The sequence below is a fragment of the Hypanus sabinus genome, chromosome 4 (genome assembly GCF_030144855.1).
Source record: "Hypanus sabinus isolate sHypSab1 chromosome 4, sHypSab1.hap1, whole genome shotgun sequence".
Taxonomy (NCBI): Eukaryota; Metazoa; Chordata; class Chondrichthyes; order Myliobatiformes; family Dasyatidae; genus Hypanus; species Hypanus sabinus.
Genome location: NC_082709.1, coordinates 102,815,203 through 102,887,291, shown reverse-complemented (window position 1 = coordinate 102,887,291; position 72,089 = coordinate 102,815,203). Strand labels below are relative to the sequence as shown.

Genomic DNA, 72,089 nt, shown 5'->3' with positions numbered 1-72,089 from the left:
GCTTATCCTTCCTCCTTTTCTTAAACAAGGGGAGCATCATGCAATATTCTCTGGCCCTCTGGCAGAGAATATCCAGAGCATTGGAAGGTTACCTCCTTTCATCCCGAGCCAGTGAGATTGCTGTCACTGTTGGAATAATCTTACAATCTGTGCAACAATGACTGGAAAATCTATTTTGATTGGTATTATTATACAACACAGGAACAAGCCCTTCGACTCCACTGGTCTGTACTTATCCGGATGTTCATCTAAACCAGTCCCATTTGCCTGCACTTGACCCAAGGCATTCTAAACCTTTGCTAACCATGTACCTGTCAAAATACCTTTTAAATGTGTTAATGTACCTACCTTAACTACTTCCTCTGGCACCTCATATCCAATACATCCTACACTCTATTTGAAGAAATTGCCCCTCATCTCTCACCTTAAATGTATGCCCTCTGGTCCTTCCCTGGGAAAAAGACCATGTGCATTTATTGATTACAGGATATTGTGTGGCCTGGACACTGGGGAGAGCTCCTCTGTTCTTCTGAAAAATAATGTCCTCTTGAGAGGATAGAGAGCCTTGCCTCACCTCCAGCAATGTACTTCAGTCAGTGCAGTACTGGCCTGCAGACTACTAAGCTGACACAGGGTCAAACACTGTTGATTCAGCAATGGATGATACTGTCTAGAAAAAGTAACTGGGTTAGGAGCAATTTTATGCAATCAATCGATAACTTGAATTTCATGGGATAAGAATCTTTAACTAAAATTTTTATTGGAATTTCAGATTATCAATTACTTGCCTGGAAATGGAACTGCCCCATATGTAACTTGTGCTGTTCTGGTGAGTGTCAATAGACATAACGCCTCCTCTGCTGAGGGTTGTGGAGTTGGTTAATAAATTACAGGAACAATAATCTCATTTATTGTATCAGGGGGTTCTCAAGGGGATCTTATTGAAACCTGTCAAATGGTCCAGACAGAGTGAATGTGGAAAGGATGTTTCCTGTAGTGGAGGAGTCTAGGATCAGAGGAGACCGCCACAGAATTTAAGGACATTCCATTAGAACAGAGATAAGGAGGAATTTCTTTAACCAGAGGGTGGTGAATCTGTGGAATTCATTGCCATAGGTACTGTGAAAGCCAAGTCATTGGGTATAGTGAAGGTGTCAAAGGTTACAGGGAAAAGGCAGGAGAATGGGGTTGAGAGGGATAATAAATCACCCATGATGGAATTGTGGAACAGACTTGATGTCAGACTGGACTAATTTTGGTCCTATGTCTTACGGTTTTATTATTTCCTTGGAAATGCTCCCATTTTCTACTCAGAAATCTTACTTGAGTGTCCTGCAACGTCCCTGCCATACTTCTGTTAAAGTAACACAAGAGGAGCTCTTAGGAAATACTCAGTAAGGACCACAAGTTACAAAAGCAGAATCAGGCCATTTTGCCCAACAAGTCTGTTCCACCATTCAATCATGTCTGATTTTTTTTCAATCCTATTCTCCCTCCTTTCCCCCCATAACTGTCAGCTTCCTTACGAGTCAGTCTCTGCCTTAAATGTACCCAGTGACGTCCACAGGCCTCTGTGGCAATGAATTCCACAGGTTCACTACTGCTTGACTAAAGGAAATTCTCCTCAGCTCCGTTCCAAAGGACATTTGGAGGCTGTACCCACAGTTCCTAGATCTCCTGCTAATGGGAATATCTTTTCCACATTCACGCTAGACAGAATTTTCAGTATTCAGCAGGTTTCAATGAGATACCCTTCATCCTTCTGAACCCCATAGAGTACAGGCCCAGAGACATGAAATATTCCCCATATGTTAAGCCTCTCATTTCTAGAATCATACTTATGATTCTCCTCTGGATCCTCTCCAGGACCAGCATATCTTTTCTCACATACAGGGCCCAAATTTACTCACAAATGTGGTTTGACCGATGCCTTACAAACCCTCAGCAGTACAACCTTATTTTTATATTTCGAGTTTAATATATCTGCCTCCTTTACTACAGGTATATGGAGGAATTTAAGGTGGAGGATTATATGGAAGGCAAGGTTTAAGGGTTGGCACGACATTGTGGGCTGAAGGGCCTGTACTGTGCAGTATTGTTCTATGTTCTATGGAGTATGGAGTCCTTTCAAAGATTTTATGACTGTTCCTTAGACTTTAATGCAGTACTTATACTAGCCCTTTCTATTAATTCCTCAAAGAATTAAAATGTGGATTGTCAAGCCTTCTTCCTGTTGGAAATCTTTCTTTTATTTTCAGTTTCTGGAGCATTTTAATTACATCTTTTCATAAAGGTTCTATCAGCTTTCCCCACTGCCTTATGTGTGTATGTGAAGGCTCTCGCTTTTAAATTAGGAGTTACAATATGTGTCCACCATTCCTCTGACACTTTCCATAGCTTTGACTGAAAGCCATGTATTGTCGTTGGCTTTACTGTAGCTGTTCCAACGCAGAGGCAGATGGGGTAAATATATATAGAGAGTTGTTGAACTATTTTAGATTTTGCAAGGTATATTGTCCATTATAAAGTTACTGCTGTTTGAATGGAAGAATCCTGGGGCAGTTAATGTGAATGTAAGTAGGGTAAATTGGGATCAGTTACATTAATGCAAATCAGTATTGACAGCACTATATGACTCTGTGCAAATTAAACCAAGTGAGTTTCTACAGTCTGTCCAGACATTCATATGATCGGAACCTTCCTTGTCCTTCGCTAGCACTAACCATTAACTTACTGTGTTTGGACCCCAGCCACTGATTTCACCCTTCTCTCTGGCAATTTTTCTGAGGCTAGAGCCAATTGTGGGTAATTCTGGAGATGAGTGTTATCCACAAGAAATCAGGAACGTTCTGTTGGTGATTGGACGCATGCAGTCAGAAGCCATACCCTGTCACTAATTCTACAACCACAACAATGGTAATTTTTAAAAAGCAAGTAAACTACTTGAAGAGTAAATCTGAAATAATAAACAAAAAATACAGACAATAGTCTTCAAATCAAGCAGCCCTGCAAGTCATTTTTCAAATACTCATATAGAGCATTAAATTTTAATCACCTTTGCTGCCAATTTTCCCCTACTCTCACTTTCACATAACCCACATTTCATTCAAATCAGAGTTCTAGAGAAACAGGCCCTGCAGTCCACTGAGTCCACGCTGACCATCAGTCACCCATTCACATTAATCCATCACTAATCCCATTTTATTCTCCCCACATTTCCATCCTTCCCCCCCCCCCCACCCCAGATTCTATCACTCACCTACATTTCGAGTGATCTTTTAATCTACCAACCCTCACCTCACGTCTGAGGGAACATACAAGGCCACAGATTCCACACAGACAGCAGCCAAGGTCAGGATTTAACCTGGGCCACTGGAGCTGCAAGGTGGCAGTTCTACCAGCTGCGCCACTCTGTCAGACATTTAACCTCACTCCTGTAGTTGGTCATTTCCTGCCACATTTGTGGTGCCAATGTAAATGCCACTTATCAGTCAATGTCTTGTGTCTTGGTGTTATGAGATTAAAGCCTCCATTTGGTGTTATGAGAGCAAAGCCTCCAAATGGTGTTATGAGTAAAGATTCCAGCTTTTTCTCATGTTTGAGCTACTTCACTGGTCTTGAACACTCCAAATGGTCAAACTGTCTCTCTACGTGAGCAATTTAAAACTGGAAACGCTTATATTTCAAAGGGTACCCAATTATTTAAGTAACAGTAAATCCAGAAGCTCTTGTTCCCTCCTTTTTCAAATTATAACCATCTTGTGTGACCACCTGCTGTCTGTAAGGAGTTTGGATGTTTGCCCTGTAACTGTGTGCATTTCCTCCGGGTGCTCCAGTTTCCTCCCACAATCCAAAGATGGTGGGTTAATTGATCATTGTAAATTGTCCTGTGATTAGGCAAGGATTAAATCCAGGGTTGCTGGGCGGCCTGGCTCAAAGGGCCAGAAGGGCCTAATTTGTGCCATATCTTGATAAATAAATAAAGATGGACTCCTTGTACCATAAGATTCACTCTTTGGCCCTCACAAGTTACCTCATCATGGCCTTGCACCTTATTGTCTAGCTGCACCACACCGTCTCTGAGACTGTTGCACTTTATTCTGCATTCTCTGTTCAGCCTTGTCCTACCTGTTTTAATCTGAATGAACAGTCTGCAGGACAAATGTGCATCTCAGTACATGTGACCACAATAAACCACCTCCACTATTCTGTGTTCTGTTATTGCTTTTTCCTTGTACTGAAGTGGTGAAATGATCTGTATAAATGGCGTGCAAAAACCAAGTTCTTCACTATATCTTGGTACATGTGACAATAATAAACATTTATTTATAATAGAAATCAATAAATGTTAGATTTCTGTTTTGAAATACAGCATGCCTATCCTGAGAATATTGGAAAAATGGCATTTTACCCTGAAAATGGCACTTTTGACTTGTCTTACTTCCCTTACTACGGCAGACTTCCACAGGTAAGAAACCTTGTTCTGTTTATGATACGCATTACTCTTGGTACTTTGACTGCCAGGTCCTGGAATAATTCTTGTCTTTCTCCAGCCAACCTACATCAATCCACTGGTGGCAGTAAAATTCCTGACGCTGAAAAGGAACAGGATGTTTGAAATTCAGTGTAAGATTAATGCACCAGGAATGATCAGTGATAACCCCTATGAAAGATTCGAAGGACGAGTGATCTTCACACTGGATATCAAAAAATGAACGTGATCTAAAGGGGGAAGTCTTGGGTGATGTGAATGTGTTTTGTATATATTTATACCATTCTGCATTCTGGACAAGTTTTTAGACAACGTTTTAGAGATTTCCTTTAGAGCATTACATCTTCACTTCTATCTATGATGTATTCTTCGGCACCTGATCTGTATAACCATGATGATTATTGAATGTGCTTAGTGGTCTGGATTATCATTGGCAAATCCCTATTATAAGAGGTCAGTATTTAACTGCAGGGCTGTTAATCCCGCCAGTGACACTGTGGTGGATATTATTTTTAAATAAACCTCACACAGGCCCTCTTCCTTTCCTACTACGTCTCCTCCTAACTGTATGCCTTTTAATTTTCCTTCTCCATTCACCTGTCCGTACCCCAGTGCCTGCCCTCCTTACCAACTTCTCCCTTTCCTCACTCTCCATCTTCGTCCCTCCCTTCTTCTTCCACCCTCTCTGTCGTTCTTCCATCACTCACATCGTCCAGCTCTCCATTCAGCATCCTCTTTTCCACCCCTTTCTCCCTTTCACCTTCCCACCTCCCTAGGACCAGCTTTTAGTTCCTCTTCTGACGTAAATATCATCGCTTTTTAGTTTGCTTGACTATTTCCCTTTACATCCCCTATTACTGAATCTCTCAAGTAGTAAAGAATTAGCTGTAACAAACAATATGCCAGAGGAATTCAGCAAGTCGAGCAGCATCTGTGAAGCAAAAGGAATCTTCAAAGTTTCAGGTGGAAACCCTACATCATTCCAACGTTCTTCAACCCACTGAATTCCTCCAAATAGCTTGTTGTTTCAGCATCTGCTGTCTCATATTTCCATAAAGAATTGTCCACCCCATTTAGTACTTCTGTGGCTGTTGTTTTAACTATTAGTCATTTCTTACTGATTTAGAGAACTAGCATTGAAGGGATTCACTCAGCTCATGTGCCTGTTTATGACTGGTGAAACTAAATTTAAACGGCACCATTAATGTGGGAAACCACTGCTCTTACATCTTTTCCCATTCCATTTAATAAGTATCCAGGTCATTTTCATGCAAAGCCTGTATTGTGCTGCCTTTCTGCCACTCTTGGTGAGGTAAGCGTTAAAGTTCATTCTGTGCCTTCTTGTCATACTCGTAAAGGCCTAACAGAGAACACAGTGCTACCTCCTTACTTTTACCCCCATTGAACTCTCCATTAATTCTGCCACTCCATCCTACCCAACACTCTGCATCCCTTTCTGGTCTTGTTGGTTGATTGGCTCGTTCCATATCTTCCTTCCTTCACTCATGAGCCAGGTCCTTGTTACCCATGAGTTTTTTGGGGAATATTTCAACAGTATCACCTGACCAACACATCTCCGTTAAACACGGTCATGTTTTCTCTATCTATAGCCTATCCCCTCCAAATTCCATTTCCTTTTCTCCTCTTAAAGCAACCAGTTCATTTACATTTACATCTGTTTCAAAATATGCTCAAGCCTTAGCTTTCCATTTGCCAGGATATTTCTGCAGCTACCCATCAGTATAATTTGATACATGTTTCATGTTCTTGCTTGCATTAAAATAATTGCTTTTATTCAACCTGGCATGTCAGGTACTGACTCCAATTGTTATGGAAGAGAAGAGGTATTGAATTTAGTCGTCCAATCTGGTGGACCATGTGAGGCAATATTGTTACCATCTTTCAAAGGTGCTCACTAATCCATGATCATCCTGAAACACAGAGATATACTCTGGCTTCTGTCCTCTGGTGCAAACCGTCTGTTTCCACAATGTTCATGTCAAGGGTGAGGAGCTGGTCAGTTTGTCACCATTGGCCATGTTGTTGACAACAGCAGTCCTCTCCTGTTCAGCTGAGACAAATTCTGTCCTAATGCCACCACATAATCGGTTTGCTTCTCATTTCTGTCTCCTCATTCTCTTTCAGCTAAGTTCATGCCTTCCACACTGGGCCATTTCAAGCAAGGTTCCCATCTAAACTAATCCCATTTGCCTGCATTTGGCCCGTATCCTTCTAAATCTTTCCAATGCATGCACCTGTCCAAGTGTCTTTTAAATGTTGTTAATGTACCTGCTTCAAACACCTCCTCTGGCAGCTTGTTTCATATATGGCCCACCCTTTGGGTGAAAACATTACCCCTTAGTTTCTTATTAAATCTCTCTCCCCTGTCCCTAAATGTATGCCCTCTAGTTTTTGATTTTCCAACTCTGGCAAAAAGACCCCCCTCTATGCCCTCGTTTCAATGCAGCTCTATAAGAGCATTCCTCACTCTCCTATACTCTGGTGAATGAAGCCCTAGCTTGCTCACCCTTCCTATAATCGTGGACTGGAGGGCCTCTTCCTGTGCTGTACTCTTTTATAACTCAGTCCTTGGGTCTGGGCAACATTGTCATAAATCCCCTCTGCACTCTTCCCAGCTTTGTGGCACCTTTCCTTTAGCAGGCAGACTGAAGCCAAACAATATACTGTATACCAAATGCAGCTTCTCCAGTGTCCTGTACACTTTGTTCCCACAGTCTGACCTCTGATCATCCTTTACTGACCTCATTAGCTGTATTGTCAGTAGCTCTCTCTCCTCTGGCACCCGTAACCACCTCTAAATCTGCTACCAAGCCTTGAACTGTCCTTGCACACTTCCCCCAAACTTCCAATTGACCCTTCCAAATTCACGTCCAGCTTTCCTAGGGCTTCGTACTCAAATCCCAGTTGCAGAACCTAACAACCAGAGTGTCGTACAGCTGGAAACCAGCCCCTTGGTCCAACAAATCCATGCCAACTGTGTTGCCCAGTGAGTTAGTGGTATCTGCCCCCATTTGGCCCATAGCGCTCTAAACCTGTCATATCTAGAAGACTTTAAAATGTTGTTAATGTACCTGCCTCAACTACTGTTCTGGCAGCTCCTTCCAAATATACACTGCTCGCTGCCTGAAGCAACTGCCACTGATATCTCTTTTAAATCTTGCGCCTCGGCCTTTAAACCTATGTCCTCTTGTTTTTAGCACACTCTCCTTGGGAAAAAGATTACGTGCTTTCATCCTGTCTATGTCCGTCATGATCTTAAATATCTCTGCCAGGTTATTCTTCAATCTCTACATTCCAGGGAATAAACTACAATTCTATGCAAACCCTCCTTGTAAATCAGGCCCCCAAGTCCAGGCAACTTCCTGGTAAATTATTCCTGCATTCTTTATAGTTTAGAAACATCTTCCCTATAACAGGATGATCAAACTGTACACAATACACCAAATGTGGCCTCACCAATGGCTTATACAACTGCAACGTAACTTCCCAACTCCTGTATGAAATGCCTTGACTGGTGAAGGTCAGCAAGTGATGCTACTGTATATATTTGCATTCCTAAGCCAACAATACTCCCCAGGGCCCAACTATACAATTTCAACCCTGATTTGTGCTCTCAAAATGCAAATCCTTACATTTATCTGGATTGAAAGCCAATGGGAATCTTCAATCCACTTACCAAGCTAATCAAGATGCCCCCGTAATTATCTGCACTATCTATAACACCAACTATTTGATACCATCCCTAACTTACAAACTATGAGGGGTGATTGATAAGTTTGTGGCCTAGGGTAGAAGGAGTCAATTTTAGAAAACCTAGCCCATTTATTTTTCAACATAGTCCCCTCCCACATTTACACACTTAGTCCAGCGGTCGTGGAGCATACGGATCTTGGACCTCCAGAAAGTGTCCACAGCAGGGATAATTGATAAGTTCGTGGCCTAAGGTAGAAGGAGATGAATTATACAGCTCTTGTTACATGCACATGCAGGTCAACTCTTTGAGTGATTATGCAGAAAGTTTGAAGTTAATAACTCATCTTCTACCTTAGGCCACAAACTTATCAATCACCCATCTGTGGACACTTTCTGGAGGTCCAAGATCTGTATGCTCTACGACCACTGGACTAAGTGTGTAAATGTAGAAGAGGACTATGTTGAAAAATAGATGTGCTAGGTTTTCTAAAACTGAATCCTTCTACTTTGGGCCATGAACTTATCAATCACCCCTCGTATGTGTTGTGCATTTACATCCAAATCATTTATATAATCTACAAACAAATGTCCCAGCACTGACCCCACTAGACAGTAAAATTGAACACCATCATTTGCTTCCAATTATGAATCAAATCTGCCTTCTCCCACTGCGTCCTGTGCAATCTAAACTTCCACACAAATAGCACCCAAGGTCAAGATTGAACCTACGTGTCTGGCACTGTGGGGCAGCAACTCTACCAGCTATGCCACTATGCTGTCAGTAAAGTCTGCAGGGCTTAGTTCTAGAAGTCCACCACCATCTCCAACTGCTTGGGGTTTTCCTGTATTACAGGAAAATGCTCATATCCCATGCCTGCTCTTTCAAACTTTTGCTCATTCCCATGATACCCTGCTTAGACACCGTGACTCTGGAATTCCACCAGCTCCCAGCTACAATGGGAAAGCCATGTCACCAAACTTGACAAGTGTCCAGCCAAGCATAATGTGAAAAATTGCCAGTTATCCTAACCACGAAACACTGGAAAATCCTTTCTTGCAAATAGTTCTGTCAGTCTCCTTTCAAAGCTCAGAGAAGTGATGGGAGGAGTTGTCAACATGCCATCAGGCTGCATCTATCTTCAATGAGAAGGGACCATAAAACATAGGAACAGAATTAGGCCATTCTGCCCATTGATGCTGGTCTGCCATTCATTCCCTCTCAACCCCATTCTCTTGCCTTCTCCTTGTTACCTCGATTACCTTACCAATCAAGAACCTATCAGCCACCGCTTTAAATATACCCATTGACTTGGCAATGAATTTCACAGACTCGCTAGCCTCTGTCTAAAGAAATTCCTCATCTTTGTTCTAAAGGAACATTTTTCTATTCTGAGGCTGTGCTCTCACTGTCCTAGACTCTCCCACTATTGGAAACATGCTCTCCAGTCCACTATATATAGGCCTTGCAGTTTTTGGTAAGTTTCAATGAGATTTCCCCTCTCTCCACCCCTTTTGTTCTTTTAAGCTCCAGTGAGTACAGGCTCAGAGCCATCAACTGCTCCAGGAATCATTTTTGTAAACCTCTTGTGGACCCTCTCCAATGCCAGCATATATTTTCTTAAATATGGAGCCCAAAACTACTCACCATATTCAAAATGTGGTTTGACTGATGCCTTATAAAGCCTCAGCTTTATAAAGTATCCTTGCTTTTATAAATTTGTCCTCTCAAAATAAATGTTAACTTTGCACTTGCCTTCCTTCCCACTGACTCAACCTGCAAGTTAACCTTTAGGAAATCCTGCATAAGTCCCTTTGCTCCTTTGATTTTTTTTGAATTTTCTCCCCATTTTGAAAATAATCTAAACATTTATTCCTTCTATCAAAGTGCCCTACACTTCCCTACACTGTGTTCTATTTGTCACTTTGTCCATTCTCCCAATCTATCTAAGTCCTTCTGCAGACTCCCTGCTTCCTGAACACTACCTCCCCCTCCACCTATCTTTGTATCACCTGCTATCTTGGCCACAGAGCCATTAATTCAGGTATCCAGATGATTAACATATAATACGAGAAGTAGAGGACCCAATACGGAGTCCTGTGGTACACCTCTTATCACCAGCCCTTTATTCCCACTCCCTGCTGCCTTCTGCCAATTGGCCGATCTATGTTAATATCTTTCTTACAATATGCAGTCGTTTGTCAAAGGTCATCTGAAAATCCAAGTACACAAAAGGATTCTCCTTTGCCTATCCTGCTTGTTATTTCCTCAAAGACTTCCAACAGATTTGTTAGGCAACCATTTACCCTTAAGGGCATCATGCTGACTTCAGCCTATTTTATTGTGTGTCTCCAAGTACCCCAAACTTCATCCTTAATAATAGACTCTAACATCTTGCCAACCACTGAAGTCGGGCTAACTGGCCTATAATTTTCTGTCTTTTGTCTCCATCCCATCTTAAAGAAAATCAGGTTTGTGGTTTTCCATTTCAGGAGCCATTCAAAAGGGTTACTGTCCAGTAGATATTGAGATTCTGCAGATAGTTCTAAGTCTACTGGAAGGATAAGTGAACCAACAAGTGTACTGACCTTGACATTCTTTTATTAGTATACGTTCATTGGGATATAAATATAATTGGCAACACCATCCTGAAATGCCCTTGAGCAAATGGGCACTCTTTTGAACTGCTGCGGTCATTCTGGTGAATGTGTTCCTACGGCACTGTTGGGGAGGGAGATCCAGGATATAGACTTGGAATTAATGAAGGAACAACAATAAACTTGCAAGTCAAAATTCCAGCCAACCCAGTGGCAGAGGTTCCTGGTTTAGGAATAACTGCAGTGCATTTTTGTAGACAACCCACGCTGTGTGATGATGGCAATCATTATAGGAACACCAATAGGATTAAAATTTATTAGGGAACAAGGGAAAAATGCCTTCTCTGGATGGAATTACAATAAGCTCTGAGGTCAGTTTGTTTCAACTTTAGGGCATTGTCCTAGGTTCAAACATCATCTGTTGCTTCATCAGAGATTTTCCCTCTGTTTTCATCTGCCCTCCCTACCTCCCTCACTTAATTCCATGCTCCACTCTCTTTTCATCATCTGCAGCCCTTTGTCACTTCAACCTGTCATCTTCCATCCTCTGCCACTGTCCACTCTCCTGTCCTCCATCGGCCTATTACCCCTCCTCACCTGGTCCCACAACTACTTGCCGGCTCTTGCCCCACCCTTTCTCCCCTGGCTGTCCCCCCTCTCCCTTTCAGTCCAGATGAAGGGTCTTAACCTGTTGTTGATTGTTCATTTTCCTCCACAGATGTTATCTGATCTGCCAAGCCCCTCCAGCATCTTGTATCTTGTTCCAGCATTTCAGCATCCGCAGTTTCCCTTGTCTCCTTTCTCCCCCTGTCATTAAAGTTGAGAATGTTGTTGAGATTTCAGTTCTGTTTGTAGGTCCTTCGGTAGTAAGGCAGACCATAGGAACATGCAGCATGTTCTGAACAACATTCGGGTGTGCAGTAATGTGACAACAACCCCTGCCGAGCAAAGGCCAGGCCAGAAGCATGTCCATCATCAGGGACTCAAACCACTAGCCGATATCACTGGAGGGACCCCACCGTCAAAGGATTCTTGGCCAGAACCTCAGATGAGCGAAACATATTAATACTGTGGCTAAATTGAGGTTGAAGGTTAAATAGTGACTTGCCTGCTGCCTTTCCCAGATCCATGTTCAGAGAGTGGAACACCATGCAGCTCCTATACCTACCTGGTCAGTTAGCACCCACCTGTCATCTTAAACATTCACTATAATCCCCGACTGGTACAGAGAGTCACAATCTGTACTATTGGCAGCACACATCACCAGGGCTGCTTTGACAGTACCTACTAAACATGGAATCTTCACCCTCTTACAGGACAAAGGCAGCAGGAGTTGTGGGAAAATGTCCTGTATGTCCTTCACCAAACTGCTGCCAACCTGATGTGGAACCATGTTGTGGTTATTATTTCGGAGGACCTGCATTTCCTACTTGACAGCAGTGTGGCAGTGATTCAAAATAGGGCAACATCACCACCCACCTTTATGGCAAATTGGGATGGGCAATAAATGCCAATCTTGCTAGTAATGTACACTTTATTGAAAACATAAATAGTGTAGCATGGGAAAAGGCCCTTCAATCTCCTCATGTTGTGCCAATCTCACTAATCCCATCTGCTGCACGTATAACCATATAACAATTACAGCATGGAAACAGGCCATCTCGGCCCTTCTAGTCTGTGCCGAACGCTTACTCTCACCTAGTCCCACTGACCTGCACTCAGCCCATGACCCTCCATTCCTTTCCTGTCCATATACCTATCCATTTTTTTTTAAATAACAAAATCGAACCTGCCTCTACCACTTCCACTGGAAGCTCGTTCCACACAGTTACCACTCTCTGAGTAAAGAAGTTCCCCCTCATGTTACCCCTAAACTTTTGCCCCTTAACTCTCAACTCATATTGTTTGAATCTCCCTTACTCTCAATGGAAAAAGCCTATCCACATCAAATCTATCTATCCCCCTCATAATTTTTAAATGCCTCTATCAAGTCCCCCCTCAACCTTCTGCGCTCCAAAGAATAAAGATCTGACTTGTTCAATCTTTCCCTGTAACTTAGATGCTGAAACCCAGGTAACATTCTAGTAAATCTCCTCTGTACTCTCTCTATCTTGTTGACATCTTTCCTATAATTCAGTGACCAGAACTGTACACAATACTCCAGATTTGGCCTCACCAATGCCTTGTACAATTTTAAACATTACATCCCAACCCCTATACTCAATGCTCTGATTTTTTTTACCACCCTATCCACATGAGATTCCACCTTCAGGGAACTATGCACCATTATTCTTAAATCACTCTGTTCTACTGCATTCCTCAATGCCCTACCATTTACCATGTATGTCCTATTTGGATTATTCCTATCAAAATGTAGCACCTCACACTTATCAGCATTAAACTCCATCTGCCATCTTTCAGCCCATTCTTCTAACTGGCCTAAATCTCTCTGCAAGCTTTGAAAACCTACTTCATTATCCACAACGCCACCTATCTTAGTATCATCTGCATACTTACTAATCCAATTTACCACCCCATCATCCAGATCCTTAATGTATATGACAAACAACATTGAACCCAGTACAGATCCCTGAGGCACACCACTAGTCACCGGCCTCCAACCTGACAAAACAGTTATCCACCACTACTCTCTGGCATCTCCTATCCAGCCCCTGTTGAATCCATTTTACTACTTCAATATTAATACCTAACGATTGAACTTTCCTAACTAACCTTCCGTGTGGAACCTTGTCAAAGGCCTTACTGAAGTCCATATAGACAACATCCACTGCTTTACCCTTGTCAACTTTCCAAGTAACGTCTTCAAAAAATTCAATAAGATTTGTCAAACATGACCTTTCACCATGCACAAATCCATGTTGACTGTTCCTAATCAGACCCTGTCTATCCAGATAATTATATACACCATCTCTAAGAATACTTTCCACTAATTTACCCACCACTGACGTCAAACTTACAGGCTGATAATTGCTAGGTTTACTCTTAGAACCCCTTTTAAACAATGGAATCACATGAGCAATATGCCAATCCTCTGGCACCATCCCCTTTTCTAATGACATTTGAATGACATGGTTCATATCAATCCATATCTTGCCTGTTTATGTTCCTGTCTGAACACCACTATTGTTCCAGGCATCCATTATTTTTGGTGTTTAAAAAAAATCTCCATTTAAATTTTCCCACTCTCACTCTCACCCTCTAGGATTTGATATTTCGCCCTTCGAAGAAGACTCTTTGTAACCAAATTATGCCTATCACAATTCTCTATACTGTACTTCTTTCAGGTCTCCCCTCAGCTTCTGATGCTCCAGAGCAAACAATCCAAAGTTGTTGAACCATGTTTTATAGTTAATATACTGCAATCCAGGTAGCATCCTGGTGAGTCTCACCTGCACTCTCTCCAAAGCCTCCATATGCTTCCTGTAATGAGGTGACCAGAAATTCACACAATACTCCAAATGTGACCTAACTAAAGTTTTATACAGCTGGAACTTGACTTCCCAACTTTAGTACTCAGTGCCCTGGCTGATGAAGGCAGGCATGTTTTAATTCATTTAAAGCACATTTTTTATTCATTCCCATGCTATATTTTTCTTACGCTTCAGTTCAGACTCACCTCACTCAATAGCTTTGTTAAATGTTATCTTTAAAGAACACTTAAGGTGTCGATCATTGCTCTCTGTCACTGGGGGAAAAATATTCACTGCAATTACCTTGCCTTAAAGTGCCTATATTTGTAGCAGATCAGGAATTTATTGTAGCATCTGAGGATGGAATCTCTGTATATATATCACAGTGAAACCTACCAGTCTTGAATGTTTATTCTCTCCAGTCTGCCATCAGATGTACTCTGATAATAGACTCGATACATTTCAGCTGTAGTTTTATTTCTTAGTGATAACTTTTCTAGATAAATAAACATATGCTCAGACTTTCTCTGAAAGTTCTCAACAATAAGAAATCAGTTGTCCCTTGGTTGTCATGCACTGTTTTGTTTAAGAGTCTGTTGCATGGAAAATTATTGTAAAATGTTGAAGATTAAATATGAGTGCTGTACAAAAATAATTACTGTTTTTTTTTAACTCAGCTATTTGTGATCAGACATAAAACTGACTTACTCTTCTAAGTGGCTGTCTTGGAAATACATTGCACAATGTCCATCGACCTGCATTGGGATCATAGCCCTCCATATGTACACTATCCATATACCTATCCAAAATTCTGTTAAAGGTTGAAATCAAGCTCGCATGCACCACTTGCATTGGGAGCTCATTGCACACTCAACCCTCCAAGTGAAGAAGTTCCCCTCATGTTCCTCTTAAACTCTTCACCTTTCACTTTTAACCTTTGACATCTTGCGCTATCCCTCCGCTCCACTTTTCTATACTAGTTACTTCCCCTCTATCTTTCAATCCAGATGAAGGGCCTTGACCTTAAATGTCGACTGTCATTTCCCTCCACAGATGCTGCATGATATGCTGAGTTCTTCCAGTGTTTTGTGTCTTGTTCCACATTCCAGCATCTACAGCCTCTTGAGTCTTCTGTGTACAAGATTACAGGGCATATGGGCAGCGAGTGAGTAGAATCTGAGAGAGTGGGGTATCAAAGCAATGGGCAAATATGATTAGACTGAAACTACGTTATAATGCCAAACTGATACATCACCTGACAGTAATGTAGAATTATCATGCAGAATAATATTGATCTAAATCTAAATATTGATTAATGCAGATCTCTCAGAGAGGGACAACAATATAAAAGTACAAAGAGATACCAGTAACAAGAGAGCATGATGTGCGAATTATTTATAAGTGGATAACGTCTTTATCCAAGATGTTGAGTCAGGTCTGCTTCTGTTGTTGCTATTCGCTCATCTGCTGTAACGCAGGCAGAATGGAATTGGAAAAGATTAAGATTAAGAGATCTGTAAAGTGTAACATGTGGCCTCAGGGGAACTTTCAGTTTGGTCAGTTATGTCAGCGCTGAGGATGTCCAGCACATTCCTGAGGTTACTTTTATCTGGGCGGCTGTTGAACGGATCATAGTGTCTGGGAGTTCACAACCCAGTTCTTTCGCTGTCCTCTGCTCTCTCGTGGATTTTGCAGGTCTCTCTCTCCCTCTCTCTCTCTCTTCCCTCTATCTCTCCCCTTCTCTCTCTCTCCCCTCTCTCCCCACTCTCTCTTTCTTTTTCTTGCTCTCTCTCACTCTCTCTGCTCCTCTTCCCCTCTTTCTCATGCTCTTGCTTGCCCTGAAGTAAAATTAAAGCAAAGCAGGATGGATTTAGGGAGTCTGCAGACTGTTGTAGCTAACTCTGCCTACATCTCGGCCCGGGTCACTTTTGATGGGCCATCTAATGTCCAGATGACCAGAGATAAAAAGTACCGAGCAAAACTCAAACTGCCACACATCACCCAAAGTGAAAGTCTGAAGGATCAGATTGACACGGAGTTTGAGAGTATTTGCATCAGGCAGCCCATTGGGAAGAGACTGTTCCAACAGTATTTGGACACTGTTGCTGACTACAAGTCAGCTTGTGAGCTCTGGAAAAATATTGAAGACTATGATACAGCAGAAGATGAAGAAAGAGTTCAGAAGGCACGAGATATTATCAGCAAATACTTGGAAATGGGGGCAGAACTCTTCTGTAGCTACTTGGAAGAGAAATGTATTTTGAGGGTCAAGGAGGACTGTGAGAACGTGAGGGAAGATCTGTTCAAGGAATGTAAAGAGCTCACGATGGAATTCTTAAAGAATACTCCCTTTGAGGCTTACAAAGAAAGCATGTACTTCATGAGGTTCCTGCAGTGGAAGTGGCTGGAAGCCCAACCCATTGGAGAGGACTGGTTCCTGGAATTCCGGGTTTTGGGAAAGGGAGGGTTTGGCGAAGTGTCTGCTTGCCAGATGAAAGCGACAGGGAAACTATATGCTTGCAAAAAGCTGAACAAGAAGAGGCTGAAGAAGAGGAAAGGCAACCAGGTAAGTTTGGGCAGATTGAGGCTTGAGCTTTGCACTGATGTGGGGAGGGAAATTACGCAGATTCATCTGCTGCACATGATATGGGTCAGAATAATTGGATGAAGGGGCACAGTGACCTGCTGAAAGGATCAACCTTCTTGTGAACCTGACCTTAGACAAGATTAGAACATGCGCAAGCCTTAGCAACATCTGCCGCTAAACCATTGCTGTGCAGTTTCTAGAGGTGTGAATGAAAATAACAGTTAATGTTTTTTTGGGAGAATATTGAGTTATACAGCATGATATGTGTATATGTGGACCAGCTCATCCATTCCAGCCAAGTTGCCAACCTGAGGTGGTCCCATCTGCCTAAGTTTGGCCCATATCCCTTTCCTATCCACATACCTGTCCAAGTGTCTTATATGCACCTGCTTCTACCACTTCCTCTGGCAGCTCAATCCATATACCCTCTTGCTCGGTCTCCTTTAAATTACTGACAAGTTAGTTGATCGAAGCACAATTGCTAATGCATACAGTTCTAGTGTAACACTTAATTCAAATGAACATTGGGAAATAGAAGATAACATGTGATTCCAGTCAGGGCACAATTGCAATGGAGAGTGTGCAGACAAGGTTCCCCAGAGTGTTGCCTGGGATGGAATGTTTCGATTAAGAAGGGATACTGGGTAGGTTGGGTTTGTTTCCTAAGGAATGGAGGAGACTAGCAGGGAGGGGGGTCCTGACAGAGGTGTACAAAACTATGACAGGCACAGAGAGCATGAATAGTGAAAAATCTTCCACCTTAACATAGATGTATTAAACCAGAGGGCATGGATTTTTAAGGCAAATGGCAGGAGATTAAGAGAGGATTTGAAGAATATATTTTCATGCAGGGTATGATTGCACTCTCAGAGTCTGTGGTGAACGTAATTACTTTAGCAACATTTAACGAGTATCCACATAAGCATTTGGATGGCTAAGGAATAAAAGATTACAGGACAAGTGTTCATGAAGAGAATTGGGAGAGGCGGGTACTAATTGTCCACAGGGATTTGGTGGGCTGGTGGGCTTGTTTCCACGCTCTGTAAGTTTTGAACTGACTTTGTTCTGAATCCACATCGGAACCAACCTGGCTTTCCCTAAAGCAGGTAGAATCAATTTCTATGTGGAAAGGATGAGGAACAAGGGAGAGAGAGAAAAAAAAAACGAAGGTCATGAGTACTATCAGGACGCACAGTGGAGTGGAGTTTTGGAGCTCTCTAAACAACAATAACTTGCATTTATGTAGTGTTTCTAGCATAATGAAACCTCCAGCTGCTTGGGTTGTGAGGGCTTAGTTCAAAACTGAGGTGGATAGATTTGTCTTACCAGAATAAGAATCATGTTTATTATCACTGATAAATGTAATGAAATTTATTGTTTTGCAGCAGCAGTGTAGTGCAATACATAAAATTTCTATAAACAGCAATAAGGATATATAAAAATGTATAAATAGTGCAAAAAGGGAGCAAAATAGTGAGATTGTGTTCATAGGTTCATGAACCGTTCAGATATCTGATGGCAAAGAGGAAAAAGCTGTTCCTTAAGCATTGAGTACGCATCTTCAGGTTCCTGCATCTCCTCCCTGCTGGTACTAATGAGGAGAGGGCATGTAAGGACTCTTCATGTTACTCCGGGCTTGCTTTTCTGGTGCTTTGTGTACTTGCTTCCTGACTTCCACCAGAGACAAACTGGAGTTCACAAAGAAGTCTGTTGTCTGGGTATTAGTTGCCAAAATTCTATTTGATTATTACTCCCTCTAATAAACCCAATAGATTCTGCAGATGCTGGAAATCTTGAGCAACACACAAAATGCTGGAGTCAGACAGCATTTACAGATGGAAATAGGTAATCAACATTTTAGACTGAGACTTTTCATTGGAACTGGAAAGGGAGGGGCCAAAAGCCAGAAGTTGGGAGAGGGGAAGGTGTACAAATTGGCAAGTGATAGGTGAAACCAGGTGAGGGGAGGGGCATGATTTAAGAAAGTGGGTTAGGATAGGTGAATGAGATACAGTGCGTTACCCATTCTTTTTTATATGTTTTTCAATTTTTTTAATGTTCTTTGCGTGTAAAATGTTGCCTTTTGTTCCAAATCACATCGCTGGCTATTGAAAACAGATTCTCTTTATTTGTTCTGTTTAACTCCTGCATCATTTAAAACATTCTACTGAATCTTCCCTCTCAATGGAAGATTATCCTTTCTCAATCCTGAGATCCCTCATCCCCCAATCAAGTAAATCTTTTCTATGTCCTCTCCAAAGCTTTAATGACCTTTCTAATGTATGTTCCCAGAGCTAAACGGTTTGCTTCATGGGTTTAGCATAGCTCCCTGGCTTTTGTGTTCTAATCCACTATTAAAAATATTCACATGCCTTGTTAACCAGTCCTACCACCACTGGCATGATGATTAAAATCACCTTCTGGTGTTGTGCTGTCTCTCATCTATCATTTATTACCACTTATTGTTTACTTCCAAGTGTTGTGTCATTGCCAGTTCTAAAATGATACTGCGTATCACTCATCCAGGATCACTAAAATAAATGATCTGCTCACGAACATAATCCTGTTTGTGGGAGTTTTAGAGAGATACAGCTGGGAAACAGGCTTGTGTCTGTTCCAGCTATGACACTAATCCCATTTGCCAGCACATGGTCCATATCACTTCATTCTTTGCCTGCTCATGTACCTGTCTGAAATGTTGCTTGCACCATTTCTCTAACCTCGTAAGAAGGTTATCCATTCATCCATTTTATTTCTGCCAACCAATCAGAGATTCCTGTTTCTCTAAGCCATATACCTCCCCAGTCCATTGACATTAGCCATTCTCCAGTTCAGTACATGTTCTAGACTGCTGGTTGCCACCTCTAACAATTCCATGATGCCACGGTAATTATTTTCAATATTTTGACATTCCCCACCCATTCCATTTCAATTTCTGATATTGGCTCGTTCCTAAAAGGGAATTAAAAAAATGATACTGAGATGGTGACGGTCTTTCTCCAGTTGATGTCCCTCTCTTTAATATCTTTGTAAATATGTTCCACTACCCCATTCCCTTCACTGGGTGGCCAGAAATGCACCATGGCTCCCTCACTGTTAGTCAACTTTCTTCAACTCTTTTGAAGTTGAAACACAAAGCATGACAATTCCCTTCCTTATCTTTTCTGAAAGCTTTCTAACATGAATATTATGTTTATATCCTCCCTTTCTTCATAACTCTCAGATCATTAAATTTATAAGCTATCATGCATTTACCAAAGTTGTGCTGATTTTGCACTTCCATTCAAGACAAACCTTGTGGATGGTATACTTAGCTTTGTCCAGACTCCTAATAGCAAGAAAGGTCAGGCTTGGGGTCACAGGCTCTCCTTGGGTTCAACTTAATATCAGAGAACGTATGGAGTACATAACCCGAAACTCTTTCTCCACAAAAAAGAAAACAACCCAAAGAATGAATGACAGAGAGCATTAGAACTCCAAAACCTCTCCCCTCCCACACACAAGCAGAAGCAAAAGCATAAACCCTTCCCTCCCCTCCCTCCACTTACTCCAGCTAAAGTATCAATCCCCCCCCCCCCCCCCCCCATCGCCCACCCTGCAAGCAATAGCAAGGTCCCCAAATAGACCATGATCTCGAGCCCATCCCAACTCTTCAACATCTCAGACAGGCTCTCTCTCTCTAACAAGGGAGAACAAGAGATTGCTCCTGTACAGTGAGAGGGCAGATCAACAGCTCACTGTTACAATCTGCCGCATCGCTTGTCTGAGTTCCCTTACTCAAGGACCATCAGACTCTCACTCACCATCGAGAGAGAGAGAGAGAGAGAGAGAGAGAGAGGGATTGCTTGAGTGCAGGGGTCTTACACCAAACACCACCTGCTGTCTCGATATTTCAGTCTACTGCAATACTTCAATCAGGTCATCTGTAGGGCTGCATTCTGAAGGCCCACATCCTCCAGGCTGTACCTGGAGAAATTGAAATGCCAAGCTGCATGGCAAATCTGAGAGTAAAAAACCCACTGCCTGTGGTGTGAGCTACAGTCGTAGGTCATGAACTCCGACAGGATCCCAGCCACCTAGAAAAGAAAAAGAAAGAGACCTGAGAAGAAAAGGATAAGCTGTTTTTCAGACAAGCAGGAAGAAGTTGCCTGTGTCAGCAAAAACTTCTGGCGCCATCTTTAGCTCCTTCCAGTTGTTTGTGCTCTTAGGGGTTTTGATGAAGAGTTAAATCCTGTATCTAGAACATAGCTCCTTCCTATTCCTGTTCACCTCTAATAAGACTGTTCCTTCTTGTCATTCCAGTCCATCCAATCCATTTGAGATATTTTGTCCAATCACAGTCACAAAATTACCTTCTACTTACCACTTCACCAGTGCATGAGTATTAACTAATCAGGTCCAGAGAGCCATGTGACAGACTGATCGATGTATAAGGACCACAATCTCCTTGGCTCCTGAAATTGACGAGGTTTTGGTTTTTACCAGGTATGTCTTTAAGGTATCCCCTATCACACCTCACTTCACCTGCTTCTAGCTGTCCATGTCCTCATTGCCGTTGGGACTCTCAGAACAATTTATGATTCAAAATCTTGTCATCAATTATTAAAACTGTATAGAAATTCCAGTATTAAATATAAAACGTATAGGAATTCCTTGTCTCTGAGGGCAGCGAATCTCTGCAATTCTCTGCTTGCGAATATTGGATCACTGGATATATTTAAGGTAGAGATGGATAACTATTTGAAAGATTGAGGAATTGAGGTTTGTGGGGAAATAGCAGGGAAGAAGTGTTGAGGCCAGTATAGATCCACAAGGTTCATATTAAATGGCGGGGCTGTGTTGAGGGGCTGAGTGGCCTACTCCTACTCCTGTTATCCTCTGTTCTTGTGTTCAGTCAGTCCCAATGAATTCACCTCCCCTCCTCTGATTGTAATCAGCCTCCTGGCTTGTACTCCAGTACATCCTCAGAAAGCCTCACTGACATCCTTCACCCTGTACGTTGCTACATCCACATGTCTGTTAAGTTGAACCGATCTTTTATTCCTTGGTGCTTGTTTTAACCCTCTGATGACCACAATATGTATTCCAAGCCCAACCTTAACGGTTTATTGCCTTCTGTTTTGGATTGGAATTTGAAAATCCACCATGTAGAAGCATCCCTTTTACTAAACCCAACGAGAGCATGAGGCATTTTCTAAGGATTCTGATTTCCTATTTGGCTTAGATTTTATGCTTATACTATAGGCAAAGGCCTTGCATCTGCAGAGTTACAAGATTTAGTCGGCATTGAGTGCAGCAGAATGGAGCTGGTACTCCTAATGAAGGCTCTAGACCTGAAGTGTTGACTGTCTATCCCCCTCAATAGCTGCTACCTGACCTGCTCCAGATTTTCATAATCTGCAGTCTTTTGCATCTGCATGAGGAAGGAACTGCCTGGGTATATCCTGTCCACAAAAGCAGAACAAATCCAATCCAGACTACTGGAGTTGGGATTGGAATTGGTTTTTTATTGTTACATGTACTGAGCTACAGTGAAAAGCTTTGTTTTGTGCACTATCCATGGGGGATAATTTCAAAACACAAGTATGTTGAGGTAGTACAAGTGAGTGCAGAGTCTAGCATTACAGCTACAGAGAAAGTGCTGATGTCCAGTGGACAATAAGGTGTAAGGTCCACAGTGAGGTAGATTGTGAGATCAACAGTTCACATTAAGTTCAGGAGGTCCAGTGGAGAGTCTGATAACATCAGGTTGGAAAATATCCATGGGCCTGGTGCTGCGTGTTTTCAAGCTGTTGTATTTTGTCCAGTGGAAGGGAAGAGAAAAGGAACGGCCATGATGGAAGAGATCTTTGTTTATGATCAAAATCAAGTTTAATTATCATTCAACCACACACGAGCACAGCTAAATGAAATAGTGTTCCTCTGGGGCTAAGGTGCGAAACACATTACCAACAGCACACACAAGATGCATATAGTACATCGAACATAGCCACATTAAAAAATGTAATGAATGAACGCTCACTTGCACGCAATCCAACTTGTCTGCCATCGCGTGAACACTGGAGGGCAGGACTGATGGGAGGGGCCTGCCCCCCCCCCCCAATCCAGCATGGACGCCGTGCCACAGCACCTCTGGCTGTCTTTCCTGGGCGGCTGCAACAGGTACCAGATCAAGCTACAACCAGGGACACGCAGCTTTCTGCTGTTGTTCTTGCCAATCAACTGGTGAGCTGGACGATGTATTCTACATTACCAATGTCCAACAGGGTCTTGCAATCACAGAAAATGTGACTATCTCTCACTGTTAGACTGCACACTGCCTTTGGCTTTACACACTGACTCCAACACCCTCCTGTAGCAGGCAACAGCTCAGCTCACACTAAATCCAGCTCTTTTGCTATCAAGCAACTCACTGACAGGATAGACCTGCAGTACCTGAAGTTCTCAATGTCCAGCAGTGTCTAGTGAATGTAAAAAAAAGTTTAAAAAAGACAAAAACACATTTGGTTGGCCCCAGAGAGGCTGCTGTGTCTGAGCGCGATGCCATTTTACCAGAAACATTTTGTTGGCTGCATTCCCAAGTGTAGACAGACTCCACAGCAAGGAGGCTGGTTTTCACCATGGACTGAGCTTTGTCTTTAGCTCTCTGCAGTTTCCTGTCCAATCATCTAATCACTTAATCAGCAAAGTGCTGCGAAGTATCATTGAGAGGAAAAGCCCTCCCTACCTTTGGGCACATCTACAAGGAGTGCTGCCATAAGAAAGCAGTATCCATTGTCAAAAGTGCCCATCGTCCAGGCCATGCTGTCTTCTCGTTGCTGCTGTTGGGAAGGAGGTATATCTGCCCTTGGTCCCACGTCACCAGGTTCTGGAACAGTTATTTACCCTTCAACCATCAGGCTCCAGATGAGGTAAACATCCTCTCCATATCAAGGCTTTTCAATTCTGGAATCATTTTTGTGAACCTTCTTTGAACCCTCTCCAATGTAAGCACATCCTTTCTTAGATAAGGGACCCAAAACTGCTCCAAAACTGACCCAAAAATACCCCAAACGAAGCCTCACCAGTGCTTTATAGACATTACATCCTTGTTTTTCTAATCCTTGTAATTCTAATCCTGTCAAAATGAATGCAACATTGCATTTGCCTTCCTCAACCTGCAAATTAGCCTTTAGGGAATCCTGCACAAGGACTCCCAAGTCCCTTTGCACCTCAGATTTTAGAAGTTTCTCTCCATTTAGAAAATAGTCTATGCTTTTATATCTTCTACCAAAGTGCATGACCATACACTTCCTGAAACTGTATTCCATCTGCCACTTCTTTGCCCATCCTCCTAATCTAAGTCCTTTTGTAGCCTCCCTGCTTCCTCAACACTACCTGTCCCTCCACCATAACTTTGTATCATCTGCACTTGGCCTTCATTCAAAATAATTGACATATAATGTAAAAAGAATCAGTTCCAACATAGACCCCTGTGTAACACCACTAGTCACCGACAGGCAACCAGAAAAGGCTCCCTTTATTCACACACTTCGTCTCCTATTAATCAACCAATGCTCTATCCATGCTAGTACATTTCCTGTAATACCATGGGCTCTTACTTTGTTAAGCAGCCTCATGTGCAGCACCTTGTCAAAGGCCTTCTGAAAATCCAAGTGCACAACATTCACTGGTTCCCGTTTGTCTATCCTGCTTGTTATTTCTTCAAAGAATTCCAACAGATTTGTCAGGCAAGGTTTTCCCTCAGGAAACCATGCTGATTTTGGCCTCCACGAGGAAATCTGCAGATGCTGGAAATTCAAGCAACACACACAAAATGCTGGTGGAACGCAGCAGGCCAGGCAGCATCTATAGGGAGAAACGCTGTCGACGTTTCGGGCCGAGACCCTTCGTCAGGACTAACCGAAAGGAGAGATAGTAAGAGATTTGAAAGTAGTGGGGGGAGGGGGAAATGTGAAATGATAGGAGAAGACCGGAGAGGGTGGGGTGAAGCTAAGAGCTGGAAAGGTGATTGGCAAAAGTGTTACCGAGCTGGAGAAGGAAAGGATCATGGGACGGGAGGCCTCGGGAGAAAGAAAGGGGAAGGGGGGGGAGCACCAGAGGGAGATGGAGAACAGGCAAACAACTAAATATGTCAGGGATGGGGTAAGAAGGGGAGGAGGGGCATTAAGGAAAGTTAGAGAAGTCAATGTTCATGCCTTCAGGTTGAAGGCTACCCAGCCGGTATATAAGATGTTCCTCCAACCTAAGTTTGGATTCATTTTGACAGTAGAAGAGGCCATGGATAGACATATCAGAATGGGAATGGGACGTGGAATTAAAATGTGTGGCCACTGGGAGATCCTGCTTTCTCTGGCAGACCGAGTGTAGGTGTTCAGCGAAACGGTCTCCCAGTCTGCGTCAGGTCTCATCAATATATAAAAGACCACACCGGGAGCACCGGACGCAGTATACCACACCAGCCGACTCACAGGTGAAGTGTCGACTTTAGCCTATTTTATTGTACCCAAAACCATTGTGCTCCATAACAATCAACTTCAATATCTTACCAACTCCTGAGGTGAGATTAACTACTGGCCTGTAACTTCCTTCCTTCTGCTTCTATTCCTCCTTGAAGAGTGGAGTGAATATGCAATTTTCCAGTCTTCTGGAACTATTCCAGAATCCATGCACATACATATTTTCCTGAAAGTGGTGACAGAGCCAAGACGATGAAGAAGTTGTGTGGTATGTTTACTTTTATCAGTCTGGACAACGAATTCAAGAGTTGGGACGTCATGTTACAAATAGACATAACTGCACTTGGAGTATTGTGTGCAGTTCTGGGCTCAATTCTCCAGTCTAGCTGAAGAATCCTGATCCAAAAGTGGCTGTCCTTTCCCTTCACAGATGCTTCCTGACTTGCTGTTCCTTGAGCTGTTTGTGTGTTACTCTAAATCCCAGCACCTTGTACGTCTATTCCTAACATTGTGTTCTCAACAACGTTGCCTATCAATCAGTCAATCAGCAGATGCTCTTCATAATGTCAAATGTAAGAATATTGATTGTAAGCAAAGTCATTCTAAAATGGTTTACCAGCATGCTGGCTCAGAAGTTATGTACTATGTTAACATCTACACCCTCCTGGTCTGGTAAACAAGGAGGACAGTCCCTTGTGGCGAATGTACATGGAGGGTACTAGAGATACCTGATGGTATCTGGTGGACCTGAGGAGGGCTAAGGCACCGGTGACCTATGTCTGTCTGTCTGTATATGGCATGCTCACTGTCCACAGCAGGTAAGGTGGTGGAAAGGAGGGCTGAGAAGGTAAATGCACATCAGTTACTGCCTACTGTTCAGAGTCGTTGGAGACTGGGCCCCAGTTACTGCAGATACTGTAGCTAAGTACTGTTCCAATGCCATTTACAATTCACCAATGACACCACTGTTGTTGGTAGAATCATGGATGGTGACAAGGAGACAGACAGGAGTGAGACTGGCCACCTGGGTGAGTGGTGTCGTAAAAGCAACCTTGCACTTAACACCAGTAAAACCAAGGAAAGGGAAGTCAGTCTGTAACCAGCTGCTAGCTGTAAATAACAAATTTTCATAGTATCTATTCCCTGGTGTGAATGCCTGTGACAAGAAGCTCGAACACTGACATTGGTGGTAGTGGGCCAGTGGGATTAGACAGTAGGTGCTGAACTCCAGTCAGTGTGCACTGAGCTGGGCAGTGTGGGGTATTGTACCTCAGTCACTCTGAATGATGGGTTGGTATTGGGTCCATAAAATACAAGATGGGCTGTCTCAGTCTCTGAATGGTGGGAACATATCGGAGCTTGCTTTCATTTCCTAGACTTCTAGTCCCCAAAATTTGCTGTGAAACCCACTTTAGCATACTGAGGAAATAGCAGAATTTACTTGAGTTCCTTGAGGATAGAATAGGGAGGGTTGATAGAGGGGTACTTGTAGATGTAGTGAATTTAAATATACAAAAGGTGTTTGACAAAGTGCCACAGTGCAAACTGGTGTACAGATTAAAAGCCCATGGTATTGCGGAAAGTGTGTTAAAATGGATTGAGAACTGACTGCCTCATAGAAAACAGAGAGGTGTCATAAATGGGTCCTTTACTGAAAGGAGCTTTAGTGAAGTGAGGATCGGAATTACGTTTATTATCACTGGCATGTGACGTGAAATTTGTTAATTTAGCAGTACATAATCTAGCAGAGAGAGGGAAAAAATAATAATAAATAAACAAGTAAATCAAGTACGTGTATTGAATAGATATTTAAAAATGTGCAAAAACAGAAATACTGTATATTTAAAAAAAAGTGAGGTAGTGTCCAAGGGTTCAATGTCCATTTAGGAATCGGATGGCAGAGGGGAAGAAGCTGTTCCTGAATTGCTGAGTGTGTGCCTTCAAGCTTCTGTACCTCCTACCTGATGGTAACAGTGAGAAAAGGGCATGCCCTGGGTGCTGGAGGTCCTTAATAATGGACGCTGCCTTTCTGAGACACTGCTCCCTGAAGGTGTCCTGGGTACTTTGTAGGCTAGTACCCAAGATGGAGCTGACTAGATTCACAACCCTCTGCAGCTCCTTTCAGTCCTGTGCAGTAGCCCCTCCATACCAGACAGTGATGCAGCCTGTCAGAATGCTCTCCACGGTACAATTATAGAAGTTTTTGAGTGTATTTGTTGACATGCCAAATCTCTTCAAACTCCTAATAAAGTATAGTTGCTGTCTTGCCTTCTTTATGACTGCATCAATGTGTTGGGACCAGGTGAGGTCCTCAGAGATCTCGACACCCAGGAACTTAAAGCTGCTCACTCTCTCCATCTTTAATCCCTCTATGAGGATTGGTATGTGTTCCTTCATCTTACCCTTCCTGAAGTTCACAATCAGTTCTTTTGTCTTATTGACGTTGAGTGCCAGATTGTTGCTGCGGCACCACTCCACTAGTTGGCATATCTCACTCCTGTACGCTCTCTCGTCATCACCTGAGATTCTACCAACAATGATTGTATCATCAGCAAATTTATAAATGGTATTTGTCACACAGTCGTGTGTATAAAGAGAGTAGAGCAGTGGGCTAAGCACACCCCTGAGGCGCGCCAATGTTGATCGTCAGCGAGGAGGATATGTTATCATCGATCCGCACAGATTGTGGTCTTCCGGTTAGGAAGTTGTGGATCCAATTGCAGAGGGAGGTACAGAGACCCAGTTTCTGTAACTTATCAGTCGGGATTGACAATAGACAATAGGTGCAGAAGTGGACCATTCGGCCCTTCGAGCCTGCACTGCCATTTTGAGATCATAGCTGATCATCTACTATCACTACCCAGTTCCTGCCTTGTCCCTATATCCCTTGATTCCCCTATCCATAAGATACCTATCTAGCTCCTTCTTGAAAGCATCCAGAAAATTGGCCTCCACTACCTTCCGAGGCAGTGTATTCCAGACCCCCACAACTCTCTGGGAGAAGAAGTTTTTCCTTAACTCTGTCCTAAATGACTTACCCCTTGTTCTCAAACCATGACCTCTGGTACTGGACTCTCCCAACATCTGGAACATATTTCCTGCCTCTATCTTGTCCAATCCCTTAATAATCTTATATGTTGCATTCAGATCCCCTCTCAATCTCCTTAATTCCAGTGTGTACAAGCCCAGTCTCTCTAACCTCTCTGCGTAAGACAGTCCAGTCATCCCAGGAATTAACCTCGTGAATCTACGCTGCACTTCCTCTACAGCCAGGATGTCCTTCCTTAACCCTGGAGACCAAAACTTTACACAATACTCCAGGTGTGGTCTCACCAGGGCCCTGTACAAATGCAAGAGGATTTCCTTGCTCTTGTATTCAATTCCCGTTGTAATAAAGGCCAACATTCCATTAGCCTTCTTCACTGCCTGCTGCACTTGCTCATTTACCTTCAGTGACTGATGAACAAGGACTCCTAGATCTCTTTGTATTTCTCCCTTACCTAACTCTACACCGTTCAGATAATAATATGCCTTCCTGTTCTTACTCCCAAAGTGGATAACCTCACACTTATTCACATTAAACGTCATCTGCCAAGTATCTGCCCACTCACCCAGCCTATCCAAGTCACCCTGACTTCTCCTAACATCCTCATCACATGTCACACTGCCACCCAGCTTAGTATCATCAGCAAACTTGCTGATGTTATTCTCAATGCCTTCATCTAAACCGTTGATGTAAATCGTGAACAGCTGTGGTCCCAATACCAAGCCCTGTGGCACCCCACTAGTCACCACCCGCCATTCCGAGAAACACCCATTCACCGCTACCCTTTGCTTTCTATCTGCCAACCAGTTTTCTATCCATGTCAATATCTTCCCCCCAATGCCATGAGCTCTGATTTTATCCACCAATCTCCTATGTGGGACCTTATCAAATGCCTTCTGAAAATCGAGGTACACTACATCCACTGGATCTCCCCCGTCTAACTTCCTGGTTACATCCTCGAAAAACTCCAACAGATTAGTCAAGCATGATTTACCCTTGGTAAATCCATGCTGGCTCGGCCCAATCCTATCACTGCTATCTAGATAAGCCACTATTTCATCCTTAATAATGGACTCTAGCATCTTCCCCACCACCGATGTCAGGCTGACAGGTCGATAGTTCTCTGTTTTCTCCCTCCCTCCTTTCTTAAAAAGTGGGATAACATTAGCCATTCTCCAATCCTCAGGAACTGATCCTGAATCTAAGGAACATTGGAAAATGATTACCAATCCATCCGCAATTTCCAGGGCCACCTCCTTTAGTACCCTAGGAGGCAGACCATCTGGACCTGGGGATTTGTCAGCCCTCAGTCCCATCAGTCTTCTCATCACCGTTTCCTTCCTAATGTCAATCTGTTTCATTTCCTCTGTTACCCTATGTCCTTGGTCCATCCATACATCTGGGAGATTGCTTGTGTCTTCCTTAGTGAAAACAGATCTAAAGTACTCATTAAATTCTTCTGCCATTTCTCTGTTTCCCATAACAATTTCACCCAATTGATTCTTCAAGGGCCCAACATTGTTCTTAACTCTCTTCTTTCTCTTCACACACCTATCTTTCTATCTTCCTTTATATTCCTGGCCAGCTTGCATTCGTACCTCATTTTTTCTCCCCGTATTGCCTTTTTAGTTAAGTTCTGTTGTTCCTTAAAAACTTCCCAATCATCTGTCCTCCCACTCACCTTAGCTCTGTCATACTTACTTTTTTTTAATGCTATGCAATCTCTGACTTCCTTTGTCAACCACTGTGGCCCCTTTCCCCCTTCCTTCTCCGGGGGATGAACTGATTTTGCACCTTGTGCATTATTCCCAAGAATACCTGCCATTGCTGTTCCACTGTCTTTTCTGCTAGGATATCAGTCCAGTTAACTTTGGCCAGCTCCTCCCTCATGGCTCCATAGTCTCCTTTGTTCAACTGCAACACCGACACCTCCAAGCTGCCCTTATCCTTCTCGAATTGTGGGAATGATGGTATTAAATGCTGAGCTATAGTCGATGTGCAGCATCCTCACGTAGGTGTTTTTGTGTTGTCTAAGTGGTCTAAAGTTGGGTGGAAAGCCACTGAGATTGCGTCTGCTGTTGACCTATTGTGGCAATAGGCAAATTGCAATGGGTCCCAGGTCCTTGCTGAAGCAAGAGTTCAGTCTAGTCATGACCAACCTCTTAAAGCATTTCATCACTGTCGATGTGAGTGCTACTGGGCGATAGTCATTAAGGCAGCTCACATTATTCTTCTTAGGCACTGGTGTAATTGTTGCCTATTTGAAGCAAGTGGGAACTTCTGCCTCTGTCAGTGAGAGGTTGAAAATGTCCTTGAATACTCCTGTGCGAGTTGGTTGACACAGGTTTTCAGAGCCTTACCAGGCACTCCATTGGGACCTTCCACCTTGTGAGGGTTCACTCTCTTTAAAGACAGTCTAACATCGGCCCTGAGACAGAGATCTCAGGGTCATCAGGGATCTTCACAGCTGTAGTTGTGTTCTCCCTTTCAAAGCGGGCATAGAAGGCTTTGAGCTCATCTGATAGTGAAGCATCACTGCCATTCATTTTGCTTTGTAGGAAGTAATGTCTTACAGACCCTGTCAGAGTTGCCGTGCATCTGATGTTGTTCGAAGTTGTCTGTTTGTCCTTGAAATAGCCCTCCGCAAATCGTTCCTGGTTTCCTGGTATAGGCCTGGGTCACCAGCCTTCAGCAGACAACGTACCTCCTGGTTCATCCATGGCTTTTGGTTTGGGAATGTACAGTCAGTCTGTGGGTGCACACTCACCCACACAGGTGGATCAGTTTTTGTTCAGAATTGGCATTAATAATCCAAATTCACTGAAAATAGGTGGAAGAGCCTGTTTTGATAAGGGTATTGTGATTCTGCAATGGCATATAGATAGCTCAAATGAGTGTGCAAAAGTCAGGCAAATGGAGCTGAAGGTGAGGAAAGGTGAGGCAAGAAATATGTTCCAGATGCTGGGAGAGTCCAGTACCAGAGGGCATGGTTTGAGAATAAGGGGTAGGTCATTTAGGACAGAGTTAAGGAAAAACTTCTCCCAGAGAGTTGTGGGTGTCTGGAATGCGCTACCTTGGAAGGCAGTGAAGGCCAATTCTCTGGATGCTTTCAAGAAGGAGCTAGATAGATATCTGATGGATAGGGGAATCAAGGGATATGGGGACAAGGCAGGAACTGGGTATTGATAGTAGATGATCAGCCACGATCTCAGAATGGCGGTGCAGGCTCGAAGGGCCGAATGGTCTACTTCTGCACCTATTGTCTATTGTCTATAAGAGAACTCAAAAGGCAGTTTCTCTCAAATGGAGAGAAACTGCAAATGAGTGAAATTCAGAGATCTCAGTGATCTAATTCACTCTAGCAGGTAACTAAGAAAATGTTTTGCATGTTGTCCTTCAAACTAAAACATTGGAGTTTAAGCATGGGAAGGATGCTGTAAATATATAGGGCATTGGTGAAGCCTCACCTGGACTACTGTGTGTGATTTTGGTCCACTTAGCTAAAAAGAAATCGGCAGCATGGTGGAAATACGTCTTTACCAAAGGAGTTGTAAGGCACTCCTTCCCTCCACTAGCCTGCAGGTCACCCTTGGGCAAGGTGTAGCACCTAATTAGCCTCTCAATCAGCATCACATGAAGCCATGGAAGCAGGTGGTAAGCAGCTGGTGCATATCACAAATAACACACAAAATGCTGGAGAAACTCAGCAGGCCGGGCAGCGTCCATGGGAAAGAGTAAAGAGTCGATGTTTTAGGCCAAGACCCTTCATCAGGTCCTGAAGAAGGTTCCGGGCCTAAAACTTTAACTCTTTTCCATAGATGCTGCCTGGCCTGCTGAGTTCCCCCAGCAATTTGTGTGCGTTGGTTTGGATTTCTAGCATCCGCAGATTTTCTCTTGTTTGCATATTGCAAGTACTGGCTATGTGACCACTGACACTGGGCAGACAACTTCTGAAGAGTGTTGATAATGGCTGGAGTCGCCATCTTGCAAAGACTCTGCCCAGAAGAAGGCAACGGCAAACCATTTCTGTGGAAAAATTTGCCAAGAACAATCAAAGGTTCGAAGGTTAATTTAATATCAGAAAATGTATACAATATACAACCTGAAACTTGTACTCTTCACAGACATTCACAAAACAAGAAACCTCATAGAATGAATGATAGGAACATTGAAGCCCCGAAGACTCCCTCCCCCACTCCTGCACAAGCAGCAGCAAAAATTTTGATCCTCCCCACTTGAGCCAGCAAAAGCACTGATTCTCCAGCCTCCCCCCACCGTGCAAGCAAGAGAAGCCCCTAAAAGAGACCTTAATCCAGAGTCCATCAGAGCTACAGTCTATAGCCCAGCACTTTGCTCACTCAGACAGGCTGCCTCTTTCCAGCGAGGGAGACGGAGATCACTCCGGCAACAAGAGTGGAGACCACGACTCTCTGTTCCAGTGTCACAATCTTTCATGTTGCTTCTTCAAGCCCCCTGTCTCGAGAACCGATGGACTCTCACTCTCCATTCAAAGAGGGGGCTGGAATTGTTCAAGTACAGGGGTCTTCTTCCAACAGCACCCGGTGATTAGCAAACGCAACACCTTTTGTCAGTGTCCCACAACGCTTCAGTCGGTGAAACTGGCGAGGAACTGGGTCACCTATGACTTCTGACCATCCAGCCCCGAGGGTGCATGTCTTGCGGGCAGTTCCTGGAGACAGAAAAATGCTAGGCTGCACAGTTGGCCTGAAAGTCAACCGCTTGTAAAGAACCTGAAGTTTGAACTATAGATCATGGAACCGCAGCCACCTTGAAAAGAAAAGAAAGACATAAGAGGAGAAAAATAAGCTGTTTCATGGATGAACTGGAAAAAGTCACCTGGGTCTGCAAAATTTGCTGTCAACATCTTTCCTCGCTCCTCTGATAGAGAAAAGAATAAGAACAACAGTGTGAAGGGGGATACGACACAGAACATAATCATAATGATGACCTAAAAAAATCTAGTAATGTTGGAGGCAGTGTAAAGATTTACCAGTCTAATTCCTGGTATGAGATATTTGTCTCATCCCTCTTGATTAGACAGACTAAATAGTTTGGGTTTGTGTTCCTTAGAGTTTAGAAGAAACAAGGGATGACTTTTCTCCAAGCACGTGTTCCTAATGGGGCTTGAAAGAGAGGCCCTTCCATCTGTGAGAGAATTTTGTACAAGGAAACACAAAAGTAATCAGAGGTGGAGAGGGTCAGTAACTTTAAATTTCAGAGGACCTGCACATAAGTGCCATTATAAAGAAGGCACAGCAGCACCTCTACTTTCTTAGAGGTTAGCACAGATTCAGCAAGAGATAGAATATTTTAATAAACTTCTACAGATGCACAGCAGAGAGTATCCTGACTGGTTGCTCACAGCCTGGTGTGGAACACCAAAACACAAGAATGGGAAAGCCTACAGGTTGAACACGAACAGGCTCCTGAACCAGCATGGATAACTTCATTCAGCTCAATTCTGAACTGATTCCACAACCTGTGGACTCATTTTAAAAGACTTCACAGCTCATGATGTCAGTATTATTTATTTATTTGCTTTTTTTTGTATTTGCACAGTTGGTCTTCTTTTCATAGTGGTAGTTTGTCAGTCTCTGTTCGTAGTTCTTCAATGATTCTATTGGATTTCTTTATTCCACTGTGAATCCTGCAAGGCAATGAACATGGTGACATATTCATACTTCAATAACTCAAAGGTTCAAAGGTCCAATTTAATGTCGGAGAAATGCATACAATATATATCCGGAAATGCTTTTTCTTCGCAACCATCCCAAAAGCAGAGAAGTGCCCCAAAGAGTGACAGTTAAATGTTAGAACCCCAAAGTAGCCCTCCTGCTCCCCTCCCTCCCACACGTAAGTGGCAGCAAGTAACAATCCCCCCTTTGAATGAACTACACAATAAGGAGCTGGTCATTTAAAACTGAGGTACATAGAAAATTTTTCACACAGACGAAGGTGAACTTCTGGAATTCTCTACTACAGAAGCTGTTGGAAGCAGGGTCGTCAGAAGTATTTAAAGTGGAGATAGGTAAATATTTGATTGCTTGAGAAATATAGAGGTAAAGAGAAATGGCACACCAGAGGAATTGAGGTCAGTATAAATCAGCCATCATCATATTGAATTGTTTGAAGATTTTTGTGTCCTTGTGATGATGGTGTTGAGGGTGGAATTGCTCAGTGTCAGTGCAGGTTTGTCACTAGGTATGTATTTGTAAACGACTGGAATGATAATCCTTTGTACTGAATTATCACTCTGCCAACAATCCCAGATTTAATTTGGCGATGATGGAAACGGAAGGAAGAATTCTCATCTCCAGAAAGTAAAGTCAACATTTGAAGTCATGAAGGGATTGGATGGAGCTTTTAGGATAATTTTCCAGAGACCAGGACAAACTAGACTGGCGCATGGAGGACATTGGTCAAATGTGTGCAAGTGGGATTATCTTACCTGGGCACCTCGTTTGGCACAGATGAGCTGGACTGAAGAGCCTGTTATTTGACTCTATGACTGTGACTCTAAGCATATGAAGGCAGAAAGTTAAATGGTTGAGAGTAGGAGGCACAGGTCCACTTAACGTCTGAACAAAATCCATGGATTAATCTTGTTGGTTTTCGTTTTGCAGGGTGCCATGGTGGAGAAGAGAATCCTGGCTCGGGTACACTCTCGCTTCATTGTCTCCTTAGCTTATGCCTTCCAGACGAAGGCAGAGCTGTGCCTAGTGATGACCATCATGAATGGAGGGGATCTTAGGTGAGCACTGCTGTCACGACCAGCATGGTAGCATAGTGGTTAGTGCAATGCTTTATAGTACCAGCAATCGCGATCCCTCTCTGTAAGGGACTTAGAACGGAGTACAGGCCCTTTGGTCCACAGTGTTGTGCAGACATCTCAACCCACTCTAAGATCAATTTGACCCTTCCCTTTCAAATGGCCCTCCATTTTTCTATCATCTATGTGCCTATCTAATATCCCTAATGTACCTGCCACAACCTCCATCCCTGTTAGCACATTCCATGCACCTGCCACTCCCTGACATCCCCTCCATACTTTCCTCCAATCACCTTACAATTATGCTCCCTCATATTAACCATTTCCACCCTGGGAAAAAGTCTCTGGCTGTTCACTCAATCCATGCCTCTTATCGCCTTGTATGTTTCTATCAAGTTATTTCTCGTCCTTCTTCGCTCCAAAGAGAAAAGCATTAACTCTCTCAACTTATCCTCAGATGACATCCTCTCTCCAAGCAGCATCCTGGCAAATCTGCTCTGTACCATCTCTAAATCTTCTACACCCTTCCTATAATGAGGCAACCAGAACTGAACAGAATATTCCAAGTGCTTCATCGAGATGCAACATTACCTCACAACTCTTGAACTCAATTTCCTTGACTAATGAAGGCCAACACACCATTCACCTTCTGAACAACCTTGTCAACTTGTGTGGCAACTTTGAGGGATCTATGGATGCAGACCCATTGATCCCTCTTTTCCTCTACACTGCCCTGAATCCTGCCATGAACTCTGTCATCTGCACTGTTCTACTTATTCATCCAGGCAGAATCCAGCCACCCTCCATGAGCAAGGCAATTCTGAATCCACGCAGCCATGTGTCCCTGGATCCCCTGCTAAAACTTTTATCCTGTACTTGGGTTGAAGCAGAGTACTTCAACTCTGCTTCACATTCCCGTTCGGATATGTCCATACATGGCCTCCTCTACTGCCATGATGAGGCCAAACTCAGGTTGGAGGAGCAACACCTCATATACTGTCTGGATAGTCTCCAGCCCCTTGGCATGAATGTTGAATTCTCCAACTTCCGGTAATTCTCTCCCCCTCCCTTCCCCCATCCTACTTTCACTCTGCCTCCTCTTCCAACTGCCTATCACCTCTCTCATGATTCTGTCTTCTTCTACTACCCGTAGTGCTTTTCCCCTTCTTCACCTCTCCTGTCCATCCCCTCCCTGCTTCCCCTCCCCCACCCCTTGATCTTTCCTCTTACTGGTATTTCACCTGGCACTTTCCACCCTCCCCCCACCTTCTTTATAGGGCCCCTGCCCCCTCCTTCTTCAGTCTTGATGAAGGGTCTCGGCCCAAAACGTTGATTGCTTGTTTCCACGGATGCTGCCTGACCTGCTGAGTTCCCCCAGCGTGTTTGTACATGTTGATACCACCCTCCAATAACCAGTGGCCAGTGAGGATGAGAAGACCTTCTGCAAAAGCACGGCAATCTCTTCCCTGGCTTTCCATAATAACCTCCGGTAGATCTGCTCTGACCCTGGGGATTTATATATCCTAACATTTTCAAAAGTTCCAGTACATCTGCTCTTAATGTTGAATATTCTAGTATATGTCCTCATGATCATGAAGATTCCTCTCACAGGTGAATACTGAAGCAAAGTATTCATTAAGGACGCCATCTACCTCCCCTAACTCCAGGCATGTTCCCTCTTTCATTGCTGGGTAGTTATACCCTCACTCTAGTCCTCCTGTTTTTCATATATGTGTAAAATGCCTTGGGGTTTCCTTCATCCTATTATCCAAGGCCTTTTCATGGTACCTTCTAAGTCGATTCTTTAGCTCCTTCCTGACTACCTCGTAACCCTCAACGAACACTATCTGATCCTTGCTTCCTGAATCTTCAGTAATCTTTCTTCCTCTTGACGAGATGTTTCACACCGCTTGTCCGGATGCCTGGATCCTACCAACTTTTCCCTGCCTCATTGAGGCAAACCTATCCAGAACATGACACAAGTTCTCCCTAAATAACCTCCACATTTTTGTTGTGTGTTTCCCTTTGTACAACTGTTTCCAATTTACACTTCCAAGTTTCAGCCTAACAGTGTCATAATTCCCCCACACCCAATTAAATATTTTCCCATACCATCTGCTCCAATCCCTCTCCAAAGCCATGGTGAAGGTCAGAGAGTCGTGGTCAATGTCTCTGAAATGCTCACTTAATACGAGATCTGACACCTGCCTCGTACCAGATCCAGTATGGCCTCTCCTCTAGTTGGCCTGTCTACATACTGTGTCACAAATCCTTCCTGGACACATCAAACAAATTCCACCCCATCTTGATCAAGAGAAGATCTGCAGATGCTGGTAATCTGAGCAACACACGCAAAATGCTGGGGGAGCTCAGCAGGCCAGGCAACCCCTGTGGAAACTGTGTGTGTTATCCACCCCATCTGACCCTTTTGTACTAAGGAGGTGCCAATCAATAATAGGGAAGTTGAATACGTATAATCCTCCAAAAGGACCACAACTTTGTCGCGGGGTTCGGAGGCTTGTGTGCCTCAGCGACCCGAAGAACTATGATGGATGGAGTCAGGGCTTTATGCTTTCAGTGTTGATAGGGTCACCCATGCCAAACAGGTCAAAAGGTTAGAGGCTAGATTAAGAGTGATCCACTCAAAGCTAACAACCCTGACTGGTAATACAAAATTGTTGTGGCAACAGCAATGAAGAATCCTTCTACATCTGAGTGTGAGGGTATTCCTGAGTCTCCACCTGGGACTTGTGTGACTGACAGTAGTGAAAACTGAGAGGAAGCTACTGTCATGTTGAAGGAAGCCCTGGACACCGCTAGAGATGGAGGCCTTTCATTGCTGCCCTAACCCCAGAGACATAACGGGCAGTAAGTATGAGTCCATTAAAGCAGTTTGTATGTTCTCCCTGTGACCACATGGGCTTTCACTGGGTGCTCCGGTATCCTCCCACGTGGAAGAGACACAAGGATTAGGGTTAGTAAATTGAGGCCACTGGAAGCATGGTGGCATTTGTGGGCTGCCTAGGACAACACTCAGACTGCGTTAGTTGTTGACATAAATGGCACATTTCACTATATGTTTCAATGTTTTGATGTACATGTGCCAAATAAAGATAATCTTTAAAGACTTTTAAAGATCTTTGTAGTTAATGATATTCCTTCCCCCGTCACTGAGGTAAGACTCTCCTTTCTCACACCCCCCGATCTCTGTTAGAACACAGAAATACAACAGGACAGTACTAGATAGGCCCTTCGGTCTGCAGTGCATGTGCAAGCAAATTAACTACAAAGTTCAAACTTCAACCACAAACAAGAGGAAATCTGCAGATGCTGCAAATCCAAGACAATGCACACATAATGCTGGAGGAACTCATCTGTGAGTAAGCTGACGTTTTGGGCCGAGACCCTTCAAAGGGTCTCAGCCCAAAATGTCGACTGTACTTTTTTCCATAGATGCTGCCTGGCCTGCTGAGTTCCTCCATCATTGTGTGTGCATTACCATGGTAGCATTCAAGTTATTGCGGTACTGTTACAGCTCGGGGCATCGGAGTCTGGAATTCAATTCTGAGGTCATCTTTCCAGGGCCTGCATGTCCTCCGGGTGCTCAGGTTTCCTCCCACAGTCCAAAGATGTTGCTGACAGCATGGCTCGGACGACTAGAAGAGCTGTTCCAAGCTGTTTCTCTAAATAAACAAATATACGCATGTCACCATATACAACTCCAGATACATTTTTGTGTGAGCATTGTGCTGTCTTTACGACAGTTATTTAGTTTATAATATTTTCGCTTAGTAATTCATTCGATAGTGCTTTCTAGTTAGAATTAGAAGTGTTTAAAGTATATTCATTGAATGTAAAATATATCGGCATGCGATGACGTCACATCCGGTTTCGCCGCGTCTTGTGGGAAAATACCGGTTTGAGATTAACGCGAGGGTGGGGGCTCACCACGAGGCAGACCCGAGCAGAAGTTGTTTTGCAGGCATGAGAAATCACAGTGAGAGCAACGCTGTAAGTTAATAGATAATCGATATGTTGAACTAAGATGTTAACGCCGATCCTGTTAAAAGTAACGACGGTCGATAATGTTTATGCTTTCGTTAGTTAAAGAGCTGCGGATAGTTTGCATGGAAGTGTATTTAAAGTAGTCAATGGAGCAGGTAAACTCTCCCTGTATACTGCACCTTAGTGTAATGTAGTTATAGTCACCTTTACAAGTATTTACAATTGAAATGTGATATTAAGGAAGGAACAAATACTGTATCAATCTTGTATTGTTTTATCAACAGTTTTCACCATATGTTAATGTGAAGAGTGAACAGTAAATGGTTATTCTTACTGCGATCTGGTCTCATTGACTGGTTTATCTCGACGTTGAATTCGGCGTTATTAGTACACGCGAAGGAGAACGTTACAAGCATCCACAGTAATTACAAAGAAATAACAAAAAAAGAAACAAATTAACAACAATAAATATTGAGAATGTGAGATGAAGGGTCATTGAAAGTGAGTCCATAGGTTGTGGGGTGTTGGGGTGAGTGAAGTTATCCCCACTTGTCCAAGAGCCTGATGGTTGAGGGGTAATAACTGTTCCTGAACCTGCTGGTGTGGGTCCTGAGGCTCCTGTACCTTCTCTCTGATGGCAACATTGAGCAAAGAGCGTGACCTGGGTGAGGTGGGACCCTGATGATGGACGCTGCTTTCCTGCAATAACACTCCATGTAAATGTGCTCAGTGGTAGGGAGGACTTTACCTGTGATGGACTGGGCCGTATCCACTACTTTATGTAGGATTTTCCATTTAAGGGCATTCGTGTTTCCATACCATGCCATGACGTAGCCAGTCATTATACTATCCACCGCGCATCTTAGAAGCTTGTCAAGTTTTAGATAACATGCTGAATCTTTGCAAACTTCTAAGTTCAAGTTCAGGTTTATTTGTCATTCAATCATACATGGATACCACAAAACAAAACAGTGTTCCTCCGGGGCCAAACTCCCAACAGAGCAACACTCATACCCAGCACAAGGCACATCATATAATTCTGCAAATGCTGGAAATCCAAAGCAACACACACAACATACAGGAGGAACTCAGCAGATCAGGCAGCATCTAAGGAAATGAATGAACAGTCAATGTTTTGGGCCGAGGCCCTTCGTGAAGACTGGAAAAGAAGGTGAAAGAGCAGAATGAAAAGGTGGAGGAGGGGAAGAAGGATAGTTAGAAGGTGATAGATGAAGCCAGGTGGGTAGGAAAGGTAAAGGGCTGGCGAGGAAGGAATTGGATGGGAGAGGAGAGTGGGAAGGAGGAGGTGATAGGGAGGTGAGAAGAGGTCAGAGTGTGGAATTAGGAGAAGAGAGGAGAAATCGATGTTCATACCATCAGGTTGGAGGCTACCCGGATGGAATATAAGATGTTGCTCCTCCACCTTGCGGTCTCATCGATGGCCATGGACTGACATGTTGGAACGAGGATGGAAATCAGAATTAAAATTTTTGGCCACTTTTGGCAGACGCAGCAGGGGTGTGCAATGAAGCTGTCCCGCAATTATGTCGTGTCTCACCAATGTAGAGGGGGCCACATTGGGGAGAACTAGCCACAATGGACAGCCCCAGCAGTTTGCAGGTAAAGTGTTGCCTCACCTGGAAGGATTGTTTGGAGCCCTGAATGGAGGTGAGGGAGGAGGTGAATGGGCAGGTGTTACACTTAGGCTGTTTGTAGGTATAAGTGACAGGAAGGAGATTGGGGGAGGGATGAATGGACAAGCAAATGATGAAGGGAGTGATCCCCAGAGAAAGTGGAGAGAGGGGGGAGGTAAAGATATATTCGGTGGTTGGATCCCTTTGGAGATGGCGGAAGTGCAGAGAATGATGTATTGGATGCAGAGGCTCATGGGGTAGTAGGTAAGGACAAGAGGAACACTATCACTGCTAAGATGGTGAGAAGCCAGGGATGTTGGGGAGATGGAGGAGATGCAGATGAGGTGGAGGAAGGGAAACCCCATTCTTTGAAGAAGGGGTCCTGGAAGGGAATGTCACGTCCTGGGGACAGATGTGGTGGAGCTGAAGGAACTGAGAACAGGGAACAGCATTTTTACAGGAGACAGAGTGAGACGAGGCATAGTCCAGATAACTGAGGGAATTGATAGATTTATGAAAGATAAATAGTGGGCTACAGGAGTAATGGAAACAGGCTCACCCCTATTAATGTCAATGGATCTGGGGTTGAGAGGGTGAACAGCTTCAAGTTCTTCAGTATACACATCACCGAGGACCTCATGTGGTCTGAACAGTGAAAAAAGCACAACAGCACTTCTTTTACCTCAGGAGGTTGAAGAAGTTTGGCATGAGCGCCCAAATCCTAATAAATTTCTACAGGGGCACAATTCAGAGCATCCTGACTGGCTGCATCACTGCCTGGTATGGATCTGTACTTCCCTCAATCGCAGGACTCTGCAGAGCGTGGTGTAGGCAGCATCTGTAGGTGTAAGCTTCCCACTATTGAGGACATTTACAAAGACAGGTGTGTAAAAAGGGCCTGAAAGATCATTGGGGATCTGATTCACCCCAACCACAAACTGTTCCAGCTGCTACCATCTGGAAAATGGTACCTCAGTGTAAAAGTCAGGACCAACAGGCTCCGGGACAGCTTCTTCCACCAGGCCATCAGACTGATTAATTCATGCTGACACAACTGTATTTCTATGTTATATTGACTGTCCTGTTGTATATCTTACTGAACATACTATTTATTACAAATTACTATAATTTGCACATGGCACATTCAGATGGAGACGTAAGGTAAAGATTTTTACTCCTCTTGTATGTGAAGGATGTAAGAAATAAGATCAATTAATTTCAATCACTCACACCATTTTTTGGATTGTGCACCAGCTTCACACACCACCTCTGATACCTTCTTCCCTGGGTGGTTGAAGCAGGCAGCAAGTCCAGTACCACCATTATCGAGCAACTTCCTAGTGGGATAGTTCTGCAGTAATTGATGTTCTTGATAAGCAGCAGTGTCTTGTGATCATAAAAAAAGAACTCAAAATACGAACAAGTTCAAGTTCCAGTTTAACTATCATTCAGCCATACATGAATATAGGCAAATGAAACAGTAATCCTCCACAAAACATTTTACCAACGACACATAGCACAAATATGGTTACGATCTCAGAAAGGCATACAGTCACAAAAAATCTATATGGCCCAAGTCCCATGACTGTAGTACTGATAGGGAGTTGTCCTGGTCCAGCTTGTTCTTCCACAGAGTGAACACTGCAGGATATCACTGAGCAAACACCAGAGGACATCACTGGGCAAACACTGGAGTGCAGCACTGAGCAAACACTGGAGTGCAGCACTGAGCAAACACTGGAGTGCAGCACTGAGCAAACACTGGAGTGCAGCACTGAGCAAACACTGGAGAGCAGCACTGAGCAAACTCTGGAGAGCAGCACTGAGCAAACACTGGAGGACATCATTGAGCAAACACTGGAGGACATCACTGAGCAAACACTGGACATCACTGAGCAAACACTGGAGGACATCACTGAGCAAACACTGGAGAGCAGCACTGAGCAAACACTGGAGAGCAGCACTGAGCAAACACCGGAGGACATCATTGAGCAAACACTGGAGGACATCACTGAGCAAACACTGGACGACATCACTGAGCAAACACTGGAGTGCAGCACTGAGCAAACACTGGAGAGCAGCACTGAGCAAACACTGGAGTGCAGCACTGAGCAAACACTGGAGAGCAGCACTGAGCAAACACTGGAGTGCAGCACTGAGCAAACACCGGAGGACATCACTGAGCAAACACCGGAGGACATCACTGAGCAAACACCAGAGGACATCACTGAGCAAACACCGGAGGACATCACTGAGCAAACACCAGAGGACATCACTGAGCAAACACCGGAGGACATCACTGAGCAAACACCGGAGGACATCACTGAGCAAACACCAGAGGACATCACTGAGCAAACACCGGAGGACATCACTGAGCAAACACCAGAGGACATCACTGAGCAAACACCGGAGGACATCACTGAGCAAACACCAGAGGACATCACTGAGCAAACACCAGAGGACATCACTGAGCAAACACTGGAGGACATCACTGAGCAAACACTGGAGGACATCACTGAGCAAACACTGGAGAGCAGCACTGAGCAAACACTGGAGAAAGCACTGAGCAAACACTGGAGGACATCACTGAGCAAACACTGGAGAGCAGCACTGAGCAAACACTGGAGGACATCACTGAGCAAACACTGGAGAGCAGCACTGAGCAAACTCTGGAGAGCAGCACTGAGCAAACACTGGAGAGCAGCACTGAGCAAACACTGAAGAGCAAAGTTGAGTGAACACCAGAGGGAAAACAGAGTGCACACCGGAGAGCACCACCGATGGGGGTGGCCAGCCTCCCAACCCAATACGGATTGCAGTGTGCTCTACAGAGACTCTCCCACACCACCTCTGTGTTTCCTCTGCTGCAAAAGGCAACCACACAGCCTAGACCTAGACCTTGCCACTAGTGAAGCAATGCACTTCCCCACCATCAGTCTTGCCACTGAACCAGTGAACTGGACTAACAATATTCTACATTAAGAATGTCTAACGGGGTCTTGCGATCCCAATAAAAACCTTCTTGGCACGATGGTCTGCAACAAATCCAGGTGCCCACACAGCAACGATATGTAAAAAGTCCAGCTCCATCTCTATCAGGCAACTCTCTGTTGGGATATCCTGTAGAGTCTGGTTGTCTTACTATCTTGTAGTAAGTGATTTGTAATCATAAAAAAGACATGGAAAATGAATAAATGCACCTTTGATTGAATCTGAAGCTGTCGCTACTTGTGAGCATGCTGCCATCTTACTGGAACTGGTTGTAAGAAGGTGGTGGCACTGCCACGCTTTCTCTGTGATGCCACTCAGCCAGATTTTCAATCTCCCTCCTATATGCTGATTTGTCGCCACCTTTGATTTGGCCAATGACCGTGGTGTTGTCAGTAATCAGCAAGCTTAGCCTAACAGTCATAAGTGTAAAGCAAGTAGAGCAGGAACTAAGCACATGGCCGTTTGGTGCCCCTGTACTGATGGTGATTAGAGGAGATGTTGTTGAAAATCTGAACTGACTGGGGTTTACAAGTAAGGAGATCAAGGATCAAATTGCACAAGGAGGTATTGAAGTCAAGGTCATGAAAGTTATTGACTAAGTTTGAAGGGGTGATGATGTTGAATGCCAAGCTGTAGTCAATAAAAAGTATCTTGATGTGTGCATCTTCACTGTTCAGATGTTCCACGGCGGAGTGAAAATCCAATGAACGGCATCTTCCATTGAGCTGTTGTCTCAGTAGGCAAACTAGGATGGATCCAAGTCATTCAAAGCTTTCCATTACAGCGGATGTAAGGCAAAGACATTTCTATAAGCATGTTGTCCACATCCTTCCATTCTCTGCATATTCATATCCCTATCTAAAAGCTCCTAAATACTGTTATTCTATCTGCCTCCACCACCATCCCAGGCAGTACATTTCAGGCTACCACTCTCTGTGAAAGAAAACATCTCTTTTGAACTTACCCCGCTCACCTTAAATGAATACTCTCCAATAGTAGACATTTTGACTCTGAGGAAAAAGGTACCAGCTGTGTACTCTATCTATGACCCTTAAAATTTTATAAACCTTTATCAGGTCCCCCCTTAGTCTCCAGTGCTTCATAGGGAACAAACCAACATTGTCCAACCTCTCATGCCCTTTTGTTTAGGTTTACCATCTTGGTAAACCTCTTCTGCCCCCTCTCCACTGCCTCCACGTCCTTTCTATAATGAAGGTGACCAGAATTCAATGCACCGTTGAGTTGTACAGACCTGAGCTGTGCTGATTAGATTCAGTTGAAGACAATTTTCCACCTCACTGAGTTTTCATTGCAATCCATCAGTTCTTTTGACTACTCATCCAACCATAGTGCAATCTTCACCCTCAACAAAGAAGCCCAATAAACATTTCCTTTGCATTTTGACTTCCTCAAGGCTCTTTCAAATGGCATGGTTTGAGTAGACAGCAAGATCAGACCAATAGCTAGTGAGATGAATGGGTAAGGAGAGGGAGCTTCAAAGATGCAACGGAGGGATTGATCAAAGTCATGTGGAGCCAGAATGGAAAGCTGCTGGGTTGTTTCCCTGCCCCACAGGAAGTTGAAGTTGAGTGTAGTGTCAGATGCACAAGTACCTGTATACACAAGTGCAAGAACAGGCAAATACTGTGGCATTAGATAAGAACCATTCAAAGAAAAAAACAGAAATTCTACATAAGTTATTCAAATATTGAATAAGAAAGAACACAGATCAAAAAATAAATCAGAGTCGATTGTAATGCAAAGTGATCATATAATTACTATATTGAGGTAGTGATTAGGCTTGTGCAGGTTGGTTTGAGAACCAACTGATTGAATGGAAATAACTGTTCTAGAATCCGGTGGTATTAGACTTCAGCCTTATGTTGGGCTTTTGAATTGAATAATAATATAGAAGCTCAGTCACGGGATCCACACCTTGATTATAATTTGTAACCTGAGAATAGTAGTGGGGGAGATACATGATGAGGAAGGAATAGGAGAACAATGCAAAGGAATTGGAGGAGATTATGTGGAGGTTTACCACCAGAAGAGACCAGTCGTGTCACTGTGTTGTTCCTGTATAAATTCCATCTAATTCATTGATTCATTTTGTATCAACTAATGGTGGCACTGAGGGAGTTGTTGTCTCTTTCCCTCCCCAGGTACCACATTTACAATGTGGATGAGAACAACCCTGGCTTTGAAGAGGAAAGAGCACGATTCTACACAGCTCAGATCATCTGCGGCCTGGAACACCTTCACCAATCCCGCATCATCTACCGTGACCTCAAGCCCGAAAACGTCCTCCTTGATAATGATGGTGAGCAAGGTTTGAGTGCTCCGCACTGTCCATCCCAAATTACTGAGCAGCTTCTTGCTGGGTCCTGGGTTATATAGAGCCAGACTGGGTAAGGATGGCAGCTTTTCTTCATTGAAGGGCATTAGTGAGAGAAATAGGCTTTTGTGGCAATTTCCTAGCAACATGACCATTATAGCTGATTCCAATTTTCTTTATTTGTGTTTAGTTAATAGATATTTGTCCAGCTATGTGGACAGGAAAGTTTGAGAAAGATATGAACCAGATGCCAGCAAACTGGAATACCTTAGATGGGAACTTTGGTCAGGATAAACCAGTTGGGCCGAAGGGTCTGCCTGTGCTATGAGACTCTATGACTCCTCAGCCATCCCGTTGGACTTCACCCATGTGTGGAAGACTTAATACCTATCGCAGAACATGTTTGGTGTTTCCCGGTAAACCTGTGGGTGTTGCAAGCTGAGGTTCATTTCCACATTCTTTGCTCCAAGAGAGGGTTCTCCAACGTCCCTCACCAATGTTAGCCCTCACTGACACACCTCAAAACCAAAACGAGGAAGAGCCATACGACCTTGTCAGAGAGTTACACAGCCTAATATGTCCATGCTAACCTCTTTGCCTGTCCATACTAATTCAATTTGCCTGCACTATCTATACCTATTTATGCCTTGCCTATTTAATGGTCTATATAAATAGCTCTTAGATATAGTAACACATGATTCACAGATATTACATGAAATACTGGAGGAACTCAGCGTTCAGTCCAGACGAAGGACCTGGAATGTTGATCACTGCTTCCCTCTACCTACAAGTGCTGCCTGACCTGCCGAGATTGCAGAATCTGCAGCTGCTTGTGTCTCCAAGCAACCGCTCCGTGTAAAAAGAGATTTTCCCCAAAAATCCCCTTCACAGCTTCTCCCTCTGCTGGACTCTGGTGCTTAAATCTCTGTTTTCTTTTAGAAGTCTGGAATGACACTCCATGATCGTTTTTTTAAAAGTTGATAGGACAAATGACAATGACCGGCGCTCACTGCTACTCGAAAAGAGAAGAACTGAAAGAAAGATGGCTCCTAGCACAAAGCAGCTACATTTATACCATAGAGCTAAGAAAATCTCCATAGATAAGAGACGACCAATCAGAAAATACTTACTCAATACTGAAGCAAAAAAGTTAACCAATGAGGAAATGCTAGCCACTTAATGCAGTGCAAAGCTTCCAGAATTAAACTTTGTATATCCACTAGAGGGATATGTGCATAAAGGGTATTTAAAATACAAGCAGATAATTATTTGTTGAACTGCAAAGAAAATGTCAATTAAACATTCAGCTCCAATGCCTCTCGCCTTAACTGCATGCCCTCTTGTTTTTGGTACATCTGACACAAGAAAAAAAATTCTGCGTAAATTAAGCATAGGAAAATTAAAAAGTCCATAGCAGTTTAAAGTCCCTGTGTATAAACATCTCTGAATATCTATCCAGGACCCAGCATGTTGATGCAGTTACAAAGAAGGTATGCTATAGAGTCATAGTAAAGTGCAGCACAGGAACAGATCCTTCAGCCCATCTATTCTATTCTGAACCATTTAAAATGCCTAGTCCCATCAACCACAGAGCTATAGTCTGGTGGTGATAGGTGAGACCTGCTGGTAAAACAGATTGGCACAGACTAGATGGGCCAAAGTCCCAACATTTATACTCAATATCCAACCTTTGAAGGTAAGTGTGCCATATAGCTTCTTCATACACCCTATCTGCCTGTTATTGACTTGTCTCACGGTCATTTGCATTCTTTACTTAGTGCATATATCCTGCCATTTTGTAACTTGCCAAAACACAGCACCTTGCACCTGTCAGGATTACGTTCCATCCGGCCGTTCTCCAGCCAGACTGCTATCTGATCTGTATCTTTACGTAACCTTCCCAAATACCCACATCACCAACTTTCATGTCAGAGGGCACAGAGTAAAGGAATGCCTTGGAAGAATAGATGTTAAATAGGAGTTTATCTATCAGAGGGAAGGAGTCACAAAGGGGTTGTACAGTGTGTGGGTGGGGGAAGAAATGAAATGACACTCACACCCATCTGTCAAGTCAGCCCCCCAGACACTGATTGTTTCTGCGGAGTCACCCAGTCACTCTCACATTGTGGCACCTTGCTCACTGACCTGAGGAGAATTTAAAAATAGTGCTACTATAACAGGGGACAAAGAAATGCTGTGGATTAAATATAATCTATTATCAATGAAGTGAAGCCCTTTGTTACAAGGTTCCCATTGTTTGATCAGCTTTCAATTTTTCCACGTTCCATATTTATTCTGAAGTCTTCTGTTTGTAGATTTGTTTTCTTTCTGTGTCGAACTATACTCACATTATGTCGAGCACCATTGATTGGGTTCAACTGGCTGTGGGTCAAGGGATAGCTCTTCCGTTTAAATAAGTTTCGATTTGCATCGCACATAAAATGAGATGAAAGGATTTTAGTTGTGATTCAGGTTGCTCCATTTGATTCTTGGCAAAGAACTTTGCATTTTCTAGCACCTTCTGTGGTTTTAGGACGTGTGGAACTTCAGCACAGTCCTTTGAGGTGTCATGTTGCTGAATTCGTCAGGGCAATAAACAGCAGGACAACAAACTGGCGGGTCGGGAGTTCTGGGTGATGGAGGACAACACTGGCCACAGAATTCTGGAAAATATCTGGGAGGGGTTTGTTCTCTCTGCTCCTGCTGCCTGACAGTTACTCCCATCAAAACACAGCACAGTCACAACCTCTCCACATTTACTCTGATAAGGAATCACTGCAAGATGTAGACAAATAAATGCAAAAAGGAGGGCAACTCAAATGGGTTCTGACCTGATGTGTTTCAGGCCACGTAAGGATCTCTGACCTTGGACTTGCTGTGGAGCTGAAACCGGACGAGAACAAGACAAAAGGCTACGCTGGAACTCCAGGTGTGTTTTTGAACCCTTTGCTGGAGGTGTGAAATAGGAGGCTTTCTGTCCGTACCTGGGAGGCTATATGTGTCAGAAATAAATCAAAGATAGCATGCAACAGAGATGATAGAAAGAACAGACAGGAGGTGAGGCATAGTCACAGCCAGTGGCATGAGTTACAGGGCAAGAGAAGCGTGGTGCAGTTAAAACAGAAAGCAACAAATACTGGACTGAAAGTGTTGTGTTTGAATTCCCGCAGCATAAGAAATAAAAAGGATGATCTTGAAATTCAGCTACAGATTGGCAAGTACGATGTGGTCATCTCTGAAACTTGGCTAAAGGATGGCTGCCATTGGGAGCTGAACGTTCAAGGATATACAGTGTATCGGAAAGATAGGTTAGTAGGCAGAGAGGGTGTTGTGGCCCTGTGTATTAGAAATAATATTAAATCATTAGAAAGGAAAGGATTGGAAGGTGTAGAGTCTCTATGGGTTGAGTTGAGAAATGGCAGGGGTAAAAGGACCCTAATGGCAGTTGTACACAGCCCTCCAAACAGCCGCCGGGATGTGGATTACAAATTACAGCAGGAGATAGAAAAGGTGTGTCAGAAAGGCTATGTCATGATAATCATTGGGGATTTTAACATGAAAGTGGATTAGGAAAACCAGGCCAGAATTTGTAGAATGTCTGAGGGATGGTTTTTTAGAACAGCTTGCTGTTGAGCCCACTCGGGGATCGGCTGTGCTGGATTGGGGGTTGTGCAATGATCCAGAGGTGATAAGAGAGCTTAAGGTTAAGGAACCCTTAGGGAACAGTGGTCACAATATGATTGAATTCTCTTTGAAATTTGAGAAGGAGAAACTAAATTCCAGTGTGTCGGTATTTCAGTGGGATAAGGGAAGTTACAATGGCTTGAGAGGGGTACTGGCCGAAGTTGACTGGAAGGGGACTTTTGCAGGAAGGACAGCAGAGCAGCAATGGCTGGAGTTTCTGCCAAAAATGAGGGAAGTGCAAGACAGACATATTTCAAAAAGGAAGAAATTTTCGAATGGAAGAAGGACACTGCTGTGGCTGACAAGTGAAGTCAGAGACAAAGTAAAAGCAAAAGAGAGGGCATACAAGGAAGCAAAGGCTTATGTGAAAATACAGGATTGGGAAGCTTTTAAAAGCACAGAAGGAAACCAAAAAGGCTATTAGGAAGGAAAAGATGGATTATGAAAAGAAGCTGGTGATTAATATCAAAGAAGATACTAAAAGCTTTTTGAAGTATATAAAGGCTAAAAGAGAGTTGAGGGTAGATACAGGACCAATACAAAATGATGCTGGAGTTATTGTAATGAGAGATGCAGAGATGGTAGAGGAACTGAATGAGTATTTTGCATCAGTCTTCACAGTGGAAGACATCTGCAGTATACCAGACATTCAAGGGTGTCAGGGAAATGAAGTTTGTTCAGTGAAAGTTACGACTGAGAAGGTGCTCAGGAAGCTTAATGGTCTGAGGGTGGATAAATCTCCTGGACCTGATGGAATGCACCCTGGGGTTCTGAAGGAAGTAGCTGGAGAGATTGCAGAGGCATTAACAATGATCTTTCGAGAGTCGATAGATTCTGGCATTGTACTGGTTGACTGGAACATTGCAGATGTTACTCCACTATTTAAGAAGGGTGGGAAGTGGCAGAAAAGAAACTATAGACCTGTTAGCCTGACATCAGTGGTTGGGAAGTTGTTGGAATCGATTGTTAGGGATAAGATTATGGAGTTCCTGGAGGCACATGACAAGATAGGCCAAAGCCTGCATGGTTTCCTGAAAGGAAAATCCTGCCTGACTAACCTACTGCAATTTTTTGAGGAAATTACAAGCAGGGTAGACAAAGGAAATGCAGTAGGCGTGCTGTACTTGGATTTTCAGAAGGCCTTTGACAAGGTGCTGCACATGAGGCTGCTAAACAAGATAAAGAGCCCGTGGAATTACAGGGATGTTACTAGCATGGATGGAGCATTGGCTGATTGGCCAAAAACAGAGTGGGAATAAAGGGATCCTGTTCTGACCGGCTGCCGGTTACCAGTGGAGTTCCACAGGGGTCAGTGTGGGACCGCTGCTTTTTACGATGTATGTCAATGATTTGGACCATGGGATTAATGGATTTGTGGCTAAATTTGCCAATGATACAAAGATAGGTGGAGGAGTGGGTAGTGTTGAGGAAACAGAGAGCCTGCAGGGAGATTCAAATAATTTAGGGGAATGGGCAAAGAAGTGGCAAATGAAATACAATGTTGGAAAGTGTATGGTCATGCACTTTGGAGGAAGAAATAAATGGGCAGACTATTGTTCAGACGGGGAGAGAATTCAAAATGCTGAGATGCAAAGGGACTTGGGAGTCCTTGTGCAGGATACCCAAAAGGTTAATCTCCAGGTTGAGTCGGTGGTGAAGAAGGTGAATGCAATGTTGGCATTCATTTCTAGAGGTAAAGAATATAAGAGCAGGGATGTGATATTGAAGCTCTATAAGGCACTTGTGAGACCACACTTGGAGTATTGTGTGCAGTTTTGGGCTCCTTATTTTAGAAAGGATATACTGACATTGGAGAGGGTTCACAGAAGATTCACGAGAGTGATTCCAGGAGTGAAAGGATTACCATATGAGGAATACACACAAAATGCTGGTGGAACACAGCAGACCAGGCAGCATCTATAGGGAGCAGTGTTGTCAATGTTTCGGGTCGAAACCTTTTGTGTCCTGACGAAGGGTCTCAGTCCGAAACATTGACAGTGCTTCTTCCTATAGATGCTGCCTGGCCTGCTGAGTTCCACCAGCATTTTGTGTGTGTTGCTTCAATTTCCAGCATCTGCAGATTTCCTTGTGTTTACCGTATGAGGAAAGTGGACTCATACTGGAATCTTGGACTGTATTCCCTGGAATTCAGGAGAATGAGGGGGAATCTCATAGAAACATTCCAAATGTTAAAAGGCCTGAACAGATTAGATATGGAAAGTTATTTCCCATGGTAGGGGAGTCCAGGACAAGAGGGCACGACTTCAGGATTGAAGGACGACCAGTTAGAACAGAGATGCGAAGAAATTACTTTAGTCAGAGGGAGGTAAATCCGTGGAATTTGTTGGCACGAGCAGCTGTGGAGGCCAAGTCACTGGGTGCATTTAAGGCAGAGATAGATGGGTTCTTGATTAGCCAGGACATCAAAGGGTATGGGGAGAAGGTAGAGGAGTGAGGATGACTGGAAGAATTGGATCAGCCGTGAGTGAGTGGCAGAACAGACTTGATGGGCCAAATGGTCCACTTCTGCTCCTATATCTTATGGTCTGTGTGACTGTCACGAGAAAATCTGCAAATCCAAAGCAACACACAAAATGCTGAAGCAACTCAGCAGGTCAGGCAGCATCTCTGGAAAATAATAAGTCATCAATGTTTCAGGCCGAGACCCTTCATTAGGACTGGAAGGAAAGAGGAGGTATTGGAATAAGAAGGCAGGGGAAGGGGAGGAAATAGGATAAAGTGGCAGGTGATGGGTGTAACTGGGGGAGAGGAGGAGGTGTGAAGTAAAGAGCTGGGAAGTTGACTGGTGAAAGAGATACAGGGCTGGCGAAGGGGGAATCTGATAGGAGAGGACAGGATCCATAGAAGAAAGAAAGGGGAGGAGCACCAGAGGGAGGTGATGGGCAGGTAAGGAGATAAAGTGAGAGAGGGAAATGGGAATGGGGAAGGAGAGGTGGGGGAGCAATTATCAGAATTTTGAGAAACTTATGTTCATGTCATTAGGTTGGAAACCAACCAGACGTAATATAAGGTGTTGCTCCTCTAACCTGAGTGTGGCCTCATCACAACCGCATTCCCCTTCCTGTTTCCCTCTCTCACCTCCCTCTGGCGCTCCTCCCCCTTCCCTTTTGATGCACCATCAATAACTCTCGGAGATGTGAGGCGAGATAGGCTTTTATTAGCTGTAAGAGAGCAGTCAGCAGCAAGAGACCACCACACAACATCCTGGAGACTGAGGGAGGAGCTGTGCCTCCAATCGCCTTTATACAGGGATCTGTGGGAGGAGCCACAGGAGCAGTCAGCACGGGGGCATGTCCAGACAGGTATATGTAGTTCACCACACCTTTCTTCCATGGCCTTCTCTCCTGTCCTGTCAGATTCCCTTTTCTCCAGCCCTTTATCTTTTTCATCAGTCAACTTCCCAGCCCTTTACTTCACCCCTCCTTCTCTCCCAGTTTTACCTATCTCCTACCATCTTGTACTTCTGCATCTCTTCCTCCACCTTCTTAATCTGACTTCTCCTCTTTCTTTCCTGTCCTAACGAAGGTCTCAGTCCGAAATATCAACTGTTTACATTGTTTGCATTGTGTGTGTGTGTATAGTATCTGTATACATACACATTTTAAGTATCAATGCGTTTAAGTGTACATGTGTTTGCATGTCTGTATGTGTGTTTCTGTGCAGGAGCGTGCATCTACATGCACAAGTACAATCCCCCACCACACAGAACATTGCCCCTTTTCGCTGCTGCCGTAAGGGAGAAGGTGCAGGAGCCTCAGGAATAGTTATTACCCCTCAACTATCAGGCTCCTGAACCAGAGAAGATAACTTCACTTAATTTCGCTTGCCTCACCACTGAACTGTTTCCACAACCTATTGAGTCACTTTCAAGGACTCTTCATCTCATGTTCTTGATATTTTTATTATTATTACTATTATTATTATTATTATTATTACTTTTTTGTTTTCTTTTTGCATTTGCACAGCTTGTTGTCTTTTGCACACTGCTTCTCCGCCCCGTTAGTACAGTCTTTCATTGATTCTATTTTGGTTACTGGATTTATTGAGTATGCCTACAAGAAAATGAATCTAATGATTGTCTATGGCAACATATATGTACTTTGATAATAAGGTTACTTTGAACTTTGAGACCAACCTCAGGAGAGCTGTGTTGCATTCGGCCGGGGAGGAAATGCCAGAGGTGGTGTGGGAGAGAGCAGTTGTGATGGAATCTGTACTGGTTTGCTGCTCTCCAGTGTGTGCTCATGTCTGCCCTCTGGTGTTTGCTCAGTGGTGCTGTCCAGTGTTCTCTTGGTGGAAGAGAGACAATTTGGACCAGGACAAGTTACCATCAATCTACAGTCATGCCACTCAGGGACTTGAGCTATATTATTTTTTTCTTCGGGATTGTGTGTTTTTCCTGCAATTGTAACTATATATGCTATGTACTGTGTGTTGTGTGACTGTTGGAAATGTACTTTGCACCTTGGTCCCAGAGGAACACTGCTTCATTTGGCTATATTCATGCATGCTTGAATGATAATTAAACTTGAAATTCAGGATACATGTAGCACATGTGTGCATGTATGTTTTTGTATGTATTTGTATAGTTTGTGTGTACGTGTGTGCACGAAGTGTCTCTGTGCCACTGTCCTCTACTTTGTCCTGGGATTTGAATTTTCTGTGGACATAGCTTTGCTTTGTTCTGTCTCCAGGTTTTATGGCCCCAGAACTCCTTGGAGGAGAGGAGTATGATTACTCAGTGGACTACTTCACACTGGGAGTCACCCTATATGAGATGATAGCAGCCAAGGGCCCATTCCGATACCGGGGCGAACATGTAAGGAGACACTCTTAACTTACTCTTTCATAAGTCTGTGTGTTCACTGTTAATCAGATGTACAGTCAGCAGGACACAGGGGCTCAGGTTTGAGATCACAGGACCCAGTTCCAGCTCTAATCGGCTTGGTCATGCACAGAGGCGGAGCGTCCTTAATCCTCAATGACTTTCCAAACTTTCTGCAGATGCCCTGAATATATATGCCAAGGCATTATTATATACCACAATCAAGAACTTGTACGTAATAGGGCTTCTTCAGATTTCTGCATTTAACAATTGGATATTGTCACATTAACAATAATAATTATTATTATAATAAGTGCTTTATTGACCCTGAGAGGAAATGATTTCATTACAGCAGCAACAATTAAAAACACTCTGAGCAATAATAATAATAAATAAATAATACAATATTAACTAATAATAAAGTACAGAATACTGTGCAATAATAATGTACAAAATAATAAAGCAGAGACTATTGTACAATGATATGTATTCTCCTGTTGCACAGAGATGAACTGTTGTATTTGCGTATTACATTCGATAGGGAAGATTTTCTTTAATGATCCTTATGACAGTGAAGCTGAATGATTCTGTTTGAAAGGGTGTTCCGCTGCTTATTCAGTAGGTCATGGAGAGGTGAGCCAAATTGTCCATAATAGATACCAGTTTGTTTAGTGACTTTCTCTAACTCAGAAAAGTTCGGATGTAGCCAAGGAGGATCCAGTCTTTTTGATGAGTTTATTTAGATTTTTTGCATCACCAGGACCGATGAAGCCACAAAGAAGACTGACTCGCTACAACAGACTGGTAAAAGGTCTGGAACAGAAACGGAGACAGGACAGTCTCTTGTGGCGCTCCAGTGCCATTCACCACCTTCTCAGACAGAGAACTGCCCAGCAGCACAAACTGGGGTCTATCTGTCAGGTAGTCTGTAGTCCAGGAGGTAGTGGATTTATCTGCGCCCATCCTTTGCAGCTTCTCGCTCAGAAGAAGTGGCTGGATTGTATTGAAGTCACTATAGAAATGAAGATCTGTGATTCTCACAATGCCACCAGCATCGTCCCGGTGGGAGTGAGCTCTCTACAACAGGTAGATAATAGCATCAGCCACGCCCACATGAGGTGGGTAGGCAAACTGTAGAGGGGCCAATGAAGATCTCACTTGTGGTCCAAGGTAAGTCTGGAGCAGCCTCTCCAGCACCTTCATCACATGAGATGTGAGGACAATTGGCCTGTAGTCAGATGGAGTTCCCTTCATGGGTACAGGAACCAAGTCTTCCATAGCACTGGTATCTTCTCCTGACTCAGACTCAGATTGTAAAGGTGCTGCAAAATGCCAGACAGCTAACTCACACAGGCTTTCAGTACCCTGGGGATGATACCATCCGGTCCAGCAGCCTGGCCTTGATGTGGTCTCTCCAGCTGTCTCTCACCCTGACCTGGGGTGGTCATCCCCATGGAGGCAGGAGACTCCAACGCTGGGGTGTTGGGACAGAAGCACTCACCAGAGGGGAGGGAGAAGGCTTCGGGAGCCGGGAGGATGTGTGCTTTGGACAAGTGGGGGAGGGGACAGCAGGAGGTCCTGTGCTGAACCCGTTCAGAAACAGGTTCAATTCATTGGGCCTATCCAGTCAGTCCTCAATCTTCCTTTCTTTTACCGTGAAGCCAGTGATCTGCCCCATGCCTGACCACACGTCCTTATGCTATTCTACTGGAGTTTGTATTCCAGCTTTCTGTGGGATTCTTTGAACTCCCTCAGCCCTACCCTCTTCACTCTGTACTCTCCTCACTATTTGTCTGTCTCCAGACCAGCAGGCTTTCTATTTCATATTCCAAATTTCTTCCAGGTCACTGGTGATCCAGGGCTTGTTGTTAGGGAGGCAGTGTACAGTCCTGGCTGGTACGATGGTGTTCTCACAGAATCTGATCTCATCTGTGATACAATCAACCTTTTTGTTAATGTCTTCCCTGTGTGGCTCACATAACACATCCCAGCCCATCCTCTCAAAGCATTCCTGCAGTGCCTCATTAACATCCTGAGTCCAGCTCCTTACAATCTTTTTTTGCATGAGGAGCAGACACACAGGGTATGATCTACATCCACAGGGTAAGTACTCATCTTTTCCAGATATTCTGGAGAAACTGGATAACTAATCCAATAGTGTACTCTGTAATAGTGATCATTTATTGGGTGAGGTTAGACAAACATTCTTGAACCACTGCTAGTTGAACTGGCTGTAGTTTAGAGGAGTGAACTGTGCTGCCCCCTATTGTTTGCCAGGCAGAGGACAAACTGTATTGTGTTCGACTGCAGATTACTGCAACATTCAGGGTCTTGGACAATATATTTTTTGTATGACTGTATTTATTGCTATCTTATATGCATTACATGTGCCTTGTGTTGTATGTGACTGTTGGTACTAAGTTTTGGAGGAACATTGTCTTGTTTGACTGTATTCATGGGTATTCAAGAATGGTTGACTGACTATTAAACTTGATGGGTGTGAGGAGAAGACAGAATGAGCTGGGTGGACTAAACGGCTTTGGTTTATGATGGGAGCAGGAACAGAGAACTGAGAACTACTAGTGGTAAGTCTTTGAAGATATTAGTGATGATATGAAGGAAGTTGAGCTGGAGTGTCACATCGCACTGGATACTGTGTACAGTTCTGGGCAGTACGTCACTGCCCAGGGGCTCAGACATGACTCAGCCATGAGTGTCTTCAGTTTTGAGGAGGGTCTGGGGGGTGGTGGGGAGGAAGGGGTTACTCCCCTTAAAGCAGATTTTAATATGCCAAGAACAGTGAATGTTTTTGAGGGAGTTAACAAGGAGTGGCAGAAAGGGTGCAGGTGGTTCAGCCAGTGTCACACAGCGCCATTGACCCAGGGTCCATGCTCACTGCACTCTCTCCCTCTGACCGTGCATTCCCCAGCATGCTTCAGCTTCCTAACATGAAGGCTGGTAGGTCAACTGGCCACTGTAATTGCCTGTAGTGTGTGGGTGAGTGGTGGAAACTGGGAGGGGGGAGGTTGATGGGTGGGTGGGGAAAATTGGAATAAAATTGAAACGGTGTTGATGGTTAGCATGGGTTCAATGGCTGAAGGGTCTGTTTCTCTGAGGTGCGAATCACTGACTCTAAACATTGTAACCAGGGTTTCTTCCTTGGAGGAAGAAGCCCTCTATAATATTGCTTTGAAAAGGGCCAGGTATTCAGTATGGGCTGAATACCCCGTCCCACCCCACTCCACCTCCATCTGGGATTCCTCTTCAGACACTCAACTCTGACTGTTTGCCCACTGCTGCCACCAGGTTGAGAACAAAGAGTTGAAGCGACGGATTCTCAACGACCCCGTCAGCTACTCCGAGAAGTTCAGCGAATCCAGCAAGATGTTCTGTGAGGCTTTGCTGGAAAAAGATCCCGAGAAACGTATTGGGTTCAGGAATGACTGCTGTGATGAATTAAAGGCTCATGCCTTTTTCAAGGATATTAACTGGAGAAAGCTTGAAGCTGGTAAAGTATAAAAATAGACTTTTTAAAAATCCAAGTTGTCTGAATTATATTTTTGAAAGAACCTAGATTATTAAAAAGAAATTGCTTGTGTGATGTGGATGTTACTGCCATTTATTGTTCTCCCTTATTGCCTCTGGATAAACTCTGGGCACTGAGTATAGACATACGGCTGTTATGTTACGGTTGTACAAGAGGTGGTTGAGGCTGTGTTTGGAATATTGTGTGCAACACACACAAAATGCTGGTGGAACACAGCAGGCCAGGCAGCATCAAGAAGCACTGTCGATGTTTTGTGATGAAGGGTCTCGGCCCGAAACGTCGACAGTGCTTCTCCCTATAGATGCTGCCTGGCCTGCTGTGTTCCACCAGCATTTTGTGTGTGTTGCTTCAATTTCCAGCATCTGCAGATTTCCTCGTGTTTGGAATATTGTGTCTACTTTAGGCCTCCCTGTTATAAGAAAGATGCTGTTAAACTGGAAAAAGTGCAGGAGTTACAAGGATTTTGTCAAGACTCAAAGGATTGAGCTATGTTGAGAAGTTGAGAGTTAATATTTTTATTGCAGTGTAGGAGAATGAATAATTCTCTTACCGAGGTATTTAAAATTCTGAGATGCATGGGAACGGTGCTTCTGCAGTCTTGTTGCTGAAGTGGGGGAATCAAGAACCAGAGGGCATAGGTTTAAGGTGAGGGGAGAGAATTAGTATGAGCGTGAGGGGCAATTTTTTCATCCAGAGAGTGGTCTGTATGTGAAGTGAACAACCAGAAGGAGTTGAACCAAGTACAGTAACAATATTTAAAGGAAAGAAAGGGAAATGGGCCAAACATGTTCTAACTTGGAATGGAATCTTGGTCGGCAGTTGGGCCAAATGGCCTGTTCCTATGCCTTTAGAGCACAGACCTTCACATTTGAGCCTGGAGCCACATACATGCTTGTTAAGGTTAAGGCTTGCAGAGCTTTTGACCATTTGAGGGGTTCATTGTTGCAGCCGAAACTTGCTTCTCTTTTCTGATATTGCTGAATTAGTGGAAGCATTAGCTTCATTGTAGAGGGATACATATTGATGTCTCGGAATCAATGGACCGCTCTCAGTGTCTCATAAAGTGCAAGTCAAGTTTATTATCATGTGCACAAGAATGGGAGTACACAAGTACAAAGACAAAGGTGTTTGTCGCAGCTAGGGACAGACAACACGTGGAACAGAGAATCGGCTACAAGTTTATTATGTTGCTTCTTTAATTGTTCTTTGGAATATGCTTTGTGATGATTTTCTTTTGAATGCTTTTTTGTAATAGTTGCTCTATGCAGGGAGTGTTTTTGCTAATGGTTTCCTGCAGTGTCAGTCTGGAATGTCAGGAGGATCTCTGTCCAATCCAAAATGAGAGCAGGAATTGCTGGCTGCACCATCAGGTTCACTGCATCTTTCTCCCATTGAGTAAAGGGTACGAGCACCAGACTCCAGGTCACTGTTTGGCTATTCACCTGTGTGGCAAAATGCATGTGTGTTTCTGGGCAATGAGTGACTGCGGGCTTCAGTCATGTGTGTATGTCTGCTTGTACGTTCAGTACGTGCTCGTGGGCATGCTTGGGTGTGTGTGTGTTGTGTGGTGGTCACTTCATTAGGTAAAGGAGTGGAATTCGCTGTGCTCTTCTGCTGCTGTAGTCCATCCACTTCAAGGTTCAGCATGTTATGCATTCAGAAATGCTCTTCCACACGCTACTGTTGTAACATGTTGTTATTTGAGTTACTGTTGTCTTCATGTCAGATTGAACCAGTCTGACCACTCTTACTACCAAGGCATTTTCACCCACAGAACTGCTACTCACTGGATGCTTTTTTTTTTGTTTTCACACCCATCTCTGTAGCCTCAAGAGACTGTTGTACTAGAAAACCCCAGCAGATCAGCAGTTTCTGAGTAACTCAAACCACCCTGTCTGGCACCAACCATTCCATGGTCAAAGTCACTGAGATCACACGTCCCCATTCTGATGCATGGTCTGAACAACAACTGAACCTCTTGACCACGTCTGCATGCTTTTTTAGATTGAGTTGCTGCCACGTGATTGGCTGATGAGATACTTGTATTAACATACAGGTGCACAGGTGTACCTACTAATGCCAGAAAGTTCTACCATTGTATCAGAAGTTATAGCTCAGGAGAACAGACACCTCCTGGTGCCAATATTCTTAATATCATTAGAAGATCTTTATAAATTAGTTATTTTCAATAAGAACATTAGAAACAGGAGCAGGACCCACCTGGCCTGCTTCCTCTATCATTAAAATCACAGCTGATCTCCTACCTTGAAAGTATTTTCCAGGAAGATCCCATATCATATTCCATACATGTGCAGAGATCTAATAATGTCTCTTTTGAATGAACACAATGACTGGTTGCAGTGGTTGCGTCTCTGGCACTGAGACTGGACCCTCAGCTCAGAAGGGAAGGAGAGAAAAGAGGAGAGCAGTAGGGATGGGGATCCGATAGTTAGGGGGACAGATATGAGGTTCTGTGGAAGAGATCAAGAACCCCAGATAGTCTGTTGCCTCCCTGGTGCCAATATCTCAGATCGAGTTCTCAGTATTCTCAAGAGGGAGGGTGAGCAGCCAGATGTCGTGGTCCATGTAGAGACCAATGACGTGGGGAGGAAGAGTGAGGAGGTTCTGAAAGGTGAGTTTAGGGAGTTAGGCACCAAGTTAAAGGACAGGACCTCCAGGATAGCAATCTCAGAATTGCTACCAGTGCCACGTGCAGGTGGGTTTAGAAATAGTAAGATAGTGCAGATCAACACATGGCTGAAGATATGGTGCAGGAGGGAGGGTTTCAGATTTATAGATAATTGGGCAGTTTTCCAGGGAAGGTGGGATCTGTTCCAGCAGGACGGTTTACATCTGAACTGGAGGGGTCAAATATTCTTGTAGGTAGGTTTGCTAGAGAGGCTCCAGTGGATTTAAACTAGATACAAGGGGGGAGGGGAACCAGAGTGTAGGAACAGATGTATGGGAGAAGGAAGAAAAAGAAGATAGTAAAGTTGTTTGCACAACTTGAAACAAGTAGGGAAGTTATGGAAACTATGACGATTAAAGAGGAGGAAGTGCTGTCGCTTTTAAGGAATATAAAAGTGGATAAATCTCTGGGTCCTGACAGGATTCCCTAGGACCTTGAGGGAAGTTAGTGTAGAAATAGCAGGGGCTCTGACAGAAATATTTCAAATGTCATTAGAAACGGGAATGGTGCCGGAGGATTGGCGTATTGCTAATGTTGTTCCATTGTTTAAAAAAGTGTTCTAAGAGTAAACCTACCAATTATAGGCCTGTAAGTTTGAGAGATGGTATATATAATTATCTGGATAGACAGGGTCTGATTAGAAACAATCAACGTGGATTTGTGAGTGGAAGGTCATGTTTGACAAATCTTATTGAATTTTTTGAAGAGGTTACTAGGAAAGTTGACGAGGGTAAAGCAGTGGATGTTGTCTATATGGACTTCAGTAAGGCTTTTGACGAGGTTCCACACGGAAGGTTAGTTAGGAAGGTTCAATTGTTAGGTATTAATATAAAATGGATTCAACAGTGGCTGGATGGGAGATGCCAGAGAGTAGTGGTGGATAACTGTTTGTCAAGTTGGAGGCCGGTGACTAGTGGTGTGCGTCAGGGATCTGTACTGGGTCCAATGTTGTTTGTCATATACATTAATGATCTGGATGATGGGGTGGTAAGTTGGATTAGTAAGTATGCAGATGATATTAAGACAGGTGGCATTGTGGATAATGAAGTAGGTTTTCAAAGCTTGCAGAGAGATTTAGGCCAGTTAGAAGAGTGGGCTGAAAGATGGCAGATGGAGTTTAATGCTGATAAGTGTGAGGTGCTACATTTTGGTGGGAATAATCAACATAAATAGTGTAGCATGGGAAAAGGCCCTTCAATCTCCTCATGTTGTGCCAATCTCACTAATCCCATCTGCTGCACATATAACCATATAACCATATAACAATTACAGCATGGAAACAGGCCATCTCGGCCCTTCTAGTCTGTGCCGAACGCTTACTCTCACCTAGTCCCACCGACCTGCACTCAGCCCATGACCCTCCATTCCTTTCCTGTCCATATACCTATCCATTTTTTTTAAATAACAAAATCGAACCTGCCTCTACCACTTCCACTGGAAGCTCGTTCCACACAGTTACCACTCTCTGAGTAAAGAAGTTCCCCCTCGTGTTACCCCTAAACTTTTGCCCCCTAACTCTCTACTCATGTCCTCTTGTTTGAATCTCCCCTATTCTCAATGGAAAAAGCCTATCCACGTCAACTCTATCTATCCCCCTCATAATTTTAAATACCTCTATCAAATCCCCCCTCAACCTTCTACGCTCCAAAGAATTAAGACCTAACTTGTTCAACCTTTCTCTGTAACTTAGGTGCTGAAACCCAGGTAACATTCTAGTAAATCTCCTCTGTACTCTCTCTATCTTGTTGACATCTTTCCTATAATTCAGTGACCAGAACTGTACACAATACTCCAGATTTGGCCTCACCAATGCCTTGTACAATTTTAACATTACATCCCAACTCCTATACTCAATGCCCTGATTTATAAAGGCCAGCATACCAAAAGCTTTCTTCACCACCCTATCCACATGAGATTCCACCTTCAGGGAACTATGCACCATTGTTCCTAGATCACTCTGTTCTACTGCATTTTTCAATGCCCTACCATTTACCATGTACCATGTATGTCCTATAATCAAAAATTGGATCGAGGGGTTTCCAGTGACGTCAACGTTGAGAATGGCAGCTCAAGTCTCTAGCTCCTCCAGAAAAATGTGTATTAAGCCCCATTAACCTGTCAAATATAGTATTTTTCAAAAAATAATTGAACTGAAAAGAGGGGCAAGAATGGGGAAAAAGAACGGAAATAAAAAAAGTGACACTGCAGAGCCTGTGTCCGAGAGGAGTGCAGTGAGCAGCTCTCCGACCCGACCACGTGCTAGCGAGGCGGACGCCAGGCCTCGTTCAGGTGAAGCGGCAAATATGTTCGAAATTCTGAAAGAAATAATGGAGGTCCAGAAAGATATAAAGCAGCAGCTCCGTGATATTAAGGCAGAGCGTTAATCAAAAAAATAGCAGTGGCAAAGACTCGCATTGAGAAGGTGGAAGATCGCGTTCAAAACGTGGAACAGATACTGAACAAGATGATAAAAATCATACATCACCAAGAAGGTAAACTGCTTGATCTGGAGGGAAGATCAAGGTGCAAAAATATCAGAATCTACAACGTTCCCGAAGGAGCGGAGGGCTCGTCTATGACGGAGTTTGTCGGAAAGTTACCGCGGGACGCGCTGGATCTTCCCCAGGCTATGAAGCTGGAAATCGAAAGAGCCCACCGTGCGTTAGTCCCAAAACCTACCCAGGATAGAAAGCCACGCTCAATAATAATTAAATTCCTTTGGTACAGCACCAAGGCGGAGATTCTATGAAGGGCCTGGGGTAAGAAGAGTGTTTTTAGAGGATACATTAATATATCTCGACCAAGATTACCCCCCCCCCCCGGTGCAAAATAAGATTAGATTTCAAACTCCGTAGCCTGCTAAACTTCGAGAGTTTTCTGACAACGGGACACATTTGTACCAGACAGTGGAAGAGGCGACTACAGACATGAAGGCCAGAGGGTTGTCTGTCAGCGTGATCAAAATGAAAGAAAGCCTGGCTGAGGAATTGTCCTGCTCGGCTTGGGAAATAGTGCAAGAATCGAGAAGGCAGGAGACGGGAGGAAGCCAAGAGAAACATATCAGGAAGAGACCAGGAGTTTCCCAAAGACAGTCGTCACCCCTTTCAGAAGAGCCATAAGGTTTGGCTCACTTTAAAAATGCTGAGAAGCTAAACAGAAGCAAAAGTAGACAGTGATATACCTATCTCAAGAAATACTTATTATAATGTGGATTTTATATTACTTAGTTGTTATTCTTTATTCGCTCACTTACTCCTTTTCCCCACCAAAATGAGAATATATATATATGTATATGTGTGCATATATGTGTGTGTGTATATATGTGTATGCATGTATATATATTTGTGTATCTGTGTGTATATATATATAGAGGAGTACACAGGGAAATCTTTTCTGTGTAATGGATTTGTTCACTGACTTTTATGAATACTGCAATGGGGGCCCTCAACTCACAAGTAGGAGGGGTTATCCCCCACAGCTAGACATTTCCTCTAGCTCAACGTAGGGTCATCTACTAGAGATCTCAGCCTTGTAATCACACGTTTGTTGCCATTTTTGTTATTATTTGAGTTTCTTGGTTCTTATTTGTTCAGGGAGTAGATCGATTAAGTTTTATTCTAATTTCAATGATATATTGACAGATAAATACAGATGCCTAAGGACAAGGTAAAATTCATTTCTTTTAATGTAAATGGGCTATTAAATCCAATCAAACGTAAGAGATTTTTATCCAAAATGAAAAAAGAACAAGCCCATGTAGTATATTTACAGGAAATTCATTTCAGTGATAATGAGCATAAAAAACTAAAGAGAATGGGCTTCACTAATCTGTTTTTCTCCTCATATAAATCAGGACATAGGAGAGGGGTTGCTATTCTTATCTCAAGTAAGCTAAATTTTGAAAAAAATATTCGAAATGGGAGATAAAGAAGGCAGATATGTTCTGGTAAGGGGGAATATAGACGGTAATTCAGTTACTCTATTGAATCTATACGCACCCCGGGGAAGTGATACTGGTTTTTTTCAGAAAATTACTGATATTATGGTAACGGAAACAGAAGGTCTCCTGATATGTGGGGGAGACTTAAATTTACAATTACAACCAAACTTAGACTCTTCCAATAGAAAAACCTATGAAACAAAATCTTTACGTAAGAAAGTTAATACACTTTTTGAGGATGTTGGTTTAATATATATATGGAGGGACCTTTTCCCTGACAGAAGGGATTACACTGATTATTCTGCTCCACATTCTGTATATACAAGAATAGACTATTTCATAACATTTGGAAAAGACAAAGACAAAATAAACACCTGTGGAATTGGGACAATAGATGTAAGTGACCATGCATCTATATATTTATCTGTTGATTTTGACCTACAACCAAAGAATACTATTTGGAAATAAATTCAAGTCTACTCAATGATCCGTACTTTAAGGAACAAATTAAAAAAGAAATTGGTCTCTACTTAGAATTTAATGATAATGGAGGGCTTTCACCTCCCATTTTATGGGATACTCTGAAGGCAGTCTTAAGAGGGAAAATTATAGCGATATCTTCATATAAGAAAAAAATAAGGAATAAACCATTAGAGGAATTACAACATAGACTGAAGGAACTAGAGAAAAAACACAAATTGAATTTGGCACAGGATACATTAGGGGAAATTAAAAGAATTAGGAATGAATAAATAATTTGGTTATGCAAGAAATCAGGAAAAACTTGATGTTTCTGAAACAGAGACATTATGAAAGTGGATCGAAATCTATGAAAATACTGGCATGGAAACCGAAAAAGAAGATAGCAGAAAACACAATTCATAGAATTAGGGACCCAAGAATGAAAATTATAAAAAGTAAGCTAAGTGAAATTCAAGAAGCTTTTGAAGTGTTTTACAAAACACTATATTCCAAAGTTCCAGCATAACCCAAATTGACACCTTCTTGAATTCTCTAGTTACCCGCTTTAAGCAAAGAACAAAATAGAAGGATGACTGCTGACATAACTGAAGTTGAATTAAAAGCTGCAATTAGTAGGCTTAAATTAAGCAAGTCACCAGGATCAGATGGGTATACAGTAGAGTGGTACAAAGAATTTAAAAATGAGTTAATTCCTGTTTTACTCCCCACACTGAACTGGGCTCTAAAAAGGCACAAAGGCCACCCAGTTGGAAGGAAGCGATAATCTCAGCTATACCCAAAAGAGGGCAAGGATAAAATGGAATGCGGGTCATTTAGACCAATATCCATTCTTAATGTAGATTATAGGTTATTTACCTCCATCATGGCCAAACGATTAGAGGAGTTTCTACCCATGCTGATACGTAATGATCAGACAGGTTTTATACGACAACGCCAGACTCAAGACAATATAGGAAGGAAACTTCACATTATGGATCATATACAAAAAAATAAAATCGAAGCAATAGTGAAAAGTGTAGACGCTGAAAAAGCATTTGATTCGGTTGATTGGAATTTTCTTTACAGAGTTTTACATAGATTTGGTTTCCAAGACACAATTATTAAAACTATACAGACACTATATGACAACCCTACTGCTAGGATTAAAATCAATGGATATTTATCAAATTGTCTTACCCTAGAAAGGGGCACGAGACAGGGTTGTGCATGATCACCACTACACCTCGCACTATATCTGGAACCATTAGCTCAATACATCAGACAAAATGAAGATATCAGGGGAATTACTATTAAAGGGACAGAGCATAAATTGGCTTGCTATGCGGATGACATTTTGATCTATCTAGGGCAACCAACATACTCTTTACCTAATTTAATGCAATCCTTTGAACAATATGGTCAATTACCAGGATACAAGATCAACATAGGTAAAACTCAATTTCTTTCATATTACTATAGTCCACCAAGAGAAATTGAAAGTCAATGCCCCTGGACATGGCACACAGAGACTTTAAAATATTTGGGCATCATTATGCCAAAAGATTTGGCAAAATTATCAGAATGTAATTATCAGCCTTTATATAAAAAAAATTAAGGAAGATGTGGCAAGATGGAGCCTGATTCCTTTTCTCAGTCTCAGTTCAAGAATCGAGTCTATTAAAATGAATATACTGCCTAAACTGTTATATCTCTTTCAGACCCTGCCAATAAGAGATGAATCAAAATCAATTCAATGAATGGAACAAGATGCTATCAAGGTTTATTTGCAGGGCTAGAAGGCCTAGAATTTGTCTCAAAACTTTGCAATTAGGCAAAGAAAAAGGAGGGAGGGGGCCAACCTTCTCTTCGAGATTATTATTTTGCAGCACAGATGAGAGCTGTGATATGTTGGTGCAACAGGAATGTACTGCCTCGGAAGACAGTGGAGGCCAATTCTCTGGATGCTTTCAAGAAGGAGCTAGATAGATATCTGATGGATAGGGGAATCAAGGGATACGGGGACAAGGCAGGGACTGGGTATTGATAGTGAATGATCAGCCATGATCTCAGAATGGCGGTGCAGACTCGAGGGGCCGAATGGTCTACTTCTGCACCTATTGTCTATTGTCTATTAACCCATCATATGATGCTCAATGGAAAAACATTGAGGAGCGGGTACTTCCCATCCCCATACAAGCAATTTTGGCTGAGAACAACCGGCAAAGGTACATATATACTATTGATAACCCATGGGTGAAATTGACTCTTAAAATATGGAAAACCACTATAAAAGAATATAATCTAGAGGGAGATATTGCAATTCTTAAATGGTGTGCATATGACTCTGATTTTACACCAAATAAATTGGATGCTAGATTTAAGGACTGGACAGCTAAAGGAACAACAGTTCTTTGAGAAACACTTATTAGAAAAACAAGCTTTTTAATCGGTATTTATAGATGTGACAATATGTTAATAAGATGCTTAAAAATGTAACCAAGGCAAATACATGCTTGATAGAGCTCTTTAGAAAAGCATATAATTCAGATAATGGTAGTAGAATCATTTTAAGCATGTATAAGGGGTTGTCAAATCTTAAAACACATTCGACTTCATACATTAAAACAAAATGGGAGAAGGAAGGAGGGATAATTATATCTGAGGAAGAATGGACAATATGGAGATATCAATGGAAGTGTACCAATTCACAGAAATGGAGGGAGTTTGGATGGAAAAACTTGATAAGATATTTTATTACACCCTCTCAGAAATCCCATTACGATAGTAACCTCCCTGTTTGCTGGAGAAATTGTGGAAATCAAAATGCAAATCATTATCATATTTTTTGGGACTGCCCTGTTATCAAAAACTATTGGAGGGGGATACACAATGCCCTACAAGACATCTTTAAATGTGAAATACCCTTAGAGAATAAGACCATATATTTTGGATATATACCTCAAGAATGGTTGAAAAGAGATAAATATTTAATGAATATACTGTTGGTGGCTGGTAAAAAGACTCTTACTAGGAAATGGTTATCACAGGAGAGCCCAACTTTAAATACATGGGTGGAAATTACAATGGACATTTACAAAATGGAGATAACAGCATCTGTTAATCATAAGCTAGAACAATTTGATTCATACTGGGAAAAATGGTTTAACTGCATAACACCTCATAGGCCTGATTTTATTCTCACAAATCAATGAATCTGTTGTTAAAAAAAAAATCACTCCCTACTTGTACATAGTTCTTTCCTTTTGCTTGTTTTTTTCTTTCCACTCTTTTCTATAAGTGTATACCTCAGATAAATACTTTGTGGAGATTTGTGATATATATGTACAAAATCTGAAATACATCCTATGGAAATGTTTGTTTGATGATAAACTTCAATAAAAAAAATCACAAAAAACGAGAATTGGATCAAAAAATTGGCAGAACATTCAGTGATCTCCTGTACCTAATAAAGTGGCCATGAGTCTCTTTCTCACAACAAAAAGACAGTATTTTTCTAAAATGACAAGGGTGTTTCTATGTTCCTCTCCAGGTATACTCCCACCTCCTTTCATTCCTGACTCCAGAACAGTGTATGCAAAGGATATCCAAGATGTGGGTACTTTCTCTACAGTGAAGGGAGTCACCCTCGAAGATTCAGACAAGGAGTTTTTTGATGAGTTTGCAACAGGAAACATCTCCATTCCATGGCAAGAGGAGATGATTGAGACTGGTATCTTTGTAGAGCTTAACGTTTGGGGTCCCAATGGAGGCTTGCCGAATGACCTAAGGAGAGAATCAATTCTGGAGATGCCTCCCTCTAGGTCGGGGGTGTGCACTGTCGCTTGAAGAAGCAAATTCCTAGAGTCGGGTGGCTGAGAAATCTACATCAATTCAGACGAGATCCTTTGAAAATTCAGATGTATGGTTTAAGGAAACATCATGTATCTGCCCTACTGTAGCATCGTAGTGAAGTTGTTTGCTTGTCACACTATAAAACTATCAACTCCCAGTTCTGGTCCAAGAGAACTGGAGAATGCTTGGTCTAGCCACTTCGGAGGCTCTGTTCACTGCCAGTTCCAGCCGATATCCACTTTCTCACTCAAATCCCCACTCTTCTACCAGCTTTTTCATGACCTTGTCCCCTCCATCCTTCCAAATCGGTGACCGAGCAGACACGAGGTGGACTGTTTTGTCTGGTGACCAGCTTGAGCCCTGGGCATATCCCTTGACCCTGTTCCTTTCCAACCTCATGTCCTTGGTGTCTGCTCTAGCTCCTGCCCCATCCCCACCCTATGAAGTTATGGATTGGTCTGATTGAAGTATTTCAGATAGTGAAAGGGCTTAATCTGAAGGAAAATGAGAGGAATTGTTAGTCATAGACTGTCTGGAAGAAGGTACCAGAATGACAGGTTAGTTCCAGAGGCACTTCACATAAAGTTAAATAATAACCTGGTATTGCTCTAAACAGCTTCACTACAACGGCCAAGATTTGTTGGTGTTGGTCTCTCTTGTCACACACCTTCAAGGCAGAGGAAAAGGTATAAAAGAGAGTGTGTGTGCGTGTGCGTGTGCATGTGAGAGAGAGAGAGAGAGAGAGAAAGACATAGAAAATGTGAAGAATAGCATGTATGAGAAATTGTGTCAGAGTGAACACATGGTATCAGTCATACAGCACGCAAGTTGGCCCTTGATGCAAGTCTGCACCATCAACCACTATTTCCATAAATCCTACTTTAATCCCCCATTTTATTCTTGCCATAGACAATAGACAGTTGGTGCAGGAGTAGGTCATTCGGCCTTTATAGCCAGCACCGCCATTCACTGAGATCATGGCTGATCATACACAATCAGTACCCCGTTCCTGCCCTCTCCCCATATCCCTTGACCCCGCTATCCATAAGAACAAAAATGGAGCAACCAGAAGCACATTTAACATGAACTGCAATGTCCTCTAAAAACAAGTCCAGTCCACAGTCTGCGCCAGTCAAACCCAAGACTCCTGCTCCTTCCTCTGCGTCAGCGAGCGAGGGAGAGAGATCCGTCAAATGCAGGCAGATGGCACTGAACAGCTACTCACCTTCCGCTGTCGTCTTCATTGATCTCAATCTTGCTCAACACTTCCATCAGCGAGAATTGGAGCCAATCACGGGCTTGCTGTCTGTCATTAGGCTGCACACTCTGTTCCCACCCTCGCTCCTAACCGTACCGACTTTCCCCAGAGACAGCAAAAGCATCAAATCGCTAAAACTTTATTAAAATGTAAATTACATGCTCCAATTGCACACATATTAGGAGCAGACGTATTTTTAAAGAAGAAAGAGGAGTAGTAGTTTTGTGATGTGTCCGCGGCGTTCGCCATTAGTTGCTGGCACCATCTTGTTGATCATTCCCACTGGACATACCCAAAATATATTCAGTTAACGCTTTACTCTGAAAGTATAGACACCTTTGTAACATTGGAAATGTGGCAGTGAACTTTAGTACAATAAACTGCCACAAAAGGAAACATGGTTATAACCCGAGCATCTGTTTCCAGTGAATGTAAAGCAGATACATATTGGCAAATTGTTGTGTATTTAATATCTCAGTAATATTGTAAATATATTGTTTGATTAAGCATTTTGTTGTTTCAATAATTCCTTATGGTTAAATGTGTGAAATACATGAATTGCATACGTCATGACGCTACCACATCATACATGCGCGTCTTGCTTAAAGTAAAAATGAAATTAGACTCACATTTCAGACTCCTGACTTTTCCTTTCAATTAGTTTGATGTTTTGGAGTTACAAAATATAAGAACGGGAATGAGCAAGTTTTAAGTGAACCTGAGACAATTACCTACCTGTTGAGGGACAGCAAGACATTTGAGTAAAAAAACAGCACAGTGAGAAACAGTAAAATAAAAAATCAGCGCAGCATATCATTTCTTCGGGAACAGACACAGTCGAGTAAAAAAAAAAGGCAAAAATGCAAGAATTCACAGGTTTATAAACAGTGAGCACTGGGTTATAATAATCATAAAAATAAGACAGAAGTGGCTGACTACATTGGAAAGACCGATGTGCTTGATTACACTTCAGATAACTGGATATATTATAATTGAACAATAGCCAATGTTTTGTACCAGTTTTGCTAAGTGCATTAGGTTTAAACAAATACAGTTTGCTTTGAAGTTTAACTGCTCCAGTCAAACCAGCCAAAATGAGCTTTGCTAATATTGTGAAAGTAATGCAGGAACATTTAGAACTGAAACCATTGTTGATTGCAGAACGCTGTATGCTTCATAAGCGGAATCAAAAGGAAGGGAGACTCATTTCAGAGTAAGCAGCTGAATTGAAGAGATTATCTGAGTTAATTCTCCGTAACTTCCGCCACCTCCAACGGGATCCCACTACCAAGCACATCTTCCCCCCCCCCCTTTCTGCTTTCCGCAGGGATCGCTCCCTACACGACTCCCTTGTCCACTCGTCACCCCCATCCCTTCCCACCGATCTCCCTCCTGGCACTTATCCTTGCAAGCGGAACAAGTGCTATACCTGCCCTTACACTTCCTGCCTCACCACCATTCAGGGCCCCAGACAGTCCTTCCAGGTGAGGCGACACTTTACCTGTGAGTCGGCTGGTGTGGTGTACTGTGTCTGGTGCTCCCGGTGTGGCCTTTTATATATTGGTGAGACCTGACACAGACTGAGAGACCGTTTCGCTGAACACCTACGCTTGATCCGCCAGAGAAAGCAGGATCTCCCAGTGGCCACACATTTTAATTCCATGTCCCATTCCCATTCTGATATCTCTATCCAAGGCATTGTCTATTGTCAAAAATGAAGTCACACTCAGGT

The 72,089-nt window shown here is 43.1% G+C and overlaps 2 protein-coding genes across 2 annotated transcripts in view; both read left to right on the top strand.

Moving 5' to 3' along the window:
- LOC132392317 (potassium-transporting ATPase subunit beta-like) overlaps positions 1 to 5,557 on the top strand; it is a 14,960-nt gene extending 9,403 nt beyond the window's left edge. The window contains exons 5-7 of the mRNA XM_059966139.1: positions 773 to 829; positions 4,373 to 4,468; positions 4,554 to 5,557. Of these exons, the coding sequence (XP_059822122.1) occupies positions 773 to 829; positions 4,373 to 4,468; positions 4,554 to 4,715 (315 nt within the window). The 3' untranslated portion in view covers positions 4,716 to 5,557. The remainder of the gene's footprint in view (positions 1 to 772; positions 830 to 4,372; positions 4,469 to 4,553) is intronic.
- A 10,539-nt stretch (positions 5,558 to 16,096) lies between these two features.
- grk1a (G protein-coupled receptor kinase 1 a) lies at positions 16,097 to 69,093 on the top strand. The gene is made up of 7 exons (XM_059967774.1): positions 16,097 to 16,798; positions 34,969 to 35,096; positions 45,907 to 46,064; positions 48,925 to 49,008; positions 54,479 to 54,603; positions 57,916 to 58,117; positions 68,798 to 69,093. The coding sequence occupies exons 1-7, from the start codon at positions 16,097 to 16,099 to the stop codon at positions 69,091 to 69,093; spliced, it is 1,695 nt and encodes a 564-aa protein (XP_059823757.1).
- The last annotated feature ends 2,996 nt before the right edge of the window (positions 69,094 to 72,089 follow it).

Excerpts from the sequence above, each read along its gene's own strand:
- grk1a (XM_059967774.1), top strand. The coding sequence starts at position 16,097 with ATGGATTTAGGGAGTCTGCAGACTGTTGTAGCTAACTCTGCCTACATC. Across the intron at positions 16,799-34,968 it reads AGAAGAGGAAAGGCAACCAG|GGTGCCATGGTGGAGAAGAG; the intron begins GTAAGTTTGGGC and ends TTCGTTTTGCAG. Across the intron at positions 46,065-48,924 it reads CGTCCTCCTTGATAATGATG|GCCACGTAAGGATCTCTGAC; the intron begins GTGAGCAAGGTT and ends GATGTGTTTCAG.